This window comes from Heptranchias perlo, chromosome 11, assembly GCF_035084215.1.
Source record: "Heptranchias perlo isolate sHepPer1 chromosome 11, sHepPer1.hap1, whole genome shotgun sequence".
Classification (NCBI taxonomy): domain Eukaryota; kingdom Metazoa; phylum Chordata; class Chondrichthyes; order Hexanchiformes; family Hexanchidae; genus Heptranchias; species Heptranchias perlo.
The window spans coordinates 83237168-83309256 of record NC_090335.1 but is presented as its reverse complement, the minus strand read 5'-3'; the positions used below and the strand labels follow the sequence as shown (position 1 = coordinate 83309256).

The 72089-nt window shown below is 45.7% G+C and overlaps 1 protein-coding gene across 1 annotated transcript; it reads right to left on the bottom strand.

Annotated features, from left to right (window-relative positions):
- Positions 1-53536: 53536 nt before the first annotated feature.
- On the bottom strand, positions 53537-69854 carry LOC137326874 (lysozyme C-1-like). The gene is made up of 4 exons (XM_067992255.1): positions 69725-69854; positions 68779-68961; positions 64026-64101; positions 53537-53603 (listed from the first exon to the last, which is right to left on the bottom strand). Exons 1-4 carry the CDS (start codon positions 69852-69854, stop codon positions 53537-53539), a joined length of 456 nt encoding a protein of 151 aa, XP_067848356.1.
- Between the last annotated feature and the right edge of the window lie 2235 nt (positions 69855-72089).

Sequence of the window (72089 nt, the reverse complement as noted above, 5' to 3'; positions counted from 1 at the left end):
CCCAATTGCCTGCACTTGGCCCATATCCCTCTATACCCATCTTACCCATGTAACTGTCCAAATGCTTTTTAAAAGACAAAATTGTACCCGCCTCTACTACTGCCTCTGGCAGCTCGTTCCAGACACTCACCACCCTTTGAGTGAAAAAATTGCCCCTCTGGACCCTTTTGTATCTCTCCCCTCTCACCTTAAATCTATGTCCCCTCGTTATAGACTCCCCTACCTTTGGGAAAAGATTTTGACTATATACCTTATCTATGCCCCTCATTATTTTATAGACTTCTATAAGATCACCCCTTAACCTCCTACTCTCCAGGGAAAAAGTCCCAGTCTATCTAACCTCTCCCTATAAGTCAAACCATCAAGTCCCGGTAGCATCCTAGTAAATCTTTTCTGCACTCTTTCTAGTTTAATAATATCCTTTCTATAATAGGGTGACCAGAACTGTACACAGTATTCCAAGTGTGGCCTTACTAATGTCTTGTACAACTTCAACAAGACATCCCAACTCCTGTATTCAATGTTCTGACCAATGAAACCAAGCATGCCGAATGCCTTCTTCACCACCCTATCCACCTGTGACTCCACTTTCAAGGAGCTATGAACCTGTACTCCCAGATCTCTTTGTTCTATAACTCTCCCCAACGCCCTACCATTAACGGAGTAGGTCCTGGCCCGATTCGATCTACCAAAATGCATCACCTCACATTTATCTAAATTAAACTCCATCTGCCATTCATCGGCCCACTGACCCAATTTATCAAGATCCCGTTGCAATCCTAGATAACCTTCTTCACTGTCCACAATGCCACAAATCTTGGTGTCATCTGCAAACTTACTAACCATGCCTCCTAAATTCTCATCCAAATCATTAATATAAATAACAAATAACAGCGGACCCAGCACCGATCCCTGAGGCACACCGCTGGTCACAGGCCTCCAGTCTGAAAAACAACCCTCTACACCCACCCTCTGTGGTTTCTGGTACATCAGGAGGGGAGGGGTTGATGGTAGCTGTTGAAGAACCGTCGACTCAGCCCAGGCGGTCGGCCTCGGTAGTGGCCGTCCCTCTTGATGCCACACAATTACTGTGGCTTAAGGGTCATGGGCCGACTGTGGCGCTGAAAGATCAATCGCGGTCGCTGTAGTGACCCCCCTACCCCGAGCGCACTGGGTTTACCCAGCACCCAATCAGGGACAGTGAGGCCATTTTATTACCCTGGGTGTGAGGGGAGGAATCTCTCTGATGGACGGTTACCTTCCCGATATGACATGGGGTGTCTCGCTCCTGGAGCAGCTGCCAAAGCTTACGGAGGAGGTCCGAGTGTGATAGGAGCTTACCATCTGAAGAGCAGTATTCATTCTTAATATAAAGGAGCAGAGCTATAGCGGCATTGCACACATAACTATTGTCTGACCAAATGTTAGTTGTTTCATCCGCCGTATAATGAAGGGCCAGAATTACGACGATCGGCTCGCCCTGTTGGGAGGAGTGGAGAGGGACTTTAAACCCCATTGACCAATAGGGGGCATTCATGTCTACCATCGCACACCCAGTGTAAGCTTTTCCATCGATGTGATAGGATGATCCATCCACATATACACTGCGAGCGTCAGGGATAGGTTTTGACTCAATAAGACTTGCTGCTGGATCCAATCCGGTAATGGGCACTGGTGCAGGCTTCCCTCGTTTGCTAGTGCAAGTGGTAGGAGGATTGTTTGCTTAAGGGTTATTTCCAGATCCCGTTGGAGTAATTCTAACGTCCATTTGCTAATCAGCTGTTGAATGAACTGTTAATTTTGTTACAGAAGGCTGGGTTAAAAATAAACCCGAGGAAGGCGCAGCTCATGCGTGGGGCTCTGTTGAGGGGTAGCCTTATTCACCATCTGTAATCAATAGTGAGTCTCCAAGACTCATTCAGTGAGGCAATGACTGTTTGCAAATACGGAATACTCTCCCTTGGAATCGGATACTGCTTACAGGCTCGGTGTGGCGGACCATTAAATTGCACTACCCCAGCCATCTGTCCACAATCGTGTTTAGTTTTAGCGAATATGTCAGCATGTGTATTAATCAATTCCTGTACCTCAGGCAACTGGTGGGTCAGTAATCCCAGCTGCCCTGCCTTTTTGATGGCATGCACGGAGTGCATGTCCAAAATCTGGACTACGTCCTCCACCCCGATCCCATCCACATGCTATCATGATTGTAGTCTAAACTAACAGTCAGCACTCGCAGGGTGTCGCTCCCAAGGATGCCTCATTCATCGTTATAGGAACATAGGAACACGGGAACAGGAGTAGGCCATTTAGCCCCTCCACCATTTGATAAGATCATGGCTGATCTGTGATCTAACTCCATATACCCACCTTTGGCCCATATCCCTTAATACGCATACAGATGGGTTCTATCACCCGCACTGGTAAATCTCCTAGCATGATGTAAACACTGTCCCCCGGGTAGGCAAGTGTATGGGACTCCGTAATCCCTGTCACTGTGAAACTAATTTTTCCCCCAGAGAGGTGGGTCTCGGGGGAGGAGGAGTGCCCAATAGTTATGGAAGATCTGGTGTCAATCAATATTGTCTGCCGTACCCCTCCGGGCAAGGAGGCGGAAATCACGGGTCGGCCATGACCGTCCTGCTTGAACCTCACTCTCTCCATTGGGAGGGGGTGGGATCCTGTCATAAGGAAGGACGGGGTTCCGGCCGCGACTCCGTAATCTGGGCTACCGGACGCTCGTGCGTGCGAGTGGTTATTAAGGTCTGCACAATACTGGTCAGTTTTTCTATCCTATTATCTCCAGTGTCTGACCATGCCTTAGAATTAGGTGGCTTCTGGGCTCGATATTCACCTGGGTCTGGGTTTCCCTTGGTCATTTGATTTGATTTTGGGGTCTGGTTTACTCAAAGCCCTCCTGTTCTATCTCTCCCAGCACTGAAACGCTTATCACCTGGATAGTCTCTCGCTAAGTGCCCGGTGCCTCTACAATTATAGCGTACACAGTTAGGTCTGAGCGGTGGCGCAGAAGGGGTAGGACGTGGACCTTCTACTGTGTTAACAGGCCTGTCTGGGGAAAGCATATTGGCGGGTAGTACTTGCATCTGGGTTTTTGCATACTCCTAAGCCGACGTGGTTTGTTAGAGTATGGTGTCCCATGGTGACCGGTGGGTAGTAGTATGTCCCAGAGCTGATCGAAGCGATGGACAAATGTTGCTCAGGAATATTTTTTTAAACGCAACCTCATTTTTCCCATCTTGGTCATTCGCATTTGGGGTTCCCTGTGCCATGGTATATATGGCGTATAGTCGGTCTGCAAAAGCACAGGGCACCTCGCTGGGATTCTGCTTAGTCTGGGACATTTTAACTGGCAAATCCATAGAGTTCACCCCTAAAGCAGCTTGTATACTGCCTATAGTTTCTTCTAGGGTGTGGTTTTCCCTGAAGACGGTAAACGGTGAGGATGCCCGAACCTCTCTGGAAGGAGCGGTATCAGGATCTGTTTCATATCCGCATTTTCCAGCGTAGGGTGGTAGATCCGGAAACCAATCACCCTCTGTTTTAATTCGATTGGGCAAGTCTGCCTGGTCATTGGTCCCAACTGTTGAACACAGGTTTTTAACCCTTCAAAGTCCAAGGGCTGGGATTGTTCGATCGTACCCGCCCAGAGAGGTACCCCTGGTGGTAGTACCGGTGCCCCGGTGGGAGATGGTCCGTTGTTATCTGCTTCAGGTGGGCCCGCCTGTCCCTGATTCCCAGTGTGGGGAGCAGGGACAGGGTCCGGATACACCCGGGACCGAGTCACTATATTAACTGGATTCCCCTATATATCAGGAGGTGGACCGTTCACTCCGCCTTCCCCAGCCTCACTTCCCATTTTCCCCTCGATCTGAGTGACCGACACTAGTTTTACAGACAGTGGAGGAGGTTCCATTAATGGGAGCGGGGATACAGGGACTGACCGTGCCGACTATCCCAATGATAATTCTGCCCGGTGTCTCCTGCTATAACGGCCGCTAGCACAGCTTGTTCTACTCCTAGTCTGCTTTCTAGCTGTTGGATTCTGTCCTGGCCTGCTCGGTAGTCTGTCTTTCTATAGGGGCACTGAAGGACTTCTCGCAAAGCACCTCTTGCATCCTCTAAGTTTTTAATGAGACGAGTATTAACTTTCATTACAGTTTCTAGCTGGCATCGTGTTTATTCTAAATGATGTAATGCTGACCCAGCATGTACAGCATTAACACTTTGATGTTGCATGATTGCAGCTGCCGATGCAACTTGGTATTCTAAACTGTCAATCTGACTATCCTTCTCGGCAAGTTCTTTTTTATGCCGTTCTAATTGCTCCTCCTGTACCATTTTATGCCGTTCGAACTGATCATCAATCTGGCTATCTTTCTCGGCAAGTTCTTTCTGCTGCCGTTTTAACTGGTCATCCTGTACCATTAATCATGTCTCTCACCCTTTAGAAGTTACATTCCAAGTAACTCCTGTTACCATCCGTGCCTTGTTGTTATAGACCTAATGGTACCTTATCTTAATCATTGCCGGCCTTCACAGGACACAGTTTGTATAAACAGACTTCTATTCACTAGCTTGTGGGGGCTCGAGATAGAGGGGCCTGAGCCTGGGTTACTCCTTGATTTATTTCACCTCCCATCCTCCCTCAGTACCTGTGATTTTCCCCAAGATCTGTTAATTGTCAATTCAATGCTGTCAGCATTCTGTTAGTTTTAATTGCAAACTCGACTATAATAACCATCATGCATCCTTCTCGGCCCACAGCCCTTTCTTATTAAACACACGTTACATGGTTCATACTATATTAATACACAGTACAGTTTACATTTATAGATACATAGATTCATAGCACATTTTGTTCTACTTCTACGATTGATTATAATTATACTAAATTATATGTTATTGGATTAATTCTTACAACTTGTCTGCCCATTCCACCAGCCTGTCTATATCCTCTTGAAGTCTATCACTATCCTCCTTACTGTTTACTACACTTCCAAGTTTTGTGGTATCTGCAAATTTTGAAATTGTGCCCTGTACATCCAAGCCCAAGTCATTAATATATATCAAGAAAAGCAGTGGTCCCAGCACCGACCCCTGGTGAACACCACTGTACACCTCTCTCCAGTACTTCACCACTACTCTCTGTTTCCTGTCACTTAATTCTGTATCCATGCTACTACTGCCCCCTTTATTCGAAGTGACTGCTAATTAGGAACATAAGAACATAGGAACAGGAGTAGGCCATTCAGCCCCTCATGCCTGCTCCGCCATTTGATAAGATCATGGCTGATCTGTGATCTAACTCCATATACCTGCCTTTGGCCCATATCCCTTAATACCTTTGGTTGCCAAAAAGCTATCTATCTCACATTTAAATTTAGCAATTGAGCTAGTATCAATTGCCGTTTGCGGAAGAGAGTTCCAAACTTCTACCACCCTTTGTGTGTAGAAATATTTCCTAATCTCACTCCTGAAAGGTCTGGCTCTAATTTTTAGACTGCGCCCTCTACTCCTAGAATCCCCAACCAACGGAAATAGTTTCTCTCTATCCACCCTATCCGTTCCCCTTAATATCTTATAAACTTTGATCAGATCACCCCTTAACCTTCGAAACTCTAGAGAATACAACCCCAATTTGTGTAATCTCTCCTTGTAACTTAACCCTTGAAGTCCGGGTATCATTCTAGTAAACCTACGCTGCACTCCCTCCAAAGCCAATATGTCCTTCCGAAGGTGCGGTGCCCAGAACTGCTCACAGTACTCCAGGTGTGGTCTAACCAGGGTTTTGTATAGCTGCAGCATAACTTCTGCCCCCTTGTACTCTAGTCCTCCAGATATAAAGGCCAGCATTCCATTAGCCTTCTTGATTATTTTCTGCACCTGTTCATGACACTTCAATGATCTATGTACCTGAATCCCTAAGTCCCTTTGGACATCCACAGTTTTTAACTTTTTAACCATTTAGAAAGTACCCTGTTCTATCCTTTTTTGATCCAAAGTGGATGACCTCACATTTGTCTACATTGAATTCCATTTGCCACAGTTTTGCCCATTCACCTAATCTATCAATATCGCTTTGTAATTTTATGTTTTCATCTACACTGCTTACAATGCCACCAATCTTTGTGTCATCGGCAAACTTAGATATGAAACTTTCTATGCCTTCATCTAAGTCGTCAATAAATATTGTGACTAATTGAGGCCCCAAGACAGATCCCTGCGGGACTCCACTAGTCACATCCTGCCAATGTGAATACTTACCCATTATCCCTACTCTCTGTCGCCTTTCGCTCAGCCAATTTCCTAACTAAGTCCGTACTTTTCCCTCGATTCCATGAGCTTCTAATTTAGCTAACAGTCTCTGATGTGGGACCTTATCAATTGCCTTCTGGAAGTCCATATAAATAATATCCATTGACATTCCCCTGTCCACTACTTTAGTCACCTCTTCGAAAAATTCAATCAGGTTTGTCAGGCACGACCTACCTTTCACAAATCAATGCTGGCTCTCTCTGATTAACTGAAAGTTCTCGAGGTGTTCAGTCACCCTATCCTTAATTATAGGCTCCAGCATTTTCCCCACAACAGATGTTAGGCTAACTGGTCTATAATTCCCCGGTTTCCCTCTCTCTCCTTTCTTAAAAAGCAGAGTGACATGTGCAATGTTCCAATCTAGAGGGACAGTTCCTTAATCTAGAGAACTTTGAAAGATTATAGTTAGGGCATCTGCAATGTGCTCACCTACTTCCTTTAAAACCCTGGGATGGAAACCATCTGGTCCTGGCCATTTGTCACTCTTTAGTGCTATTATTTTCTTCATTACTGTTGCTTTACTTATGTCAATTTTATCGAGTCCCTGTCCCCGATTCAATATAAGTTTTCTTGGGATTTCCGGCATGCTATCCTCTTTTTCTACTGTAAATACTGACGCAAAGAATTCTGTCCCGGATTATCGTTTCTAAAAGATTCCCCACCTCTGAGGTTAAACTGAGTGGCCTGTAGTTGCTGGGTTTATCCTTACACCCTTTTCTGAACATGGGTGTAACATTTGCAATTCTCCAGTCCTCTGGCACCACTCCCGTATCTATGGATGTTTGGAAGATTATGGCCACTACCTCCGCAATTTCTACCCTTACTTCCCTCAGCAACCTAGGATGCATCCCATCCAGACCGGGTGACTTATCTACTTTAAGTACAGCTAGCCTTTCTAGTACCTCTTCTTTATCAATTTTTTAGCCGGGGCTTTTCCTAATTGAGCTATCCTATGTTTACAATGGGAATAAGATATTTCTGGCCCTTTACAGCTTTCTTTGTTGGTGCTCATCTGTACTCGCATGAATTCCTTTCGGTCGTCCCTCTCTAACACTTCCAGCACACTTTGTTCCATTACCTCACAGCTTTGACTTCTTTCTTTCAAAGCATCCACACAGATAACATTATTTGCCCTAGCCAACGTAAGATGCTCTAACAACTGCCCCTTCTACTCCTGTTCCTTCTTAAAAACATCTTTCAACCCCTTACAATATTTCTTTAGGTTAGCTACTTCTGTTTCTAACCCTTGCTTTTCCTTCTCATCACTTTTGTTTGCAGATGGTATATAGTCATATTTCAGTCTGTTTTGTTAGGTTTCCTTGGTAACTCCATTGCAATGTATTTTTGAATTGCCACTTCCATTGTTATATTTCACCTGTCTCTACCTGTTTCTGATTCTCAAATGTTGTACCTTAACCTTCCTATTATACCTTCCACCCATCCCTTCCCAGAAAACTATGTTTCTATCTAAATGTTAGCTCCAGTATCGTTCTGTAATACCTTCCACCCACAGAAGACTATGTATCTGATGAACGTCAGCTCCAGTATTGTTTTCACTTGTTCTGCTAGGACACGATATTTTCACTTTCTTTGTCTGACTATGTCAGGGTCCCATCTGGGGTGCCATTAATTGTAGAGAATTCCTTATTTTGTGTGATTCTTGGACACTGGATTAATAGTCAAGCAAAGAAAGTCACCCTCACTCACGGTAGTTTCGTTAATTGTTTAATGATGTTATCATTCATACAAGCATTCATGAAGCAAAATCAAACCATACAAATTACTTTCCTTTATAAAATCCCGCTTTACTCTTAATAATTTGCAACTTTATTATGTAATGACTTAATAATTCGTACACACATCAGGCAAATCATTAATACATATAAAACCTTCAAACCAAGGATTTTGCTCATCGGGCCTGAAGGTTGATCACTCTTCAGTACTTGAGATCCTCGTCTTCTTGCGTGATGTTCAACCACTTTGTGCATTCCTTGTGACTGCTGGGTGGTGAAGAGACTGTTCTTCTCCCAAAGTCTTCTTTTTACATTATTTTTTTACCAATAGGACGTAGGATTGGGGAGGGTCATTCTTTTTGTCCAATCACTCCCTGTCGCAGTACAATGTCTCCGATCCCGAAATTCAAACTGCTCCAATGCCATCAGCGTCAGTGAGGGATAAACAGGATTTGTGAGAACACAGTTTACCACATTACTGTGTTTTCAGGTTTTCAAATGTCTTTGGTTAAAAGGGGTACAGTCAACCCTTTCATTCAAATATTGTTTGTTCAAGGGGTTTTGAACCCCACAGTATCGCGCTTTGGATTCAGCCTGCCTGTCTCTCCCTGACAAGCCGCAACGGCAGCGAAACCTGTCGGAGTGGTTCCGAGAAGGAACGTGATACAGAATCGGTTTATACCCCTGAGGGGCAAGAAAAACAACCATGGACAACTAAAGAGGTAAGGGACAGTATAAGACATAAGGAAAGGGCATACAAAAAGGCAAAAAATGGCACAGATCCTGGCGAATGGGAAAGATACATAGAATCATAGAATCATAGAAGTTACAACATGGAAATGGGCCCTTCGGCCCAACATGTCCATGTCGCCCAGTTTATACCACTAAGCTAGTCCCAATTGCCTGCACTTGGCCCATATCCCTCTATACCCATCTTACCCATGTAACTGTCCAAATGCTTTTTAAAAGACAAAATTGTACCCGCCTCTACTACTGCCTCTGGCAGCTCGTTCCAGACACTCATCACCCTTTGAGTGAAAAAATTGCCCCTCTGGACCCTTTTGTATCTCTCCCCTCTCACCTTAAATCGATGTCCCCTCGTTATAGACTCCCCTACCTTTGGGAAAAGATTTTGACTATCTACCTTATCTATGCCCCTCATTATTTATAGACTTCTATAAGATCACCCCTTAACCTCCTACTCTCCAGGGAAAAAAGTCCCAGTCTGTCTAACCTCTCCCTATAAGTCAAACCATCACGTCCCGGTAGCATCCTAGTAAATCTTTTCTGCACTCTTTCTAGTTTAATAATATCCTTTCTATAATAGGGTGACCAGAACTGTACACAGTACTCCAAGTGTGGCCTCACCAATGCCCTGTACAACTTCAACAAGACATCCCAACTCCTGCATTCAATGTTCTGACCAATGAAACCAAGCATGCCGAATGCCTTCTTCACCACCCTATCCACCTGTGACTCCACTTTCAAGGAGCTATGAACCTGTACTCCTAGATCTCTTTGTTCTATAACTCTCCCCAACGCCCTACCATTAACGGAGTAGGTCCTGGCCCGATTCGATCTCCCAAAATGCATCACCTCACATTTATCTAAATTAAACTCCATCTGCCATTCATCGGCCCACTGACCCAATTTATCAAGATCCCGTTGCAATCCTAGATAACCTTCTTCACTGTCCACAATGCCACAAATCTTGGTGTCATCTGCAAACTTACTAACCATGCCTCCTAAATTCTCATCCAAATCATTAATATAAATAACAAATAACAGCGGACCCAGCACCGATCCCTGAGGCACACCGCTGGACACAGGCATCCAGTTTGAAAAACAACCCTCTACAACCACCCTCTGTCTTCTGTCGTCAAGCCAATTTTGTATCCAATTGGCTACCTCACCTTGGATCCCATGAGATTTAACCTTATGCAACAACCTACCATGCGGTACCTTGTCAAAGGCTTTGCTGAAGTCCATGTAGACCACGTCCACTGCACAGCCCTCATCTATCTTCTTGGTTACCCCTTCAAAAAACTCAATCAAATTCGTGAGACATGATTTTCCTCTCACAAAACCATGCTGACTGTTCCTAATTAGTCCCTGCCTCTCCAAATGCCTGTAGATCCTGTCCCTCAGAATACCCTCTAACAACTTGCCCACTACAGATGTCAGGCTCACCGGTCTGTATTTCCCAGGCTTTTCCCTGCCGCCCTTCTTAAACAAAGGCACAACATTTGCTACCCTCCAATCTTCAGGCACCTCACCTGTAGTGGTGGATGATTCAAATATCTCTGCTAGGGGACCCGCAATTTCCTCCCTAACCTCCCATAACATCCTGGTATACATTTCATCAGGTCCCGGAGATTTATCTACCTTGATGCGCGTTAAGACTTCCAGCACCTCCCTCTCTGTAATATGTACAGTCCTCAAGACATCACTATTTATTTCCCCAAGTTCCCTAACATCCATGCCTTTCTCAATACAAAGATCAACAAAACAGATAGTAAGAGCTACAGAAAGAGAGTATGAAAAGAAACTTGCAAGGGATATCAAAACCAATACAAAGAACTTTTATCGTTACATTAGGAAAAAGAGAGTGGTCAGAGGCAGTGTTGGCCCCTTAAAAACTGAAAGTGGGGATATTGTCATTGACAATGGGGAAATGGCGGACATGTTGAACAATTACTTTGCGTCAGTATTTACAGTTGAAAAAGAGGATAGCATGCCGGAAATCCCAGGAAAACTAGTATTGAATCGGGTACAGGGACTCGATAAAATTAATATAAGTAAAGCAACAGTAATGAAGAAAATAATAGCACTAAAGAGTGACAAATGGCCAGGACCAGATGGTTTCCATCCCAGGGTTTTAAAGGAAGTAGGTGAGCACATTGCAGATGCGCTAACTATAATCTTTCAAAATTTTCTAGATTCAGGATCTGTCCCTCCAGATTGGAAAATTGCACATGTCACTCCACTTTTTAAGAAAGGAAAGAGAGGGAAACCGAGGAATTATAGACCAGTTAGCCTAACATCTGTTGTGGGGAAAATGCTGGAGTCTATAATTAAGGATAGGGTGACTGAACACCTCGAGAATTTTCAGTTAATCAGAGAGAGCCAGCATGGATTTGTGAAAGGTAGGTCGTGCCTGACAAACCTGATTGAATTTTTTGAAGAGGTGACTAAAGTAGTGGACAGGGGAATGTCAATGGATGTTATTTATATGGACTTCCAGAAGGCATTTGATAAGGTCCCACATAAGAGACTGTTAGCTAAGATAGAAGCCCATGGAATCAAGGGAAAAGTACGGACTTGGTTAGGAAGTTGGCTGAGCGAAAGGTCACAGTGAGTAAGGATAATGGGAAGGTACTCACATTGGCAGGATGTGACTGGTGGAGTCACGCAGGGATCTGTCTTGGGGCCTCAATTATTCACAATATTTATTAACTTTACTTAGATGAATGTAAGGAATCTTACAACACCAGGCTTCAGTCCAACTGTTTTATTTGAAAATCACAAGCTTTCGGAGGCTTTCTCCTTCGTCAGGTGAGCGAGTGTGGGATTCCATGGGAGGTTACCGCATTTATATTCAGAGAACAATACCTGGTGATTAAAGATAATCTTTCCAACTGCCCGTTGTCAAGGCAATCAAAGTGTTCAGACAGAGTGATGTTACCTACAGGAGCACCGAATACACAAACGGCCAGAACACAAAACAGAGAGAGAGAGGGAGAGAAACATCCGAAAGGAAGAGAAAGACAGAGAATGACCCGTTGTGTTAAAAACAGATAACTTTTAATCGCTGGTGGGGTTACGTGTAGCATCACATGAACCCAAGATCCCGGTTGAGGCCGTCCTCATGGGTGCGGAACTTGGCTATCAATTTCTGTTCGACGATTTTGCGTTGTCGTGTGTCTCGAAGGCCGCCTTGGAGAACGCTTACCCGAAGATCAGTGGCTGAATGTCCTTGACTGCTGAAGTGTTCCCCGACTGGGAGGGAACCCTCCTGTCTGGCGATTGTTGCGCGGTGTCCGCTCATCCGTTGTCGCAGTGTCTGCACGGTCTCGCCAATGTACCATGCTCTGGGGCATCCTTTCCTGCAACGTATGAGGTAGACAACGTTGGCCGAGTCACAGGAGTATGAACCATGTACCTGGTGGGTGGTGTCCTCTCGTGTGATGGTGGTGTCTGTGTCGATGATCTGGCATGTCTTGCAGAGGTTGCCGTGGCAGGGTTGTGTGGTGTCGTGGACGCTGTTCTCCTGCAAGCTGGGTAATTTGCTGTGAACGATGGTCTGGTTGAGGTTGGGTGGCTGTTTGAAGGCGAGTAGTGGAGGTGTGGGGATGGCCTTAGCGAGGTGTTCATCATCATCGATGACATGTTGAAGGCTGCGGAGAATATGCCGTAGTTTCTCCGCTCCGGGGAAGTACTGGACGACGAAGGGTACTCTGTTGGTTGCGTCCCGTGTTAGTCTTCTGAGGAGATCGATGCGATTTTTCGCTGTGGCCCGTCGGAACTGTCGATCGACAAGTCGAGCGTCATATCTCGTTCTTACGAGGGCGTCTTTCAGCGTCTGTAGGTGTCCATCGCGTTCCTCCTCGTCTGAGCAGATCCTGTGTATTCGCAGGGCCTGTCCATAGGGGATGGCCTCTTTGACGTGGTTAGGGTGGGAGCTGGAAAAGTGGAGCATCGTGAGGTTGTCCGTGGGCTTGCGGTAGAGTGAGGTGCTGAGGTGCCCGTCTTTGATGAAGATTCGTGTGTCCAAGAAAGAAACCGATTCTGAGGAGTAGTCCATGGTGAGCTTGATGGTGGGATGGAACTTGTTGATGTTATCGTGTAGTCACTTCAGTGATTCTTCGCCATGGGTCCATAGGAAGAAAATGTCGTCGATGTATCTGGTGTATAGCGTTGGTTGGAGGTCCTGTGCAGTGAAGAAGTCGTGCTCGAACTTGTACATGAAAATGTTGGCGTTTTGGGGTGCGAGTTTGGTCCCCATGGCTGTTCCGTGTGTTTGGGTAAAGAACTGGTTGTCGAAGGTGAAGACATTGTGATCCAGGATGAAGCGGATGAGTTGTAGGATGGCGTCTGGAGATTGGCTGTTGTTGGTGTTGAGTACTGATAAGCGATGCCGTCATCGTGGGGTATACTGGTATAACACGGGACGCAACCAACAGAGTACCCTTCGTCGTCCAGTACTTCCCCGGAGCGGAGAAACTATGCCATGTTCTCCGCAGCCTTCAACATGTCATCGATGATGACGAACACCTCGCTAAGGCCATCCCCACACCTCCACTACTCACCTTCAAACAGCCACCCAACCTCAAACAGACCATCGTTCACAGCAAATTACCCAGCTTTCAGGAGAACAGCGTCCACGACACCACACAACCCTGCCACAGCAACCTCTGCAAGACATGCCAGATCATTGACACAGACACCACCATCACACGAGAGGACACCACCCACCAGGTACATGGTTCATACTCCTGTGACTCGGCCAACGTTGTCTACCTCATACGTTGCAGGAAAGGATGCCCCGGAGCATGGTACATTGGCGAGACCATGCAGACACTGCGACAACGGATGAACGGACACCGCGCAACAATCGCCAGACAGGAGGGTTCCCTCCCAGTCGGGGAACACTTCAGCAGTCAAGGACATTCAGCCACCGATCTTTGGGTAAGCGTTCTCCAAGGCGGCCTTCGAGACACACGACAACGCAAAATCGTCGAACAGAAATTGATAGCCAAGTTCTGCACCCATGAGGACGGCCTCAACCGGGATCTTGGGTTCATGTGACGCTACATGTAACCCCACCAGCGAAAAAAGTTATCTGTTTTTAACACAATGGGTCATTCTCTGTCTTTCTCTTCCTTTCGGATGTTTCTCTCCCTCTCTCTCTCTCTGTTTTGTGTTCTGGCCGTTTGTGTATTCGGTGGTCCTGTAGGTAACATTACTCTGTCTGAACACTTTGATTGCCTTGACAACGGGCAGTTGGAAAGATTATCTGTAATCACCAGGTATTGTTCTCTGAATATAAATACGGTAACCTCCCATGGAATCCCACACTCGCTCACCTGACGAAGGAGAAAGCCTCCGAAAGCTTGTGATTTTCAAATAAAACAGTTGGACTATAACCTGGTGTTGTAAGATTCCTTACATTTGTCAACCCCAGTCCATCACCGGCATCTCCACATCATTACTTAGACGAAGGCATAGAAAGTCTCATATCTAAGTTTGCCGATGACACAAAGATTGGTGGTATTGTAAGCAGTGTAGATGAAAACATAAAATTACAAAGCGATATTGATAGATTAGGTGAATGGGCAAAACTGTGGCAAATGGAATTCAATGTAGACAAATGTGAGGTCATCCACTTTGGATCAAAAAAGGATAGAACAGGGTACTTTCTAAATGGTTAAAAAGTTAAAAACAGTGGATGTCCAAAGGGACTTCGGGGTTCAGGTACATAGATCATTGAAGTGTCATGAACAGGTGCAGAAAATAATTAATAAGGCTAATGGAATGCTGGCCTTTATATCTAGAGGACTAGAGTACAAGGGGGCAGAAGTTATGCTGCAGCTATACAAAACCCTGGTTAGACCACACCTGGAGTACTGTGAGCAGTTCTGGGCACCGCACCTTCGGAAGGACATGTTGGCCTTGGAGGGAGTGCAGCGTAGGTTTACTAGAATGATACCCAGACTTCAAGGGTTAAGTTACGAGGAGAGATTACACAAATTGGGGTTGTATTCTCTAGAGTTTCGAAGGTTAAGGGGTGATCTGATCGAAGTTTATAAGATATTAAGGGGAACGGATAGGGTGGATAGAGAGAAACTATTTCCGCTGGTTGGGGATTTTAGGAGCAGGGGGCACAGTCTAAAAATTAGAGCCAGATCTTTCAGGAGTGAGATTAGAAAACATTTCTACACCATAAAGGGTGTAGAATTTTGGAACTCTCTTCCGCAAACGGCAATTGATACTAGCTCAATTGCTAAATTTAAATGTGAGATAGATAGCTTTTTGGTAATCAAAGGTATTAAGGGATATGGGCCAAAGACGGGTATATGGAGTTAGATCACAGATCAGCCATGATCTTATCAAATGGCGGAGCAGGCATGAGGGGCTGAATGGCCTACTCCTGTTCCTATGTTCCTATGTTCCTAGCAGTGGATGGTTCCTAATGCTCAAGGTCAAGGTACATTCATTTTGACAGCAGGAACAATCTGAAGTGTGGGCAAGCAATCCCAAGAGACAGGTAACACTGGGAGGGCCTGTTCCCCTCTCTGCTTGCCAAATCAAACCTAGCCCTAACCTTAATTCTCTAACTGAGTGTCTGCCAATCTGGCAGAAAAGGGTTTTTTGTACAGCTGAAGGCAAACCACTCGTGCATCAGGCGGAGTTAGATGCCATATAGAATAGCTTGAGGAGCGACCTGGGCAAATAGCCATCTGCAAAGTCAAAGCACACCAAGAAGATGGCACCAATTTGCACGGTGATCACAGCGACCTGGTCGATCAGCTAGCCAGTAAAGCAGCCGTATCCGGTACCCCTTGGGTACTCTTGGTGGAGCTGCTGGGAACTGCTGACAGGACCAAACCTGACGTTATGGATCGCAAGGCCTGACTTAAAGACATACAACTTACGAGAGATGCTGTCCAAAATGGTGCCCTTAAAGAACATGAGAACATAAGAACTAGGAGCAGGAGTAGGCCATATGGCCCCTCGAACCTGCCCCACCAGTCAATCAGATCATGGCTGGTCTTATAGGAACATAGGAACATAGGAACAGGAGTAGGCCATTCAGCCCCTCGTGCCTGCTCTGCCATTTGATAAGATCATGGCTGATCTGTGATCTAACTCCATATACCTGCCTTTGGCCCATATCCCTTCATACCTTTGGTTGCCAAAAAGCTATCTATCTCACATTTAAATTTAAGGACTTGCACAACACCAGGCTATAGTCCAACGGTTTTATTTTAAATCACAAGCTTTCGGAGCTTTCCTCCTTCGTCAGGTGAATGAAGGGATTCTAAAAACGCATAGCATATATAGTCAGAGAACAATGCCTGGTGATTACAGATAATCTTTCCAACTGCCCCCTATAACACCTCGGCTGGGAGACGATCACAGCAATCAAAGGTGTCGTTGGTGTTCAGATAGGTTAGCCACGGAAAACATTACATCCCAGAATACTGAATACACAATGGGTCAGGTCACAAAGACAGAGAGAGAAAGAGACCCGAAAGGCAGAGAGAGAGAGAGAATGTCCAGTTGTATTAAGAACAGACAACTTTTTTTCGCTGGTGGGGTTACATGTAGCGTCACATGAACCCAAGATCCTGGTTGAGGCCATCTTCATGGGTGCGGAACTTGGCTATCAATTTCTGCTCGATGATTTTGTGTTGTCGTGTGTCTCGAAGGCCGCCTTGGAGAACGCTTACCCGAAGATCGGAGGCTGAATGTCCTTGACTGCTGACGTGTTCCCCGGCTGGGAGGGAACCCTCCTGTCTGGCGATTGTTGTGCGGTGTCCGTTCATCCATTGTCGCAGTGTCTGCATGGTCTCGCCAATGTACCATGCTCCGGGGCATCCTTTCCTGCAACGTATGAGGTAGACAACGTTGGCCAAGTCACAGGAGTATGAACCATGTACCTGGTGGGTGGTGTCCTCTCGTGTGATGGTGGTATCTGTGTCGATGATCTGGCATATCTTGCAGAGGTTACCGTGGCAGGGTTGTGTGGTGTCGTGGACGCTGTTCTCCTGAAAGCTGGGTAATTTGCTGTGAACGATGGTCTGTTTGAGGTTAGGTGGCTGTTTGAAGGTGAGTAGTGGAGGCGTGGGGATGGCCTTAGTGAGGTGTTCGTCGTCATCGACAACATGTTGAAGGCTGCGGAGAACATGGCGTAGTTTCTCCGCTCCGGGGAAGTACTGGACGACGAAGAGTACTCTGTTAGTTGCGTCCCGTGTTTGTCTTCTGAGGAGGTCTATGCTATTTTTCGCTGTGGCCCGTCGGAACTGTCGATCGACGAGTTGAGCGTCATATCCCATTCTTACGAGGGCGTCTTTCAGCGTCTGTAGGTGTCCATTGTGTTCCTCCTCGTCTGAGCAGATCCTGTGTATTCGCAGGGCCTGTCCCTGGGGAAGGCCTCTTTGACGTGGTTAGGGTGGAAGCTGGAAAAGTGGAGCATCGTGAGGTTGTCCGTGGGCTTGCGGTAGAGTGAGGTGCTGAGGTGCCCGTCTTTGATGGAGATTCGTGTGTCCAAGAATGAAACCGATTCTGAGGAGTAGTCCATGGTGAGTTTCATGGTGGAATGGAACTTGTTGATGTCATCGTGTAGTCTCTTCAGTGATTCTTCGCCGTGGGTCCATAGGAAGAAAATGCCATCGATGTATCTGGTGTATAGCATTGGTTGGAGGTCCTGTGCAGTGAAGAAGTCGTGCTCGAACTTGTGCATGAAAATGTTGGCGTATTGGGGTGCGAATTTGGTCCCCATGGCTGTTCCGTGTGTTTGGGTAAAGAACTGGTTGTCGAAGGTGAAGACATTGTGATCCAGGATGAAGCGGATGAGTTGTAGGATGGCGTCTGGAGATTGGCTGTTGTTGGTGTTGAGTACTGAGGCTGTTGCAGCGATGCCGTCATCGTGGGGGATACTGGTGTAGAGTGCTGAGACGTCCATCGTAGTGAGAAGTGTTCCTGGTTCAACAGGTCCGAGGGTGCTGAGTTTTTGTAGGAAGTCTGTAGTGTCGCGACAGAAGCTGGGGGTTCCCTGTACGATGGGTTTCAGGATGCCCTCGACGTATCCGGAGAGGTTCTCACACAGGGTTCCGTTGCCTGATACGATAGGACGTCCGGGTGTGTTGGCTTTGTGTATCTTTGGGAGGCAGTAGAAGTCTCCCATGCTGGGGAGTACGTGGGATGAGAGTGCGTAGGATGCTTTGAAGGTCTGGATCGAAGGTCTTGATCAGTTTGTTGAGCTGGTGGGTGTGTTCTTTGGTCGGATCTGCGGGTAACTGTCTGTAGTGTTCCTGGTTGTCCAGTCGTCGGTATGCTTCTTTGCAATAGTCCGTTCTGTTCTGTATGACGATGGCTCCTCCTTTGTCCGCTGGTTTGATGACGATGTTGCGGTTGGTCTTGAGAGCGTCGATGGCGTTGCGTTGTGCTCGGGTGACATTCTGGACTGTCTTGTCAGTGCGGCTGATGAATCTGGTGTTGACGCATCTCTTGACAGCTTGAGCATACATATCAAGCTTAGGGCAGCGACCCTCCAGAGGAGTCCAATTTGACTCTTTCTTCTTCGGTTGCTGTACCGCGGATCCCTCTGTCTACTGTTCCGGATCGTTGATTGTCTCATTGGGTTCGCTGCTGAAATCTTGGGATTTGTGGAAGAATTCCTGGAGCCTCATTCTCCTGATGAATTCCTCTGTGTCCGCCGTGAGACCGATGGGGTCCATTTTGGTGGTGGGGCAGAAATTGAGCCCTCGGCTGAGAACTTCAATTTCGTCTGGTTGAAGGGTGTGGTCGGACAAATTGACGATAGACTTCCCCATGGTTGCAACCGTGGTACCGGGGGAGGCTTAGTTGATGCTGGTGGTGATGCCGAGTTTCTCAAGCTTCCTGCTCTTGGTTTTCATGTAGGCAGCGTAGTTCCGTTGCCTTGTTTGTTTGGCAGTGTCTCGTAGCTGGTCTGCTGTGCCCTGAGTACAGGTTGAGAGTATGGACTCTGTCTTGGTTTCGAGGTTGCGGCGTCTGCTGTAGAGTTGGTGTACGAGATGGTTGTGGAGTGTGCGAGAGGTACGGCGGCAGAGTCTCTCAGTGTAGTCTGAGTTGTATGTCGACTTGAGTGGGTTTGTGATCTGTACTGACTATATATGCTATGCGTTTTTAGAATCCCTTCGCTCACCTGACGAAGGAGGAAAGCTCCGAAAGCTTGTGATTTAAAATAAAACTGTTGGACTATAACCTGGTGTTGTGCAAGTCCTTACATTTGTCCACCCCAGTCCATCACCGGCATCTCCACATCATTTAAATTTAGCAATTGAGCTAGTATCAATTGCCGTTTGAGGAAGAGAGTTCCTAACTTCTACCACCCTTTGTGTGTAGAAGTGTTTTCTAATCTCGCTCCTGAAAGGTCTGGCTCTAATTTTTAGGCTGTTCCCCCTACTCCTAGAATCCCCAACCAGCAGAAATAGTTTCTCTCTATCAACCCTATCCGTTCCCCTTAATATCTTATAAACTTCGATCAGATCACCCCTTAACCTTCGAAACTCTAGAGAATACAACCCCAATTTGTGTAATCTCGCCTCGTAACTTAATCCTTGAAGTCCGGGTATCATTCTAGTAAACCTACGCTGCACTCCCTCCAAGGCCAAGATGTCCTTCCGAAGGTGCGGTGCCCAGAACTGCTCACAGTACTCCAGGTGTGGTCTAACCAGGGTTTTGTATAGCTGCAGCATAACTTCTGCTTCCTTGTACTCCAGTCCTCTAGATATAAAGGCCAGCATTCCATTAGCCTTCTTGATTATTTTCTGCACCTGTTCATGACACTTCAATGATCTATGTACCTGAACCCCAAAGTCCCTTTGGACATCCACTGTTTTCAACTTTTTAACCATTTAGAAAGTACCCTGTTCTATCCTTTTTTGATCCAAAGTGGATGACCTCACATTTGTCTACATTGAATTCCATTTGCCACAGTTTTGCCCATTCACCTAATCTATCAATATCGCTTTGTAATTTTATGTTTTCATCTACACTGCTTACAATGCCACCAATCTTTGTGTCATCGGCAAACTTAGATATGAGACTTTCTATGCCTTCATCTAAGTCGTCAATAAATATTGTGACTAATTGAGGCCCCAAGACAGATCCCTGCGGGACTCCACTAGTCACATCCTGCCAATGTGAATACTTACCCATTATCCCTACTCTCTGAGCCTTTTGCTCAGCCAATTTCTTAACCAAGTCCATACTCTTCCCTTGATTCCATGGGCTTCTAATTTAGCTAACAGTCTCTTATGTGGGACCTTATCAAATGCCTTCTGGAAGTCCATATAAATAACATCCATTGACATTCCCCTGTCCACTACTTTAGTCACATCTTCAAAAAATTCAATCAGGTTTGTCAGGCATGACCTACCTTTCACAAATCCATGCTGGCTCTCTGATTAACTGAAAATTCTCGAGATGTTCAGTCATCCTACCCTTAATTGTAGACTCCAGCAATTATAGACTCCAGTAACTTCCCCACAACAGATGTTATGCTAACTGGTCTATAATTCCCCAGTTTCCCTCTCTCTCTTCAACCTCATCTCCACTTACCTGCCCGATCACTTGATTTCCCCTAGATTTCAAAAATGTATTCATCTCAGCCTTGAATATACTTAACGACTCAGCATCCACAGCTCTCCAGGGTAGAGAATTCCAAAGATTCACAACCCTCTGAGTGAAGAAATTCCTCCTCATCTCAGTCATAAGTGGCCGACCCCTTATCCTGAGTCTGTGCCCTCTGGTTCTGAACTCTCCAGCCAGATGAAACAATCTCTCAGCATCTACCCTGTCAAGCCCCCTCAGAATCTTATATGTTTCAATGAGATCACCTCTCATTCTTCTAAACTCCAGAGAGAATTGGCCCATTCTACTCAACCTCTCCTCATAGGACAACCCTCTCATCCCAGGAATTAATCTAGTGAACCTTCGTTGCACCGCCTCTAAGGCAAGTACATCCTTCCTTAGATAAGGATGCTAAAACTGTACGCAGTACTCCAGGTCTTACTAAAGCCCTGTACAACTGTAGTAAAATTTCCTTCCTCTTGTACTCCAAACATGCTAAACTTCATAATTGCCTGCTGTACCCGCATGCTAACTTTTTGTGTTTTTTGTACCAGGACCCCCATTCTCTCTGAACACCAACATTTAATAGTTTCTCACCATTTAAAAATACTCTTTTTTAATTCTTCCTACCAAAGTGAATAATCTCACATTTCCCCACATTTTACGCCATCTGCCACCTTCTTGCCCACTCACTTAACCTGTCTCTATCCCTTTGCAGACTCTGTCCTCCTCGCTGCTTACTTTCCCACCAGCTTTGTATCATCTTGGATACATTACACCCTTCATCCAAGTCATTAACTTAGATTGCAAATAGCTGAGGCCTAAGCACCGATCCTTGCGGTACCCCACTGGTTACAGCCCGCCAACCTGAAAATGACCTGTTTATCCCTAGTCTCTGTTTTCTGTCCGTTAACCAATCGTCTTTCCATGATAATATGTTACCCCCAACCCCATGAGCCCTAATCTTGTGTAACAACCTGTTATGTGGCACCTTATCGAATGCCTTTTGAAAATCCAAATATACGACATCCACTGGTTCCCTTTTATCTACCCTGCTAGTTACATCCTCAATAAACTGTAATAAATTTGTGAAACATGATTGCCCTTTCATAAAACTATTTTGAATCTATCTAATCATATTATGATGTTCTAAGTGCCCTGTTACCCCTTCCTTAATAATGGATTCTTGCATTTTCCTGAAGACCGATGTCAGGCTAACTGGCCTGTGGTTCCCCGTTTTCTCCCTCCCTCCTTGAATAACGGGGTTACATTTGCTACCTTCCAATCCACTGGGAATGTTCTAGAATCTAGGGAATTTTGGAAGATCATAACCAATGCATCCACTATCTCTGCAGCCACCTCTTTTAGAACCCTTGGATGTAGCCCATCAGGTCCAGGGGATTTATTGGCTTTCAGTCCCATTAGTTTCTCAAGTACTTTTTCTCTACTGATAATAATTACTTTAAGTTCCTCACTCTCATTAGCCTCTTGGTTCCCCACTATTTCTGGAATGCTTTTTGTGTCTTCTATTGTGAAGACAGATACAAAATATTTGTTTAATGCATCTCACATTTCCTGATTCCCCATTATAATTTCTCCTGTCTCAGTCTCTAGGAGACCAACGTTTACTTTTGCTACTCTCTTCCTTTTTACATACTTGTAGAAGCTCTTACAATCTGTTTTTATATCTCTTGCTAGTTTACTTCCATATTCTATTTTCTCCCTTTTTATCAATTTTTTGGTCATCCTTTGCTGGTTTCTAAAACTCTCCCAATCCTCAGGCTTATTAGTCTTCTTGGCAACATTATAGGCCTCTTGTTTTAATCTAATACTATCCTTAACTTCTTTAGTTAGCCACGGGTGGATCACTTTTCCCGTGGAGTTTTTATTTCTCAATGGAATTTATATTTGTTGAGAATATTGAAATATTTCTTTAAATGTTTGCCATTGCTTTTCAACTGTCATACCCTTGAATTTAATTTCCCAATCACCTTAGCCAACTCACCCCTCATGTCTATGTAATTGGCTTTATTTAAATTTAGGAGTCTAGTTTCGGACTTAAGTATGTCACTCTCAAACTCAATGTGAAATTCTGTCATATTATGATCACTCTTCCCCAGAGGATCATTTGCTGTGAGATTACCAATTAACCCTGTCTCATTACACAATATAATGTCTAAAATAGCGTGTTCAGTGGTTGGCCCTACGAAACTGTCTCAAATGGATTCCAGTCCTCCAAACTACCTTTGCCAAATTGATTTGCCCAGTCTATATCAAGATTAAAGTCCCCCAAGGTTACTGCATTACCTTTGTTACAAGTTCCTATTATTTCCTAATTAGTACTCTGTCGAATGGTATAGCTACTATTAGGGGGCCTATAAAGGGCTACAGAATAGGGCGCGGGAGTGGGACTAGCTAGATTGCTCTTGCATAGAGCTGGCACGGACTCATTGGGCCAAATGGCCTCCTTCCATGCTGTAACCTCTCTATGATTCTATGACTTTATGATTCTAACTCCATTTTCCTGCCCAATACCCATATCCCTTGATTCCCCTAGAGTCCAAAAATTTATCTATCTCAGCCTTGAATATACTCAATGACTCAGCATCCACAGCCCTCTGGGGTAGAGAATTCCAAAGTCTCTGAGTGAAGAAATTCCTCCTTATCTCAACCTTAATTGGCCGACCTTTTATCCTGAGACTATGCCCTCTAGTTCCAGACTCCCCAGCTGGGGGAAACAGCCTCTCAACCTCTACCCTGTCAAACTCCTTCAAAATCTTATATGTTTCAATGAGATCACCTCTCATTCTTCTAAACTTTAGAGAGGATAGGCCCATTCTACTCAACCTCTCATAGAAACATAGAAAATAATAGCAGGAGAAGGCCATTCGGCCCTTCGAGCCTGCTCTGCCATTCAATATGATCATGGCTGATCCTCTATCTCAATACCTTTCCTTCTTTGGCAATCCCTCAGGGTCGAGGATGACTTGCTTCCACTCCAGGAGGGTGGGTTCTGTGGTGGCTGAATAGTCCAATCCTGGAGCTGCAGACTCTGCCACGGGTGGGGCAGGTATTGTTTAATAAGGCGGGTGGATGAGACGCTCTGGATTCTATGCGTTCTTTCCGCTGCTTACGCTTGGCTCCACTCGGTGACGCTCGAGGTAATTGGCACCTTCGTGGATACTTCTTCTCCAATTTGGGCATTCTAGGGCAAGCGATTCCCACGTGTCGGTGGGGATGTTGCATTTTTTAGGGAGGCTTTGAGTGTTTCCTCTGCCCTCCTAGTGATCGCCTGCCATTGCGGAGCTCGGAGTAGAGCACTTGTTTAGGGAATCTTGTGTCGGGCATGCGGACAATGTGGCCCGCCCATCGCAGCTGGTTGAGCGTGACCAGTGCCTCGATACTGGGGATATTAGCCTGGGAGAGAACGCTCACGTTGGTACACCCATCCTGCCAGTGGATTTGCAGGATTTTGCAGAGGCAACGTTGGTGATATCTCTCCAGGGATTTGAGGTGTCTGCTGGACATTATCCGTGTTTCTGATGTGTACAGGAGGGCGGGGACCACGGCTGCTCTGTAGACCATGAGCTTGGTGCTGGATTTGAGGTCTTGGTCTTCGAACACTCTGTTCCTCAGGCATCCAAAGGCTACACTGGCGCATTGGAGTCGATGTTGAATTTCATCGTCGATGTTTGCTCGCGCCGAGAGGAGGCTCCCGAGGTATGGGAAATGATCCACACTGTCCAGAGGCTCACTGTGGATCTTGATGGTCGGGGGCAGTGTTGTGTGGCAGGAACGGGCTGGTAGAGGACCTTTGTTTTCCAGATGTTTAGCCTGAGGCCCATTCTCTCATACGCTTCGGTGAATGTGTCGACGATGGTTTGTAGCTCGGCCTCTGAGTGTGCGGACACGCTGGCATCGTCCGCGTACTGCAGCTCGATGACAGAGGTTGGGGTGGTCTTGGTCATGCCCTGGAGGCGTCGAAGGTTGAACAGTTTCCCACTTGTCCTGTCGGTTAGCTCCACTCCGGCGGGGAGGTTCATGGTGATGGGGTGGAGTGTTGCAGCGAGGAAGATGGAGAAGAGCGTTGGTGCGATGACGCAGCCCTGCTTGACCCCAGTTTGCACTCGTATTGGGTCTGTGGTGGATCCGTTGGTGAGGATCACGGCTTGCATGTCATTGTGGAGCAGGCGGAGAATGGTGACGAATTTCTGTGGGCAGCTGAATTTGAGGAGGATGCTCCACAATCCCTCACGGTTGACAGAGTCGAAGGCCTTTGTGAAATCGAAGAAGGCCATGTACAGAGGTTGATGCTGCTCCCTGCACTTTTCCTGGATTTGTCGTGCGCTAAAGATCATGTCCATTGTGCCTCTTGATGGGCGGAAGCTGCATTGAGTCTCAGAGAGGAGCTCTTTGGCCACTGGAAGGAGGCAATTGAGGAGGATTCTCATGATGACCTTTCCTGTGGTGGACAGTAGGGAAATCCCTCTGTAATTTCTGCAGTCAGACCTGGCTCCTTTCTTGAAGACGGTCACAATTATGGCGGCTCTGAGATCTCCCGGCATGCTCTTTTCCTTCCAGACAAGGGTGATAAGGTCTTGTGTTTGTGTCAAGAGTGCCTCTCCGCCGTATTTCAGTACTTCAGCGGGGATTCCATCTGCGCCGGGGGCCTTGTTGTTTCTCAGCTGTCGAGTGGCTTTTTTGACCTCACAGCTGGCTGGGGTTGTGCTGAGATGGCGGCGGGCTGGGGTTGTGCTGAGATGGCGGCGGGCTGGGGTTGTGCTGAGATGGTGGCGGGCTGGGGTTGTGCTGAGATGGTGGCGGGCTGGGGTTGTGCTGAGATGGTGGCGGGCTGGGGTTGTGCTGAGATGGTGGCGGGCTGGGGTTGTGCTGAGATGGTGGCGGGCTGGGGTTGTGCTGAGATGGTGGCGGGCTGGGGTTGTGCTGAGATGGTGGCGGGCTGGGGTTGTGCTGAGATGGTGGCGGGCTGGGGTTGTGCTGAGATGGTGGCGGGCTGGGGTTGTGCTGAGATGGTGGCGGGTCGCGTGTTGCGGGATGGTGTTGAGGGCAATTGCGTCGAGGACTGCATCTTGGTTGAGGAGATCCTTGAAGTGCTCTCTCCAGCAGGCATTGACTGCCTCTCTGTCTTTGATGAGCTCCTCTCCATTTTTGGCTCTCAGTGGGGTAGGTCCCTGAGTACTCGCACCGTAGGTGCCTTTAATTGCGCTGAAGAAGAACGCCCACTCGACAGGGTCGGCTTTGCCATAAAAAATGAATTGGTTGGACGTCACAACGAATCCCCTTGCGGGGTAAATGAACACCTCATGACCCTATGGCTTACCCTGGCCCAGAAGCAGCACACCACAGTCGTCAGTGCCTACGCCCCGACCCTAGATGCAACAGATGAGATAAGAGAGGCATTCTACTCTAGCCTTGACCAAACGCTGTCCCGTTCCTGCTCTCTCCCCATACCCCTTGATGCTTTTTGTGTCTAGAAATCTATCTAGCTCCATCTTAAATATATTCAGTGAATTGGCCTCTACAGCCCTCTGTGATAGAGAATTCCACAGGTTCACCACCCTCTGAGCGAAGAAATTTCTCCTCATCTCAGTCCTAAATGTCCTACCCCGTATCCTGAGATTGTGACCCCTCGTTCTGGACCCCCCCCAGCCAAGGGAAACATCCTCCCTGCATCCAGTCTTTCCAGCTCTGTCAGAATTTTATATGTTTCAATGAGATCCCCTCTCATTCTTCTAGACTCGAGTGAATACAGGCCGAGTCGACCCAATCTCTCCTCATACGACAGTCCTGCCATCCCAGGAATCAGTCTGGTGAACCTTCGCTGCACTCCCTCGATGGCAAGTATATCCTTTCTTAGGTAAGGAGACCAAAACTGCACACAATACTCCAGGTGTGGTCTCACCAAGGCCCTGTATAACTGCAGTAAGACATCCTTGCTCCTGTACTCAAATCCTCTTGCAATGAAGGCCAACATACCATTTGCCTTCCTAACTGCTTGCTGCACCTGCATGTTTGCTTTCAGTGACTGGTGTACAAGGACACCCAGGTCCCTTTGTACATCAACATTTCCCAATCTATCACCATTTAAATAATACTCTGCCTTTCTGTTTTTCCTTTCATCACATTTATCCACATTATTCTGCACCTGCCGTGTACTCTCCACCATCGACAAGGCACAGGTCAGGAGTGTGATGGAATACTCTCCACTTGCCTGGATGAGTGCAGCTCCAACAACACTCAAGAAGCTCGACACCATCCAGGACAAAGCAGCCCGCTTGATTGGCACCCCATCCACCACCCTAAACATTCACTCCCTTCACCACCGGCGCACTGTGGCTGCAGTGTGTACCATCCACAGGATGCACTGCAGCAACTCGCCAAGGATTCTTCGACAGCACCTCCCAAACCTGCAACCTCCACCACCTAGAATCAATGAATCATAGAATCATAGAAGTTTACAACATGGAAACAGGCCCTTCGGCCCAACATGTCCATGTTGCCCAGTTTATACCACTAAGCTAGTCCCAATTGCCTGCACTTGGCCCAAATCCCTCGAAACCCATCTTACCCATGAAACTCTCCAAATGCTTTTTAAACGACAAAATTGTACCCGCCTCTACTACTGCCTCTGGCAGCTCGTTCCAGACACTCACCACCCTTTGAGTGAAAAAATTGCCCCTCTGGACCCTTTTGTATCTCTCCCCTCTCACCTTAAATCGATGTCCCCTCGTTATAGACTCCCCTACATTTGGGAAAAGATTTTGACTATCGACCTTATCTATGCCCCTCATTATTTTATAGACTTCTATAAGATCACCCCTAAACCTCCTACTCTCCAGGGAAAAAAGTCTCAGTCTATCCAACCTCTCCCTATAAGTCAAACCATCAAGTCCCGGTAGCATCCTAGTAAATATTTTCTGCACTCTTCCTAGTTTAATAATATCATTTCTATAATAGGGTGACCAGAACTGTACACAGTATTCCAAGTGTGGCCTTACTAATGTCTTGTACAACTTCAACAAGACATCCCAACTCCTGTATTCAATGTTCTGACCAATGAAACCAAGCATGCTGAATGCCTTCTTCACCACCCTATCCACCTGTGACTCCACTTTCAAGGAGCTATGAACCTGTACTCCTAGATCTCTTTGTTCTATAACTCTCCCCAACGCCCTACCATTAACGGAGTAGGTCCTGGCCCGATTCGATCTACCAAAATGCATCACCTCACATTTATCTAAATTAAACTCCATCTGCCATTCATCGGCCCACTGGCCCAATTTATCAAGATCCCGTTGCAATCCTAGATAACCTTCTTCACTGTCCACAATGCCACCAATCTTGGTGTCATCTGCAAACTTACTAACCATGCCTCCTAAATTCTCATCCAAATCATTAATATAAATAACAAATAACAGCGGACGCAGCACCGATCCCTGATGCACACCGCTGGTCACAGGCCTCCAGTTTGAAAAACAACCCTCTACAACCACCCTCTGTCTTCTGTCATCAATCAAATTTTGTATCCAATTGGCTACCTCACCTTGGATCCCGTGAGATTTAACCTTATGTAACAACCTACCATGTGGTACCTTGTCAAAGGCTTTGCTAAAGTCCATGTAGACCACGTCTACTGCACAGCCCTCATCTATCTTCTTGGTTACCCCTTCAAAAAACTCAATCAAATTCGTGAGACATGATTTTCCTCTCACAAAACCATGCTGACTGTTCCTAATCAGTCCCTGCCTCTCCAAATGCATGTAGATCCTGTCTCTCAGAATACCCTCTAACAACTTACCCACTACAGATGTCAGGCTCACCAGTCTGTAGTTCCCAGGCTTTTCCCTGCCGCCCTTCTTAAACAAAGGCACAACATTTGCTACCCTCCAATCTTCAGGCACCTGACCTGTAGCTGTCGATGATTCAAATATCTCTGCTAGGGGACCCGCAATTTCCTCCCTAACCTCCCATAACGTCCTGGGATACATTTCATCAGGTCCCGGAGATTTATCTACCTTGATGCGCGTTGAGACTTCCAGCACCTCCCTCTCTGTAATATGTACAGTCCTCAAGACATCACTATTTATTTCCCCAAGTTCCCTAACATCCATGCCTTTCTCAACCGTAAATACCGATGTGAAATATTCATTTAGGATCTCACCCATCTCTTGTGGTTCCGCACATAGATGACCTTGTTGATCCTTAAGAGGCCCAACTCTCTCCCTAGTTACTCTTTTGCCCTTTATGTATTTGTAGAAGCTCTTTGGATTCTCCTTTGCCTTATCTGCCAAAGCAATCTCATGTCCCCTTTTTGCCCTCCTGATTTCTCTCTTAACTCTACTCCGGCAATCTCTATACTCTTCAAGGGATCCACTTGATCCCAGCTGCCTATACATGTCATATGCCTCCTTCTTCTTTTTGACTTGGGCCTCAATCTCCCGAGTCATCCAAGGTTCCCTACTTCTACCAGCCTTGCCCTTCACTTTATAAGGAATGTGCTTACCCTGAACCCTGGTTAACACACTTTTGAAAGCCTCCCACTTACCAGACGTCCCTTTGCCTGCCATCAGACTCTCCCAATCAACTTCTGAAAGTTCCTGTCTAATACCATCAAAATTGGCCTTTCCCCAATTTAGAATTTTAACTTTTGGGCCAGACCTATCATTCTCCATAGATGGACAACAGCAGCAGGCACATGGGAACAACATCACCTGCACGTTCCCCTCCAAGTCACACACCATCCCGACTTGGAAATATATCGCCGTTCCTTCATCATCGCTGGGTCAAAATCCTGGAACTCCCTTCCTAACAGCACTGTGGGAGATCCTTCACCACACGGACAGCAGCGGTTCAAGAAGGCGGCTCACCACCACCTTCTCAAGGGCAATTAGGGATGGGTAATAAATGCTGGCGTCGCCAGCGACGCCCACATCCCATGAACGAATAAAAAATGTCCCATTAATTTCTTCAGCACTTTTTCTCACTAATACTAATTTCCTTTAATTCCTCCTTCTCACTAGTCCCTTGGTTCCCTAGCATTTCTGGGAAGTTATTTGTGTCTTCTTCCGTGAAGACGGAACCAAAGTATTTGTTTAATTGCCCTGCCATTTCCTTGTTCCCCATTATAAATTCTCTTGTTTCTGACTGTAGGGGACCTACATTTGTCTTCACTAATCTTTTTCTTTTTACATACTTGTAGAAACTTTTACAGTCCACTTTTATGTTCCTTGCAAGTTTACTCTCATACTCTATTTTTCCCCTCTTAATCAATCTCTTGATCCTTTTTTGCTGAATTCTGAACTGCTCCCAATCCTCAGGCTTGCTACTTTTTCTGGCAACTTTATATGACTCCTCTTTGGATCTAATACTATCCTTAATTTCTTTTGTTAGCCATGGTTGGGCTGTTTCTCCTTTTGTGTTTTTGCACCAGGAAGGAATGTATAATTGTTGCAATTCATGCATTCATTCCTTAAATGTTAGCCATTGCCTATCCACTGTCATGCCTTTTAATGAAGCTTCCCAATCTATCATAGCCAACTCACTCCTCATACCTTCGTAATTTCCTTTGTTTAGATTTAGGACCCTAGTTTCGGATTGGACTACTTCACTTTCCATCTTAATGAAGAATTCTATCATGTTATGGTCACTCTTCCCTAAAGGACCCCGCACAACAAGATTATTAATTAACCCCTTCTCATTGCACAATACCCAGTCTAGGATAGCCTATTCCCTGGTTGGCTCCTCAATGTACTGGTCTAAAAAACCATCTTGAACACACTCTAGGAATTCATCCTCCACAGTATTATTGCTAATTTGGTTTGGCCAGTCTGTATGTAGATTAAAGTCACCCATGATTACTGTAGTACCCTTGTTACATGCATCTCTAATTTCCTGTTTGATGCCGTCCCCTACATTACCACTACTGTTTGGAGGGCTATAGACAACTCCCACCAGTGTTTTCTGCCCCTTGGTGCTTCTTAACTCCACCCAGACTGATTCTACATCTTGATTTTCTGAGCCAATATTCTTTCTCACTATTGCTCTGATTTCATCCTTTACTAACAACGCCATCCCACCTCCTTTTCCTTTTTGCCTGTCCTTCCTAAATATCGAATACCCTTGGATATTCAGCTCCCAGCTTTGGTCACCCTGCAGCCATGTCTCTATAATCACAATTATATCTTATCCGTTTACATCTATTTGTGTTGTTAATTCGTCTCCCTTATTACGAATGCTTCGTGCATTCAGATACAGTGCCTTTAGATCTGTCTTCTAACATTTTTAGGCATCTTAACATTTTTCTTTACTATGGCCCTATTTGTCTTATTATCATTTTTTCTTACCCTGACCCTATTTGTTAGTGCACTCTTTTGTTTGTACACTCTGTCCCTTCCTGACACAATCTGGTTATCCTTACCCCAATCACTTAAATGCACTGCTTCTTTGTCTTTTCTCTTTAGCATTCTAGATTTCTCTCCACCGGGACCCTCCCTCCCCCCTTATTTAGTTTAAAGCCCTATCTACCTCCCCAGTTATTCGATTCACCAGGACGCTGGTCCCAGCACGGTTCAGGTGTAGTCCGTCCCAACGGAACAGCTCCCTCTTTCCCCAGTACTGGTGCCAGTGCCCCATGAATCGAAACCCACTTCTCCCACACCAATCTTTGAGCCACGCATTCATCTCTCTGATCTGATTTACGCTGTGCCAATTTGCTCGTGGCTCAGGTAATAATCCAGAGGTTATTACCTTTGTGTTTCTGATCTCCTCGTAGGACAATCCTCTCATCCCAGGAATTAATCTAGTGAACCTTTGTTGCACCATCTCTAAGGCAAGTATATCCTTCCTTAGATAAGGAGACCAAAACTGTACGCAGTACTCCAGGTGAGGGTTCGCTAAAGCCCTGTAAAACTGTAATAAGACTTCTTTACTCTTGTACTCCAACCCCCTTGCAATAAAGGCCAACATGCCATTTGCTTTTCTAATTGCTTGCTGTATCTGCATGCTAACTTTTTGTGTTTCTTGAACCAGGACACCCACGTCCCTCTTGACACCAATATTTAATAGTTTCTCACCATTTTCAAAATATTCTGCTTTTCTATTCTTCCTACCAAAGTGAATAACCTCACATTTCCTCTCATTATACTCCATCTGCCATCTTCTTGCCCACTCACTTAACCTGTCGATATCCCTTTGCACTCCCTTTGTGTCCTCCTCACATCTTACTTTCCCACCTGGCTTTGTATCATCAGCGAACTTGGATACATTGCACTCGGTCCCTTCTTCGAAGTCATTAATATAGATTGTAAATAGCTGAGACCCAAGCACTGATCCTTGCGGCACCCCACTAGTTACAGCCTGCCAACCTGAGAATGACCCGTTTATTCCTACTCTCTGTTTTCTGTCCTTTAACCAATCCTCTATCCATGCTAATATATTACCCCCAACCCCATGAGCCCTTATCTTGCGTAACAACCTTTTATGTGGCATCTTATCGAATGCCTTTTGAAAATCCAAATATACAACATCCACTGGTTCCCCTTTATCTACCCTGCTAGTTACATCCTCAAAAAACTCTAATAAATTTGTCAAACATGATTTCCTTTCATAAAACCATGTTGACTCTGTCTAATCATAATTTGATTTTCTAAGTGCCCTGTTACCATTACCTTAATAATGGATTCCAGCATTTCCCCGACGACTGATGTCAGGCTAACTGGCCTGTAGTTCCCTGTTTTCTCTCTCCCTCCTTTCTTGAATAACGGGGTTACATTTGCTAACTTGCAATCCGCTAGGACTGTTCTCGAATCTAGGGAATTTTGGAAGATCAAAACCAATGCATCCACTATCTCTGCAGCCACCTCTTTTAGAACCCTCGGATGTAGACCATCAGGTCCAGGGGATTTGTCGGCTTTTAGGCCCATTAGTTTCTCAAGTTCTTTTTCTTTACTGATAATAATTACTTTAAGTTCCTCACTCTCATTAGCCCCTTGGCTCCCCATTATTTCTGGTATGTCTTTTGTGCCTTCTACTGTGAAGACAGATACAAAATATTTGTTTAACCTTTCTCCCATTTCCTGATTCTACATTATAATTTCTCCTGTCTTAGCCTCTAGGGGACCAATGTTTACTTTTGTTACTCTCTTCCTTTTTACACACTTGTAGAAGTTGTTACGATCCATTGTTATATTTCTTGTTAATTTACTTTCATATTCTATTTTCTCCCTTTTTAATCAATTTTTTGGTCATCCTTTGCTGGTTTCTAAAACTTTCCCAATCCTTAGGCTTACTGTCCTTCTGTGGTCCCTCAACCACTGACACTGGTTTTCCCCTAGTTCTCGAATTAAGCAGCCCTCCCATGGATCAGGTGATGAGTCTTTTTACATCACCCCAGGCCTGAGTGATGAGTCTCAAAATTTCGTTCCACCTATCACTTTTGCAGATGAATAGTCCCATTGCAGTTTTCACTAATGGCTGCAACTGACTGATAAACATTTGTTTAAACAACGTATTGTTTCGCAGATCAGGCGGTGCTTGGTTTGGTCGTGCACATGCTGCCTGAGGTGGCACAATGGGTTGTGTCATCTCATACACATCAAGCAATCGATTTGTGATTGCAATACGGTGTTCCGTAGGTCCCTGTACTCCCGGTGCATAAATTTGCATCAACTTTAAGATGTTTATTCTCAATAAATCCACTATTTCTCCAAACAGCACGTCGGACTCATTTACTGCGTATGTGGCAGGTGTAATACACGGTTTTAAGCCGCCATCCAGGGCGACCAATAAAATAGTTTTTAAATCACCATCTTATAGCTCTCCATGACCCCATTAAAAATCTCCCCAAGCTCGTGTGTGCACAATAGGGTCATTCTCATACTTAATGGACCCTAATGCCATAGCCAAAGCAGTTGCTTTCTCTGGTTTGGTCGGTTCACTGTCATTGTGTCGTGATGTAATCGCACCTTGTTGATTGCGTCTCACTCTGGTGGTAATCACATTTACGGGCTGACTTTCCCGTTCACCGCAGTTAGGATTATCATAACATGCTGCTTCTCGTTCTAATGGTCCCAATCTGTTCTATCACCTCCTCCTCTGGCCGTAATAGCTGATGCCAGGGCTGTTTGTTGTCCCAATTTTCCCTGTAACTCATATATTTTTAACTCGCCCTTGGTGTGATCTGCCTCGTGAGCAGGCCCATTCACCATCTCCCTGAGGGCTCCTCGCGCATCTTCCAGTTGTTGCCTCAGAACATCATTCTTTTCCAGCAACTCATCAATCTTATATTTCACCTGCTGCGCTCCTAACCCCGGCTGGCTTCCGTAGCAGCCCCTGTCTGTAGTTGTACCAGCGTACAGGTCAGATCCCTATTCCTATTTGCCAAATCCTCACACTTTTTTCCCTATTCCTCCTGTTCTTTGTTTTTCTTTGCTAAGAGTTGCTCACTTCTGCATGTGCAAAAATGTTCTGCACAGACTAGTATTTGTCTGCCTTTGTTTAACTTTAGTTTCTTAACATCTATCTGTTTCTGAATCCATTGCATAGCGGACTCAAATTTTCTGCCATCTCCTGCAGTTAAGAGGATTAGATCCATTACACAGACCTTCTCTAACTTCTTCTGTAAGGCCATTTCAACCTTGGTTACCTCTGCCATAGTTAGTTACTAGGTTACCGGTAGGAGGTACAACCTCCTACATTCCCTAAGGTTCCCTTCCTAAACCGACCAATTGTGCTGCTAGGTCGATCCCAGGACCTTCCTTTTGCTCAATAGATCATCAACTATTTGTCAGCTCCTGCCTGGCTCGCCATTGTAAGACTATTTCGACCTGACACCAATTGGTTATAGTGATGATCTTTTATTTGAACAAATGCAAGGATTAATACATGCAAGTATTTAAGTGGTAATTATCAAAGAACAAGGAATTATATTACCCCATTGACCTCTGGGTAGAGATCGTAACTTTGTCACTGCCTCAAATCCTGCCTGCTTCCTTCTCACTGAGCCATCTTCCTTCTCCACACAGTCTTCTCTACAACTAGGTGTTGGTTTATTTTGGGTTCATATCCAACCTTTTTAGTAACTCGACCCTGAGACATCAAAACTGTTGTGGTTAGCACCTCTCCAATTTCATCTCTCTTCAACAGATCATGGCCATCCTGGTTGTCTAACCGCTGATCAATTTGACCTGATGTTCCCTGCCAGGCATTTCAAAGGAACGTGAGATGCCTTAGACCCATCCCAGGAAATTAATGTGATTTCAGGACTGGTCCACCCATTAGTTCCTGTCCTCCCATTGTTCAGGCCAGTCTCCAATATTAGCATATCTTAGAAGACCTTAGAGTGCCTTCCACACTGTCTGTGGAATGGGGCCGATCCATCTGCTAGTTGTGGAAAAATAGTGAGGGTGCTAAATTGGGCCGTGTAATGCCCATTGTTTCAATGCTACACGGCCTCTCCGACATCCAAGATGACGTCTTGGATGCGCATCCACATTTCCAGCATGGCATGCGCTGGACACCATCTTGGTATAGGAGTTAGTGCAGGCGCAGATAACGAATACTAGAATCATGTAAAGTAGGGAGAAAATGGTTTCAATCAGTGTGCAAAGCTGATTTAAAGAGATAGACACCATTTTCAGACTTTACACTCAACTCAACTCACAGTCTTAACCCCAACCATTTGAACGTTTCTTTGAGTGCCTGGAGGACCCCCCCACCGGCGCTATTTAAAGGGACCATGCAGGATTTACAGGTTAGTGGCTGGATACATAAAGGGCAAAAGGGTAACTAGGGAGAGAGTAGGGCCTCTTAAGGATCAACAAGGTCATCTAAGTGCGGAACCACAAGAGATGGGTGAGATCCTGAATGAATATTTCACATCGGTATTTACGGTTGAGAAAGGCATGGATGTTAGGGAACTTGGGGAAATAAATAGTGATGTCTTGAGGAGTGTACATATTACAGAGAGGGAGGTGTTGGAAGTCTTAACGCGCATCAAGGTAGATAAATCTCCGGGACCTGATGAAATGTATCCCAGGACGTTATGGGAGGTTAGGGAGGAAATTGCGGGTCCCCTAGCAGAGATATTTGAATCATCCACCGCTACAGGTGAGGTGCCTGAAGATTGGAGGGTAGCAAATGTTGTGCCTTTGTTTAAGAAGGGCGGCAGGGAAAAGCCTGGGAACTACAGACCAGTGAGCCTGACATCTGTAGTGGGTAAGTTGTTAGAGGGTATTCTGAGGGACAGGATCTACAGGCATTTGGAGAGGCAGGGACTAATTAGGAACAGTCAGCATGGTTTTGTGAGAGGAAAATCATGTCTCACGAATTTGATTGAGTTTTTTGAAGGGGTAACCAAGAAGATAGATGAGGGCTGTGCAGTAGACGTGGTCTACATGGACTTCAGCAAAGCATTTGACAAGGTACCGCATGGTAGGTTGTTACATAAGGTTAAATCTCATGGGATCCAAGGTGAGGTAGCCAATTGGATACAAAATTGGCTTGACGACAGAAGACAGAGGGTGGTTGTCGAGGGTTGTTTTTCAAACTGGATGCCTGTGTCCAGCGGTGTGCCTCAGGGATCGGTGCTGGGTCCGCTGTTATTTGTTATTTATATTAATGATTTGGATGAGAATTTAGGAGGCATGGTTAGTAAGTTTGCAGATGACACCAAGATTGGTGACATTGTGGACAGTGAAGAAGGTTATCTAGGATTGCAACGGGATCTTGATAAATTGGGCCAGTGGGCCGATGAATGGCAGATGGAGTTTAATTTAGATAAATGTGAGGTGATGCATTTTGGTAGATCGAATCGGGCCAGGACCTACTCCGTTAATGGTAGGGCGTTGGGGAGAGTTATAGAACAAAGAGATCTAGGAGTACAGATTCATAGCTCCTTGAAAGTGGAGTCACAGGTGGATAGGGTGGTGAAGAAGGCATTCAGCATGCTTGGTTTCATTGGTCAGAACATTGAATGCAGGAGTTGGGATGTCTTGTTGAAGTTGTACAGGGCATTGGTGAGGCCACACTTGGAGTACTGTGTACAGTTCTGGTCACCCTATTATAGAAAGGATATTATTAAACTAGAAAGAGTGCAGAAAAGATTTACTAGGATGCTACCGGGACTTGATGGTTTGACTTACAGGGAGAGGTTAGACAGACTGGGACTTTATTCCCTGGAGAGTAGGAGGTTAAGGGGTGATCTTATAGAAGTCTATAAAATAATGAGGGGCATAGATAAGGTCGATAGTCAAAATCTTTTCCCAAAGGTAGGGGAGTCTATAACGAGGGGGCACAGATTTAAGGTGAGAGGGGAGAGATACAAAAGGATCCAGAGGGGCAATTTTTTCACTCAAAGGGTGGTGAGTGTCTGGAACGAGCTGCCAGAGGCAGTAGTAGAGGCGGGTACAATTTTGTCTTTTAAAAAGCATTTGGACAGTTACATGGGGAAGATGGGTATCGAGGGATATGGGCCAAGTGCAGGCAATTGGGACTAGCTTAGTGGTATAAACTGGGCGACATGGACATGTTGGGCCGAAGGGCCTGTTTCCATGTTGTAACTTCTATGATTCTATGATTATTGCTTCTGGCTGCCGAGACATTTGTAACTGTTTTGGAGGTCTCCTAGACTTCAATACTGGGACTAGGGGACATAGCCTAACATTTAGAGCCAGGACTTGCAGGAGTGAAGTTACAAAATGCTTCTACACGCAAAGGGTGGGAGACGTTTGGAACATTCTTCTACAGATGGCAGTTGATGCTAGCTCACTTGTGAAAGTTAAATCTGAACATAGGAACAGGAGAAGGCCATTCAGCCCCTCGTGCCTGCTCCGCCATTTGATAAGATCATTGCTGATTGATAGATTTCTGTGAACCAAGAGTATTAAGGGATATGGGGCTAAGACGGGTATATGGAGTTAGGTCACAGGTCCAGCATGATCTCATTGAATGCCGAACAGGCTCGAGGGGTTAAATGCCACTGTCACTTGCTGCCTCCTGATATGCGCCACCTTCTCCTGCAAGAAAGCGGGGCATGTGTCTGGGTGATGTGCCTGTCACGGTTGAATAGCTGCCAGTGTCTGTGGCCTGTGAGTTGTGGGTGGGCGGCTTGAAACAGTGGTAATGTGTAAGGGTGAGAGGAAGCATCTGATTGGAAGAGTTGAGTACTGATGGAAAGAGTTTATTGGTGTGTGGGTGATGGGGTGTGTAGTGCATGGTGCAGTTGGTAGGAGACACCACTTGACAGTTGACCTCACTCACCTTGACCACTCATGTCAAAGCATTGAACTTCTTCCTGCACTTCATCCATGTTCATGATGTTGTGCGTCTGGCATTGACTTCGTCCCCCGCTGCCTCCCACTGCCTTTTTAGTATATATTTGGAGGGTCTCTTCCACCCCCCCCCTGCCCCGTGGATATAGGATGTCCCGCCTTCTGTCCACCTCTTGCACCCAAGGCCTCGAGTGCATCAGCAGAGAACCTTGGTGCACACTCTCTCACAGGCCTGGTACCAACTCAAATCGGCAGATTGGTGAGGTCTGGTGCACAGATTAGAGGATGTGGGATTTAGTAGTGCGCAACCTTTATTCAATGTTTTAGCATAACTCACAATGTGTAAACATAGGGATGGGATCTGCATCTGTGTTTTACGTGTGCGATGTCTGATCTCTGTTCAGACTCTGCAGACAGTAGACTGCTATTTTCAGCAAATAACAGGTACCAGCTACCTTTAAGAGATTTCTAAGAAAATCCTCCCTTTAAGAGATTGAGTTCCCTCTGGTGGTGGAAAGTGCGAATTGCATTGATTCCACGAGCAAAGCCTGGAAAGTCCTGGGGTGGGCTGAAACTTACGTCCTGCCTGCGCAGGGGCCATTGGGTGTGGGGTAACAGCACATCACACTACCTACGCCCAAAAACGGCCCGATCCATTTTTTCCCCCATTGTAACAGCAAAGTCCCACAAATAGCAACGAGATAACTGACCATATTATTTTGTTTCGATGGTGCCATTTCAGGGATAACTATTGGCCAGGACATCAGGAGAACTCCTCCACTCTTGGAATAGATTTCTTAGAAACTGATCCAGCCTAAGACCTGGAGTGAGAAAGGGTCAATATTTATGAATTTCGTATTGGGGCAACAGTGTCAGTTACCACCACGAAAAGAGAAATGAGCAGCGAAGGGAATTTATTTATTTTCCAAGCAGAGAGCCGGCCAGAAATTCTAAAATTTGCTTCCAAACTTTAAAGCTAAAAATCAAACAAGAAGGTTCAGCTAACTTTTTTTTTAATTCTTCAGTTTAAACTTGAATTTCTTTATGCCGTTTTGCCCCTTCCGCCCTCCGTAAACTTGAGCTTATCCAAAACTCTACTGCCCATATCCTAACTCGCACCAAGTCCCGTTCACCCATCACCCGCTGTGCTCACTGACCTACATTGGCTCCCGATCCGGCAACACTGCGATTTTAAAATTCTCATCCTTGTTTTCAAATCCCTCCATGGCCTCGCCCCTCCCTATCTCTGTAACCTCCTCCAGCCCTACAACCCTCCGAGATCTCTGCACTCCTCCTGGCCTCTTGCACATCCCCGATTTTAATCGCTCCACCATTGGCGGCCGTTCCTTCAGCTGCCTCGGCCCTAAGCTCTGGAATTCCCTCCCTAAACCTCTCCCCCTCTCCGCCTCTCTTTCCTCCTTTAAGACGCTCCTTAAAATCTACCTCTTTGACCAAGCTTTCGATCACCTGTCCTAATATCTCCTTATGTGGCTCGGTGTTAAATTTTGTTTGATAATCGCTCCTGTGAAGAACCTTGGGACATTTTACTACATTAAAGGCGCAAAATAAATGCAAATTGTTGTTGTTGGCTCCCTGCTTGGGAAGTAAGTAATTAAAGCACTACTTCTTCCAAACCCAGTCGAAAATAAATAAATTCCCTTCGCTGCACTTTTCTCTTTCTCTGTGGCAACGGTCACTGCTCCCTCCATATTAAACTCATAAATATTGTCCCTTTCTCACCCCCAGGTCTTTGGCTGCACCAGTGCACATAAAAGATTCCAAGAAACTAGAGTTACCAACTCCAACTGCACATATTCCTGGAGGTTTCATCACATGATGTCCCGTCTCCAACCAACCCCACCCACTCAAACAGCCTTTTCGCCCTTTATCTCCAATATTTTTATAACTAGGAAATTAAAGTGTTTAAAGAAAATGAAAAAATTTTTTAAAAAATTCCCCTATGGTTTTTCTCAAATTGCTCGCAGCTGTGTCCTGGTGATTAATCTTTAATTCCCAGGAGACTCTGGGACAATCCTGGAGGGCTGGCAAGCCTCCAAAAAACCGATTCCAAGTGTAGGGGAGTTTTCCTGATGTCCTGGCCAATATTTATCCCTGAAACAACACCATCAAAACAGAATAATGTGGTCAGTTATTTCATTGCTGTTTGTGGGAGGTTCAGTGACTGTGAAAGTGGAATGGTCAGGAATGTGTGAAGTGGGAATGAAACACTCGAGGCCTGATATTTGCTGTGTTTGTTTATTTACTGCGTACAGCTGTAAAATGACTGCCTGAGGTGGCAGTCCCACGGTTTAAATCGCAGCTAGAAGTGTTACAGCGCAGAATGTATTCTTGGATTCACTGTGTAATACACAATAATATGGATTGTAAGCAATATAGGGAATTAGTGCAAGGCTGGGGCATGTTAATTGTTACCATGGCAGCCTCTCACTGTAACAAGCTCCAGTGTTAATGTCGCCATCTTGAAGGAGGTTTGGTGTAGGCCTCAGGCCCTGTTAGAGTCACACTGTCCAATAAATATCATTCACTCTACCTGCTAATGCACAAATGTGTGCAACATGTCCAGTTAGGCTTTTTTTGTGCTAACTGTTAATTAACAATTTTGAAAATAATTAGTAGCGGCAGATATCCTTGCCAATGTGGGGGTGTCACCACACCAGCGGTGCTGTTGTTGCCTCTCTGCTTGGTGCTCTGTTGTTAAATGTCTCTGGAGGAGGATAGAGCAGATGAATGAGTGGCTGGAGAGATGGTGCAGGAGGGAGTGGTGGTAAGTGGGATTAAGCTGGATAGCTCTTTTTTGGCTGGCATGGACATGATGGGCCGAAAGGCCTCCTTCTGTGCCGCAACTTTCTATGATTCTATGATTGAAGAGCAGTTTACTGCATCAGACGGAAAGATCCGATCGCTCGTGAGTTTGAAGCAATCAAACAAACTCTACTTGGCGTTGATGAAGATGGATTTCCAATTTATACCTAACGTGAGTCAGTTTCCGCTCACTCTCCCTCCACAACTTTATCCTTTCCTTTGTTGGAGATGGTGACTTGAGCTCGAGGCAATGCCACAGGATATGGCTGTTTCCCAGGGTGAGGGGACAAGTCACCATTCTTCCTGCTTGGCCATAGACAGTGGATGTTGGCAGGATATTCAACTGTGGGAAACTTCATCTGATCCTCAGCAAACCCCCATTTCCTCGGGGCTTATCTCGATTGCCTGCAGTAACTTGAGCAGAAGATTGGCCAAAGTCCTGTTCACGTAATTTATCCGGGGTTTCCGCCAAAGTTGTGGTGGCCAATCAGGAGAAACCCTAAGGAAATTCCCAGTGCTAATGTCCACAGGTCGAGTTTTCAGGCAGTGATCATCGGATAGGATTAGATTAAAAGAAGAGGCTTACAATGTTACCAAAAAGAGTAATAAACCTGAGGATTGGGAGGGTTTTAGAAACCAGCAAAGGATAACCAAGAAATTGATAAAGAGGGAAAATATTGACTATGAGAATAAACTAGCAAGAAAAATTAAAACAGATTGTAAGAGCTTCTACAAGAATACAAAAAGGAAGAGAGTAGCGGAAGTAAACGCAGGCCCTTAAGAGGCAGAGACAGGAGAAATTATAAAGAAATGGCAGAGACATTAAACAAATGTTTTGGGCCCGATGTTAGCAGGGCTGCGGGTTCTTGGCGGGGGGGCTATCGGGCACGTGGGTAACGCGCCCGGTGAAATCAGTCAGCTCCCCGCGCGATTGTAGCATCCAATCCACTAATTGGATCCACTTACCTGCTCCCCCGGGTTCCCCACTGCTGATCTGCGCGTCGGGCGGGCTGCACATGCGCAGTAAGATCTGTCAGCTGGGGGAGCTCTATTTAAAGGGGCAGTCCTCCACTGACAGATGCTGCAACAAATAGCAAAAATCACAGCATGGAGCAGCCGAGGGGGAAGGCTGCTCCCAGTTTAATGATGCCTCACTCCAGGTATCAATACATGGGGTGAGGAGGAGGGGGAGGACAGAGATCTTCCCCCCCCCACCCCGGCGGGCGGGAGGAAGCGGCCTGCCTCTGCCACCAGGAAGGCCTGGCTCGAGGTGACAGAGAAGGTCACCTGCACCACCAACATATCGCCCACCTGCATACAGTGCAGGAGGCGCTCCAATGACCTCCGTAGGTCAGCCAAAGTGAGTACACGTAGTCTTTCCCCTACACTCCATCTGCCACATCACCGCCCCCACCCCACATCTCCTTCTGCACTGCCAACACTACTCTGTCACATCACCCCTCACACCCACTCAAACCTCATCCTCATCTTACCTGCACCTACTCACCTCGCCAGTACTCATCCCGCCACTACCACTCAACCCAATCCTCATACAATCTCATGGCTCTATCTCATACTCACCCTCTCGTGCATCTCTTTCACGGTCAGCCTCACTCAACCTGCCACTACCTGTGCTGCAGCCACAGGGCATGCATTACATATGTGCAGTAGGCAGCGTAAGGCAAACGTGTCGTGAGCATGAAGGGGATGCACAAGGGTGTTTGAGGGTTTGTCATGGTTTTTACTTATATTGAATTTCTGACCAACGCACATTACATATTATATTGGCACCACTACTGCCACGTCTTCGCGAATCCTGTCTGGTTTGTGCAATAATGCCCTTTCCTGAGGATCACTATGAAGACCCACAACTGATGCCACCCATTGTGTCACTGCAGAGTGGGTGTAGGTGTATTTGCAGGGCTCTTTTGCGCAGACGACTGAGAGACATCGGCGATGTCCCCGGTTGCACCCTGGAAGGATGCGGAGGAGAGGTTGTTGAGGGCAGTGGTGACTTTGACAGCGACAGGTAAGAAGATGGTGCTCGGGCCAGCCGGGAGCAGCTCGGCATGAAGGAGGCTGCAGATGTCCACGACTACATGTCGAGTGACTCTGAGCCTCCGTCTGCACTGCTGCTCAGAGAGGTCCAGGAGGCTGAGCCTCGGTCTGTGGACCCTGTGGCGAGGGTAGTGCCCCCTGCGACGCATCTCTCTCTGCGGTAGCCCTCCCTCCTGCTGTACAGGTGGATGTGTCACAGCACTCTGTTGTGGAGCTCTACGTGTCAGAGGTGGACGGCGTGGATGGCGAGGCTGGTGAGGCTGTTCGTCCTCCGAGGAGGTCATGACTGCAGCTACGGCGGCCCCCATCCGGAAGATATACATCTGAGGGGGTCCGCAAGGTAGGTACATGTCTCCGGACCCCGGGGTAAGTGTGAAGGTTGGTGACTTTGACTGTCAGGAGGAGGGTGGTGGAGGCCAAACTTTGTCCCAAGTGACAGAGTGGCCTCCTGCAATGGGTGAGGGTCTCCCCCCACACCTGTCAAATGGACCTTTGCAGCTGCCACAGGCTGACAGCTGCAACACGTCCATTTGACCTGGGAGTGTTTCCCCCAGTGTGGGAAGCAGTCCCAGTTTGCTCTAAAATCCCACCCCTCTTCACATAATCCCTTAATCAGGTCAGTTAATGACCTGAAATACCTAAATAAATACTTTCAAGTGGCATCCCGCTGGCTTTAATTGCCTGCGGGATTCCCACCAGCGGGGGCTGCGCGCGCACGCTGGCGCGTCAGTGGGGAACCCGGAAGTGCGCGGGTTCGGGGCGGGCTCCGGTCCCGCTCCGGGATTCTCCGATTTTCGGAGCCCCCCCACCAGGAACGCACCCGATAGCGGGTGCTAAAATGACGCCCTTTGTATCTGTCTTCACAGTAGAAGACACAGAAAGCATGCTGGAAATAATGGGAAACCAAGGGTCTAACTAGAGTGAGGAACTTAAAGTAATTAAGATTAGTAAAGAAAAAGTACTGGAGAAATTAATGGGACAAAAGTCAACAAATCCCCTAGACCTGATGGTTTAAAAGAGGTGGCTGCAGAGATAGGGGATACATTGTTTTCAATCTTCCAGAATTCCCTAGTTTCTAGAAAGAACAGTTTAGTTAGCCTGACATCAGCAGTAGGGAAAATGCTAGAATCTATTATTAAGGATGTAGTAACAGGGCACGTAGAAAATCATAATATGATTAGGCAGAGTCAATGCAGTTTTATGAAAGGGAAATCATGTTTGACAAATAGAATCATAGAATCATAGAAAGGTTACAGCACGGAAGGAGGCCATTCAGCCCATTAAGTCCATGCTGGCTCTATGCAAAAGCAGTCCAGCTAGTCCCACTCCCCTGCCCTATCAATTGGAGTTTTTTGAGGGTGTAACTAGCAGGGTAGATAAAGGGGAACCAGTGGATGTCGTATATTTGGATTTTCAAAAGGCATTCAATAAGGTGCCACACAAGAGGTTGTTACACAAGATAAGGGCTCATGGGGTTAGGGCTGCAGGCAATATATTAGCCTGGATTGAGGATTGAGTAACAGACAGAAAATAGAGAGTAGGAATAAACAGAAAATGCTGGAAATACTCAACAAGTCAGGCAGCATCTGTGGAGAAAGGAACGGAGTTAACATTAATTGTTTCTTTCTCCACTGTTGGTGCCTGACTTGCTGAGTATTTCCAGCATTTTCTGTTTTGATTTCAGGTTTCCAGCATCCGCTACATTTTGCTTTTGATGTCGGGATATTTTCAGGTTGGCAGGCTGTAACTAGTGGGGTTAGGGTTAGGGTTAGGGTTAAATGGGTCATTCTCAGGTTGGCGGGCTGTAACTAGTGGGGTGCTGCAGGGATCAGTGCTTGGGCCTCAGCTATTTACAATCTATATTAATGACTTAGATGAAGGGACCGAGTGTAATGTATCCAAGTTTGCTGATGATACAAAGCTAGGTGGGAAAGTAAGCTGTGAGGAGGACACAAAGAGTCTGCAAAGGGATATAGACAGGTTATGTGAGAGGGTGAGAAGGTGGCAGATGGAGTATATTGTGGGGAAATGTGAGATTATTCACCTTGGTAAAGAAGAATAGAAAAACAGAATATTTTTTAAATGGTGAGAAACTAAGAAATGTTGGTAGTCAGAGGGATTTGGGTGTCCTTGTACACGAATCACAGAAAGTTAACATGCACGTACAGGAAGCAATTAGGAAGGCAAATGGTACGTTCGCCTTTATTGCAAGAGGGTTGGAGTATAAGAGTAAGAAAGTCTTGCTGCAATTATATAGGGCTCTGGTAACGTCACATCTGGAGTACTATGAAAAGTTTTGGTCTCCTTACCTGAGGAATCATAGAATCGTAGAATGGTTACAGCATGGAAGGAGGTCATTTGGCCCATTGAGTCCGTGCTGTCTCTCTGCAAGAGCAATCCAGCTAGTCCCACTCCCCCGCCCTATCCCTGTAGACTTGCAAATATTTTCCCTTCAAGTACGTATCCAATTCCCTTTTGAAGGCCATGATTGAATCTGCCTCCACCACTCCCTCGGGCAGCTCATTCCAGATCCTAACCACTCGCTGTGTAAAAAAGTTTTTCCTCCTGTCACCTTTGGTTCTTTTGCCAATCACCTTAAATCTTTGTCCTCTGGTACTTGAACCTTCTGCCAATGGGAACAGTTTCTCTCTATCTACTCTGTCTAGACCCGTCATGATTTTGAATACCTCGATCAAATCTCCTCTCAACCTTCTCTTTAAGAAGAACAACCCCAGTTTCTCCAGTCTATGCATGTAACTGAAGTCCCTCATCCCTGGAATCATTCCAGTAAATCTCTTCTGCACCCTCTCTAAGGCCTTCACATCTTTCCTAAAGTGCGGTGCCCAGAACTGGACACAATACTCCAGTTGTGGCCGAACCAGTGTTTTATAAAGGTGCATCATGACTTCCTTGCTTTTGTACTCTATGGGTGCAAAATTGGGCCATGTAAGATGGCGTCTTGGATGCGCACGCACGTTTCCATGGTGACGTGCGCCAGATGCCATCTTGATATAGGAGTTTGCGCAGGCACAGATAACGAACGCTGGAATCATATAAAGTAGGGAGAAAATGGCTTCAATCAGTGTGCAACGCTGATTTAAAGTGATAGACACCATTTTGGGACTTAACGCTCAACTCAACGCACAGTCTTAACCCCGACCATCTGAACGTGTCTTAGAGTGCCTGGAGGACCCCCCCACCTGTGCTATTTAAAGGGACCATGCAGGATTTACAGGTTAGTGGCTGGATTATTGCTTCTGGCTGCCGAGACATTTGTAACTGTTTTTGGAGGTCTCCTACACTTGACTATGAGGACACAGGGACATAGCCTAACATTTAGAGCCAGGACGTGCAGGAGTGAAGTTAGGAAATGCTTCTACACATAAAGGTTGTGAGAAGTTTGGGAAGCTCTTCTGCAAACGTCAGTTGATGCTAGCTCACTTGTGAATTGATCGATTTCTGTGAACCAAGGGTATTAAGGGATATGGGGCTAAGGCGGGTACATGGAATTAGGTCACAGGTCCACCATGATCTCATTGAATGGTGGAACAGGCTCAAGGGGCTAAATGCCACGGCCACTTGCTGCCTACTGATACGCGCTACCTTTTCCTGCAACAAAGCGGGATGTGTGTCTGGGTGATGTGTCTGTCATGGTTGAATAGCTGCCAGTGTGTGTGGCCTGTGAGTTGTGGGTGGGCGGCTTGAAACAGTGGTAATGTGCTAGGGTGAGAGGAAGCATCTGATTGGAAGAGTTGATTAATGATGGAAAGAGTTTGTTGGTAGGTGGGTAATGGGGGGGTTCAGTGCGTGGAGGAGTGGATGCGGCTCATGGTGCAGTTGGTAGGAGATGCCACTTGACACTCACCTTGACCACTTCATAGAACCATAGAACCATAGAAAAGATTAAGCACAGAAGGGGGCCATTCGGCCCATCGTGTCCACGCCAGCTCGAAGAACAACCGGGTGCCCATTCTAATCCCACCTTCCAGCACCCACTCCATAGCCCTGCAGCTTACAGCACTTTAGGTGCAGGTCCAAGTACTTTTTAAAGGCGTTGAGGGTCCCTGCCTCGACCACCAATTCGGGCAGCGAATTCCATACACCCACCACCCTCTGGGTAAAAAAGTTTTTCCTCATGTCCCCTCTAATCCTTCCACCAATCAGCTTAAATCTATGTCCTCTAGTTCTTGAACTCTCCGCTAGGGGAAACAGGTACTTCCTGTCTACTCTATCTGGGCCCCTCATAATTTTGTACACCTCAATCAAATCTCCCCTCAGCCTCCTCTGCTCCAAGGAAAACAACCCCAGCCTATCCAATCTCTCCTCGGAGCTGCAATTTTCAAGTCCTGGCAACATTCTTGTAAATCTTCTCTGCACTCTCTCCAGAGCAATTACGTCCTTCCTGTAATGTGGTGACCAGAACTGTGCACAATACTCCAGCTGTGGCCTTACCAGCGTTTTATACAGTTCCATCATTACATCCCTGCTTTTGTATTCTATACCTCGGCTAATAACGGAGAGCATTCCGTATGCCTTCTTCACAACCTTATCTACCTGTACTGCCACCTTCAGGGACCTGTGCACATGCACTCCAAGGTCTCTCACTTCCTCTACCCCTCTCAATATATTCCCGTTTACTGCGTATTCCCTTTTACTGTTTGCCCTCCCTAAGTGCATTACCTCACACTTCTCCGGGTTGAACTCCATTTGCCACTTTTCCGCCCACTCCACTAACCCATTGATATCTTCTTGGAGTCTACAGCTATCCTCTTCACTATCAACTACACGGACAATTTTTGTGTCGTTTGTAAATTTGCCAATCATGCCCCCTACATTCAAGTCCAAATCATTAATATATACCACAAACAGCAAGGGACCCAACACTGAGCCCTGTGGCACACCACTGGAAACGGATTTCCATTTGCAAAGACATCCATCGACTTTTACCCTTTGTTTCCTGTTACTGAGCCAATTTTGGATCCAATTTGCCACATTTCCCTGTATCCCATGGGCTTTTACCTTTCTGATCAGTCTGCCATGTGGGACCTTGTCAAATGCCTTACTAAAATCCATGTAGACAACATCCACTGCACTTCCCTCATCAATCCTCCTTGTCACTTCCTCAAAGAATTCAATCAGATTTGTAAGGCATGACCTTCCCTGAACAAATCCATGCTGACTATCCCTGAGTAAACCATGCCTTTCCAAGTGACAGTTTATCCTGTCTCTCAGTATTGATTCTAATAGTTTGCCCACCACCGAGGTAAGACTGACCGGCCTATAATTGTTCGGCCTTTCCCTCGTACCCTTTTTAAACAATGGTACTACGTTTGCAGTCTTCCAGTCCTCCGGTACCTCCCCTGTATCGAGTGAGGATTGGAAAATGATCCTCAGAGCATCCGCTATTTCCTCCCTGGCTTCCTTCAATAGCCCAGGAAACAATCCATCCGGCCCTGGTGACTTATCAACTTTCAAGGATTCCAGTCCCTCTAGTACTTCCTCTCTCGTAATGTTTACCTTATCCAATATTTCACACCTCTCCTCTTTAACTACTACGTCCGGATCATCCCTTTCCAATGTGAATACGGAGACAAAATATTCATTTAAAACCCTACCCACATCCTCTGCTTCTACACACAAGTTACCCTTATCATCCCTGATAGGTCCCACCTTTTCCTTAGCTATCCTCTTGTTCTTAATGTACTGATAAAACATCTTTGGGTTTTCTTTAATCTTACTGGCTAATATTTTTTCACGTCCTCTCTTTGCTTTCCTTATTTCCTTTTTTACGTTATCCCTGTACTTTCTATACTCCTCTAGGCTTTCTGCAGTATTTAGTTTTCTGTGACAGTCATAAGCTTTCTTTTTCTGCTTTATCTTGCCCCGTATACTTCTAGACAACCAGGGGGCTCTAAATTTGGCAGTGCCACCCTTTCTTTGAGGGGATGTATCTGCATTGTACCCGTAGAATTTCACTTTTCTGTGCCTCCCACTGGCTTGCCACTGATTTCTCCTCAAGTCGTTGTGTCCAGTCCACTTCTGCCAAATCACCTCTTAGTTCTGTAAAATTTGCCTTCCCCCAATTTAAAATGTTTACTCCTGATTTAACTCTGTCCTTTTCCATAATAATGCTAAAACTAACTGAATTGTGGTCACTATCCCCAATATGGTCACCCACTGTCACTTCATCCACTTGCCCATCTTGATTTCCCAGGACTAAATCTAGAATTGCATCCCCTCTTGTTGGGCTTGTCACGTACTGGCTAAAAAAGCTCTCCTGGACACCGATCAAGAATTTGGCGCCCTCTGTGCCCCTCACACTGTTTGAATCCCAGTTGATGTTCGGGTAGTTGAAATCCCCTACTATTATTGCCCTCTTATTTTTGCACTCAGAAATTTGCCTACATATTTGTTCTTCTATCTCCCTTTCGCTATTCGGGGGTCTATAGTTCACTCCTAATAGTGTGACTGCCCCTTTTTTATTTCTTAGCTCAACCCATATGGCCTCGATTGATGATCCATTTAGCATATCATCCCTTCTCACAACTGTAATTGATTCTTTAACCAATAATGCTACCCCCCACCTCACCCACTCTATCCTGCCTGAAAACTCTATATCAAGGGATATTGAACTGCCAATTATCCCCCACTCATATCAAAGCATTGAACTTCTTCCTGTACTGCATCCATGTTTATGATGCTGTGCGCCTGGCATTGACTTCGTCCCCGACTGCCTCCCACTGCCTATTGGGTATATGTCTGGAGGGCCTCTTGACCACCCCTCCCCCCCTCCCCTGCGGATATACGATGTCCCTCCTTCTGTCCACCTCTTGCATCAAGGCCTCTGGTGCATCAGCAGAGAACCTTGGCGTACGGACTCTTGCAGACCTGGTATCAACTCAGATTGGCAGATTGGTGAGGTCTGGCATGCAGATTGGAGGATGTGGGATTTAGTAGTGCGCAACCTTTATTCAATGCTTTAACATAACTCAACAGTGTGTAAACATAGAGACGGGACCTGCATGTGTGCTTCATGTGTGCGACGTCTGATCTGCGTTCAGACTCTGTGCAGACAGCAGGGTGTTATTTTCAGCAATTTTAAGAGATTTCTAACAGACAGCCTGTCTTTAAGAGATTGGAGCTCCCCTTGCTGGTGGAAAATTTGAATTGCATGGAATCCTCGTTCTCACTGATTCGGAACACAGATTGCAGGTAAGTTCTCAGGCCTGACAAAAATCACGTCCTTCCTGTGCAGGGACCATTGGGCACGGGATAATAGCGGATCGTGCTGCCCTCGCCCAAAAACGGGCCCTATCCAATTTTTCTTCCAAAGCCTCTATTTATAAAGCCCAGGATCCCGTGTCCTTTTTTAGCCGCTTTCTCAACCTGCCCTGCCACCTTCAATGATTTGTGCACATAAACCCCCAGATCTCTCTGTTCCTGTACTCCTTTTAGAATTGTGCCCTTTAGTTTATATTGTCTCTCCTCGTTCTTCCTACCGAAACGTATCACTTCACACTTTTCTGCATTAAATTTCATCTGCCACGTGTCCGCCCATTCTACCAGCCTGTCTGTATCCTCTTGAAGTCTATCACTATCCTCCTCACCGTTCGCTCCCCTTCCAAGTGTCATCAGCAAATTTTGAAATTGTTCTCTGTACTCCCAAGTCCAAGTCATTAATATATTTCAAGAAAAGCAGTGGTCCCAGCACCGACCCCTGGGGAACACCACTGTACACCTCCCTCCAGTCCGAAAAACAACAGTTCACCACTACTCTCTGTTTCCTATTACTTAGCCAATTCTGTATCCATGCTGCCACTGCCTCCTTTTATTCCATGGGCTTCAACTTTGATGACAAGCCTATTATCAAACGCCTCTTGGAGGTCCATATACACCACATCAACTGCATTGCCCTCATCGACCCTCTCTGTTACCTCGTCAAAAAACTCAATCAAGTTGGTTAAACATGATTTGCCTTTAACAAATCCGTGCTGGCTTCCCCTAATCAATCCACACTCGTCCAAGTGACTGTTAATTCTGTCCCAGATTATCGTTTCTAAAAGTTTCCCCACCACCGAGGTTAAACTGACTGGCCTGTAGTTGCTGGGTTTATCCTTACACTTTATTTTGAACAAGGGTGTAACATTTGCAATTCTCCAGTCCTCTGGCACCACCCCCGTATCCAGAGATAATTGGAAGATTACGGCCAGTACCCCTGCAATTTCCACCCTTACTTCCCTTAGCAACCTAGGATGCATCCCATCCGGACCAGGTGACTTATCTACTTTATGTATAGCCAGCCTTTCTAGTACCTCTTCTTTATCAATTTTTAGCCCATCCAGTATCTCAACTACATCTTCTTCCTTGGTAAAGACAGATTCAAAGTACTCATTTAGTACCTCGGCCATCCCCTCTGCCTCCATGAGTCGATCTCCTTTTTGGTCCCTAATCAGCCCCACCCCTCCTCTTATTACCCGTTTACTATTTATATGCCTATAGAAGACTTTTGGATTCCCTTTTATTTTGGCCACAGTCTATTCTCATACTCTCTCTTTGCCCCTCTTATTTCCTTTCTCGCCTCCCCTCTGAACTTTCTATATTCAGCCTGGTTCTCACTTGTATTATCAACCTGACATCTGTCATACACCCCCCTTTTTTCTGCTTCATCTTAGTCTCTATCTTTTTCATCATCCAGGGAGCTCTGGTTTTAGTTGCCCTACCTTTCTCCCTCGTGGGGATGTATTTAGAATGTACCCAAACCATCTCCTCTTTAAAGGCCGTCCATTGTTCAATTAAGTTTTTGCCTGCCAACCTTTGATTCCAATTTACCCGGACCAGATCTGTTCTCATCCCACTGAAATTGGCCCTCCTCCAATTGAGTATTTTTTCTTTAGAGTGGTCTGTGTCCTTTCCCATAGCTATTCTAAACCTTATGATACTATGATCGCTGCTCCCTAAATGTTCCCCCACTGACACTTGCTCCACTTGGCCCACCTCATTCTCCAGAACCAGATCCAGCAATGCCTCCTTCCTCGTTGGGCCAGAAATATACTGGTCGAGAAAGCTCTCCTGAACACACTTCAAAAATTCCTCCCCCTCTGTGCCCCTTATATTCTTACTATCCCAGCCTATATTAGGATAGTTGAAGTCCTCCATTATCACTACTCTATGGCTCTTGCGCCTCTCTGTAATTTCCCTGCAAATTTGTTCCTCTATATCCTTCCCACTAGTTGGTGGCCTATAGAATACACCCAGTAGTGTAATGTCACCTCTATTGTTTCTTAACTGTAACCAAGTAGATTCTGTCCTTGACCCCTCCAGGACATCCTCTCTCTCCAGCACATTCTCCAGCAATATTCTCCTTAAACAATACTGCCACCCCACCCCCCCTCCTTTCTTTCCTTCCCTACCTTTCCTGAACACTGTGCATCCAGGAATATTTAGTACCCAATCCTGACCTTTTTTGAGCCAGGTCTCCGTTATCACCACAACATCATATTCCCATGTGACTATTTGCGCCTGCAGCTCACCAACCTTGTTTAATACGCTACGTGCGTCTACACACATGCACTGTATTCCTATCTTAGACCTTCTTGTATTCTCTGTTAGTCTGATCCCATCTAATACTGTACTATTACTTGCTCCAGTGCTATCTGTCTCTCCCGATCCTTTGTGCCCCTTGTTTCTCCTTTTCAATGCTACATCCTGGTGCGCAAATTAGTTTACCCCCTGCCAAATTAGTTTAAGCCCTCCCCCAAAGCACTAGTAAACCTCCCCGCGAGGACATTGGTCCCAGCTCCATTGAAGTGCAACCCATCCGGCCTGTACAGGTCCCACCTCCCCCAGAACTGGTCGCAATGCCCCAGAAATCTAAAGCCCTCCCTCCTGCTCCATCTCTCCAGCCATGCATTCATCTGCCCTATCCTCCTATTTCTATATTCCATACTAGTGCGTGGCACTGGGAGTAATCCGGAGATTACTACCTTTGGGGAACGATATACTTGCCTTAGAGGGGGTGCAACAAAGGTTCACTAGATTGATTCCTGGGATGACAGGGTTGTCCTATGAGAAGAGATGGAGTAAAATGGGCCTATATTCTCTGGAGTTTAGAAGAATGAGAGGTGACCTTATTGAAACGTCTAAAATTCTTAGAGGGCTTGACAGGGTAGATGCTGAGAGGATGTTTCCCCTGACTGGAGTGTCTAAAACTAGAAGGCATAGTCTCAGGATAAGGGGTCGGCCATTGAGGACTGAGATCAGGAAAAATTTCTTCATGTAGGGAATTGTAAATCTTTGGAACTCTCTACCCCACAGGGCTGTGGATGCTTAGTCGTTGAGTATATTCAAGACTGAGATCGATAGATTTGTGCACACTAAGGAAATCAAGGGTATTGGGATCGGGCGGGAAAGTGAAGTTGAGGTAGAAGTTCAGCCATGATCTGATTGAATGGCGGAGCAGGCTTGAGGGGCCGGATATCCTACTCCTGCTCCTATTTCTTACATTCTTGTGGTGAACAGGGGTGGGACTGTGGCTAATTGTTGTCCTCTCTAGCTCAGGGCTGCTAAACTATTACCACTCACCCATACCTGCCCTGACCAAGTCCGTTAACGTAGCACAGATGGAAAGACTGAAGCTCGGACCTTCCTGGCCTGAATCTCTCAGTCCCACACGGGGCACTACTCTCTACAATGACATGGTATCATGTGTACATCACTGAGCAACATTTCTTTTACTGGACCAAATCAGTTCCTTCAAAATGGCAAAAAGATGACAGTGGGTTCCAATCACTCACCAATCAAAGGCACAGAAAGTGATTGCATAACTTTGCCTATTTAACATCTCTAGTAAATGCAGGTTCGCCTTCCACTCCTTTACTGTGCTTTTAGCAATGTTAAGCTAACTAGTAAAAGCAATACATGCAGCAAGTGGGTCCAGTGAATCAGCTCTTTCACCCATTATAAGTTGCAATCACGCAGAAAATTGCCAAGATTTCTGCTTTTGCATTTTTTCTTCCAGCCATACCTGCAAAAGAAAAGAGCATCAGACACAATAAAACAGTGGCAATGAATAGCCAGAGACCCAGCAACATTCTTATTTATTTACTGGTATCAGGGGGCTGAAGGCTTTATCTTGCCCCAGTTTTGTCCCTCCTCACCTGAAGGGTTTGAACCAGGCCTGGGATCCATATGAACATAAGAAATAGGAGCAGGAGTAGGCCATACGGCCCCTTGAACCTGCTTCTCCATTCAACAAGATCACAGCTGATCTTCTACCTCAATGCCATTTTCCTGCACCATCCCCATATCCCTTGATGCCTTTAATATCTAGAAATCTATCGATCTCTGTTTTGAATATATTCAATGACTGAGCCTCCACAGCCCTCTGGGGTAGAGAATTCCAAAGATTCACCACCTTCTGAGTGAAGAAATTTCTCCTCATCTCAGTCCTAAATGGCCGACCCTTTATTCTGAGACTGTGACCCCTGGTTCTAGACTCCCCAGCCAGAGGAAACATCCTCCCTGCATCTACCCTGTCGAGCCCTGTAAGAATTTTGTATGTTTCAATGAGATCACCTCTCATTCTCCTAAACTCTACAGAATACAGGCCTAGTCTACTCAATCTCGCCTCGAACAACAATCCCGCCATCCCAGGAATCAGTCTGATGAACCATCGTTGCACTCCCTCTATGGCAAGTATATCCTTTCTTAGGTAAGGAGACCAAAATTGTACACAATACACCAGGTGTGGTCTCACCAAGGCCCTATATAATTGCAGTAAGACATCTTTTACTCCTGTACTCAAACCCTCTTGTAATAAAGGCCAACATACCATTTACCTTCCTAATTGCTTGCTGCACCTGCATGTTAGCTTTCAGTGACTCATGTACAAGGACATTAAGGTCCCTTTGAACATCAACATTTCCCAATCTCTCACCATTTAAATAATACTCTGCATTTCTGTTTTTCCTACCAAAGTGGATAACTTCACATTTTTTCACATTATATTCCATCTGCCATGTTCTTGCCCACTCACTTAGCCTGTCTATATCCCCTTGAAGCCTCTTTGCATCCACCTCACAACTCACATTCCTACCTAGTTTTGTGTCATCAACAAACTTGGAAATATTACATTTGGTCCCTTCATCCAAATCATTGATATAGATTGTGAATAGCTGGGGCCCAAGCACTGATCCCTGCGGTACCCCACTAGTCACAGTCTGCCAACCTGAAAAAGACCCATTTATTCCTACTCTCCGTTTTCTTTCTGTTAACCAATTCTCAATCCATGCCAGTATATTACCCCCAATCCCATGTGCTCTAACTTTGTTCACCAACCTCCTGTGTGGGACCTTATCGAAAGCCTTCTGAAAATCCAAATACACCACATCCACTGGTTCACCCTTATCTAATCTACTAGTTACATCCTCAAAGAACTCCAATAGGTTTGTCAAACATGATTTCCCTTTCATAAATCCATGTTGAATCTGCCAAATCCTATTATTATTTTCTAAGTGTCCTGTTTTCACATCCTTTATAATAGATTCTAGCATTTTCCCTACTACTGATGTCAGGCTAACAGGTCTGTAGTTTCCTGTTTTCTCTCCCTCCTTTCTTAAATAGTGGGGTTACATTTGCCACCCTCCAATCTGCAGGAACCGTTCCAGAATCTATAGAATTTTGGAAGATGACAACCAATGCATCCACTCTCTCTATAGAGACACCTCTTTCAAAACCCTGGGATGTTGATCATCAGGTCCTTGGGATTTAGCAACTTTCAGTCCCATTAATTTCTCTAGTACTATTTTTTACTAATACTAATTTCCTTCAGTTCCTCATTCTCGCCAGGCCCTTGGTTCTCGACTATTTCTGGATCCAGTTCTCGTGATGCTGGCAGGTCTCCAGCATTTCACTCAAATTGTCATTCACCATGTGTGAACTAAGACAGTGAGTGTGAAGGGTCATTCCACTATAAGCCCGATCTTCTGCTCATGCTGGGTGTGAGGTTATGAGTCTAAACATGCCAGCAACTGCTGGTGAAGGAGAGGCCAGTTTGCATCAGACATTAGAGAGCCAGCGCTGTTTTCGGAAAGCAAATAGCAACTTTGACTTTAACACAGTAATTGGACCATAAATGGATTGAAGGGAAAAGAGCAGGTGAATGGGCCTAATTAGATAGCTCTTCCAAAGAGCCAACACTGGCATGATAGTCGGAATGGATTCTTTCTGTGTTGAATCATTCTATGATTCTATGATTCTACTCCAATTCTCTCCTCCCATCTTCCACCCTACATAAACTTCATCTCATCCAAAACTCTGCTGCCAGTATCCTATCCCATACCACTTCACTCACCCTTCACACCCATCCTTATTGGCTTAGATTGGCTTCCAGTCCTCCAATGCCTCAAATTTAAAATTGTTGTCCTGGACCTCACCCCTCCCTATCTCTATAACCTCCTCCAGTGCTACATCAGCACCCCGAAACCCACGATTTCACAGACTACTGACTCTTCGCCCCGCTATTAGTGGCTGTGCCTTCAGCCATCTTGGCCACACATCTAGAATTCCGTGTCCAAAACCCCAACTATCTCTCCATTTCCCTCTCCTCCTTAAAGACCCTCCTTAAAACCCATTTCTTTGACCAAGAACATAAGAACAAAGGAACATAAGAAATAGGAGCAGGAATAGGTCATACGGCCCCTCGAGCCTGCTCCGCCATTCAATCAGATCATGGCTGATCTTCGACCTCAACTCCACTTTCCCGCCTGATCCCTATATCCCTTGATTCCCCAATAGCCCAAAAATCTATTGATCTCAGCCTTGAATATACTTAATGACTGACCATCCACAGCCCCCTGGGTAGAGAATTCCAAAGATTCCCAACCCACTGCGTGAAGAAATTCCTCCTCATCTCAGTCTTGAATGGCCGACCCCTAGTTCTAGACTCTCCAGCCAAGGGAAACAATCTCTCAGCATCTACCCTGTCAAGCCCCCTCATAATCTTATATGTTTCAATGAGATCACCTCTCACTCTTCTAAACTCCCGAGAGCATAGGCCCATTCTACTCAATCTCTCCTCATAGGACAACCCTCTCATTCCAGGAATTAATCGAATGAACCTTCACCGCCTCCAAGGCAAGTACATCCTTCCTTAGATAAGGAGACCAAAACTGTGCACAGTACCACAGGTGAGGTCTCATGAAAGCTCTGTACAACTGTGGTAAGACTTCCCTACTCTTGTACTCCAACCCCCTTGCAATAAAGGCCAACATGCCGTTTGCTTGCCTAATTGCCTGCTGTACCTGCATACTAACTTTTTCTGTTTCTTGTATGAGAATACCCAAGTACCGTAGCATAGTGGTTATGTTACTGGACTAGTAATCCAGAGGCTTGGACTGAGAGTCGTGAGTTCAAATCTCTGCTATGGCAACTGGGGAATATAAATTCAATTAATTAAATAAAATCTGCAATTTAAAAACTAGCATCAGAAAAGGTAGCCATGAACACGACCCGGTCATCATAAAAACCCATCTGGTTCGCGATAATCCTTTAGGGAAGGAAACTTGCCATCCTTACCAGGTCGAGCCGATATGTGACTCCAGACCCACAGCAATGTGGTTGATTCTTAATTATCCTCTGAAATGGCCGAGCAAACCACTCAGTAGTACAATCTTGTTAAAAAAAGTCATAATAAGAATAAAACCGGACGGGCCACTAGGCACTGGACACAACAAAGGCAAACTAAGCCCAGTCGACCCTGCAAAGTCCTCCTCACTATCATCTGGGGACTTGTGCCAAAATTGGGAGAGCTGTCCCACAGACGAGTCAAGCAACAGCCTGACACAGCCATACTTTCAGAATCATACCTTTCAGCCAACGTCCCAGACTCTTCCATCACCATCCCTGGGTTTGTCCTGACCCACCAGAGGTGGTATTACAGTCAGGAGGGAGTGGCCCTAGGAGTCCTCAACATTGACTCCGGACCCCATGAAATCTCATGGCATCAGGTCAAACATGGGCAAGGAAACCTCCTGCTGATGACAACCCAAACGTCATCCACTCAGCTGATGAATCAGTCCTCCTCCATGTTGAGCACCACTTGGAGGAAGCACTGAGGGTAGCAAGGGCACAGAATGTACTCTGGGTGGGGGACTTCAATGTCCATCACCAAGAGTGGCTCGGTAGCACCACTGCTGGCCGAGTCCTGAAGGACATAGCTGCCAGACTGGGCCTGCAGCTGGTGGTGAGCGAACCAACACGAGGGAAAAACCGACTTGACCTCGTCCTCACCAATCTACCTGTCGCAGATGCATCTGTCCATGACAGCAAAGGTAGGAGTGACCACCGCACAGTCCTCGTGGAGATGAAGTCCTGTCTTCGAACTAAGAACACCATTACAATGTGTTGTGTGGCACGACCACCGTGCTATAATGGGATAGATTCAGAACAGATCGAGCAGCTCAAAACTGGGCATCCATGAGGCGCTGTGGGCCATCAGCAGCAGCAGAATTGTATTCCAGCACAATCTGTAACCTCATGGCCCGGCATATTCCTCACTCTACCATTACCAACAAGCCAGGGGATCAACCCTGGTTCAATGAGGAGGGTAGAAGAGCATGCCAGGAGCAGCACCAGGCGTACCTAAAAATGAGGTGCCAACCTGGTGAAGCTACAACTCAGGACTACATGCATGCTAAACAGCGGAAGCAACATGCTATAGACAGAGCTAAGCGATTCCACAACCAAAGGATCAGATCAAAGCTCTGCAGTCCTGCCACATCCAGTCGTGAATGGTGGTGGACAATTAAACAACTAATGGGAGGAGGAGGCTCTGTAAACATCCCCATCCTCAATGATGGCGGAGTCCAGCACGTGAGTGCAAAAGACAAGGCTGAAGCGTTTGCAACCATCTTCAGCCAGAAGTGCCGAGTGGATGATCCATCTCGGCCTCCTCCTGATATCCCCACCATCACAGAAGCCAGTCTTCAGCCAATTTGATTCACTCCACGTGATATCAAGAAACGGCTGAGTGCACTGGATACAGCAAAGGCTATGGGCCCCGACAACATCCCAGCTGTAGTGCTGAAGACTTGTGCTCCAGAACTAGCTGCGCCTCTAGCCAAGCTGTTCCACTACAGCTACAACACTGGCATCAACCCGACAATGTGGAAAATTGACCAGGTATGTACTGTCCACAAAAAGCAGGACAAATCCTATCTGGCTAATTACCGCCCTATCAGTCTACTCTCAATCATCAGCAAAGTGATGGAAGGTGTCATCGACAGTGCTATCAAGCAGCACTTACTCACCAATAACCTGCTCACCGATGCTCAGTTTGGGTTCCGCCAGGACCACTCGACTCCAGACCTCATTACAGCCTTGGTCCAAACATGGACAAAAGAGCTGAATTCCAGAGGTGAGGTGAGAGTGACTGCCCTTGACATCAAGGCAGCATTTGACCGAGTGTGGCACCAAGGAGCCCGAGTAAAATTGAAGTCAATGGGAATCAGGGGTAAAACTCTCCAGTGGCTGGAGATGGTAGTGGTTGTTGGAGGCCAATCATCTCAGCCCCAGGACATTGCTGCAGGAGTTCCTCAGGGCAGTGTCCTAGGCCAAACCATCTTCAGCTGCTTCATCAATGACCTTCCCTCCATCATAAGGTCAGAAATGGGGATGTTCGCTGATGATTGCACAGTGTTCAGTTCCATTCGCAACCCCTCAGATAATGAAGCAGTCCGTGCCCGCATGCAGCAAGACCTGGACAACATCCAGGCTTGGGCTCATAAGTGGCAAGTAACATTCGCGCCAGACAAGTGCCAGGCAACGATCATCTCCAACAAGAGAGAGCCTAACCCCCTCCCCTTGACATTCAACGGCATTACCATCACTGAATCCCACACCATCAACATCCTGGGGGTCACCATTGACCAGAAACTTAACTGGACCAGCCATATAAATACTGTGGCTACAAGAGCAGGTCAGAGGCTGGGTATTCTGCGGCGAGTGACTCACCTCCTGACTCCCCAAAGCCTTTCCACCATCTGCAAAGCACAAGTCAGGAGTGTGATGGAATACTCTCCACTTGCCTGGATGAGTGCAGCTCCAACAACACTCAAGAAGCTTGACACCATCCAAGACAAAGCAGCCCGCTTGATTGGCACCCCATCCACCACCCTAAATATTCACTCCCTTCACCACCGGCGCACTGTGGCTGCAGTGTGTACCATCCACAGGATGCACTGCAGCAACTCGCCAAGGCTTCTTCGACAGCACCTCCCAAACCCACGAGCTCTACCACTTAGAAGGACAAGGGCAGCAGGCACATGGGAACAACACCACCTGCACGTCCCCCTCCAAGTCACATACCATCCCAACTTGGAAATATATCGCCGTTCCTTCATCGTCGCTGGGTCAAAATCCTGGCACTCCCTTCCTAACAGCACTGTGGGAGAACCGTCACCACACGGACTGCAGCGGTTCAAGGCGGCGGCTCACCACCACCTTCTCGAGGGCAATTAGGGATGGGCAATAAATGCCGGCCTCGCCAGCGATGCCCACATCCCATGAACGAATAAAAAAAAGTCTCTCTGAACACCAACTTTTAATAGTTTCTCACTATTTAAACAATATTCTGTTTTTCTATTCTTCCTACCAAAGTGAATAACTTCACATTTCCCCACATTATATTGCACCTGTCATCTTCTTGCCCACTCACTTAACCTGTCTATATCTCTTTGCAGACTCTTTGTGTCCTCCTCACAGCTTACTTTCCCACCTAGCTTTGTATCGTCAGCAAACTTGGATACATTATACTCGGTCCCTTCATCTCAATCATTAATGTAGATCGTAAATAAAATAAAATGTAAAAAGGCCCCAGCACCGATCCTTGCGGCACTCCACTAGCTGCAGCCTCCCAACCTTAGAGTAAGAAACGGAAGGATTTATAATGGGGAACAAGGAAATGGCAGAGCAATTAAACAAATACTTTGGTTCTGTCTTCACGGAAGAGGACACAAATAACTTCCCAGAAATGCTAGGGAACCAAAGGACTAGTAATGGCGGAGGAGGTCCGAATGGCCGAATGGCCTGCTCCTGCTCCTATTTTCTTTGTTTCTTAGTTTCTATGACCCATTTATCTGTACTCTCTATTTACTGTCCTTTAACCAATCCTCTAGCCATTCTAATATATTACCCCCAACCCATGAGCCCTTACCACTCTTTGCATCCTCCTCACAACTCACATTCCCACCTAGTTTTGTGTCATCAAGAAACTTGGAAATATTACATTTGGTTCCCTCATCCAAATCATTGATATATATTGTGAATAGCTGGGGCCCAAGCACTGATCCCTGCGGTACCCCACTAGTCACTGCCTGCCACCCGGAAAAAGACCCGTTTATTCCTACTCTCTGTTTCTTGTCTGTTAACCAATTCTCAATCCATGCCAGTATATTACCCCCAATCCCATGTGCTTTAATTTTGCACACTAACCTCTTTTGTGGGACTTTATCAAAGGTTTTCTGAAAATCCAAAGAAACCACATCCACTGGTTCTCCCTTATCTATTCTACCAGTGACATCCTCAAAAAACTCCAGTAGGTTTGTCAAACATGATTTCCCTTTCATAAATCCATGTTGAATTTGTCTAATCCCGTTGATATTTTCTAAGTGTCCTGTTATCACATTGTTTATAATAGACTCCAGCATTTTCCCTACGACTGATGTTAGGCTAACTGGTCTGTGGTTCCCTGTTTTCTCTCTCCCTCCTTTTTTAAATAGTGGGGTTACATTTGCCACCCTCCAATCTGTAGGAACTGTTCCATAATCTATAGAATTTTGGAAGATGACAACTAATGCATCCACTATTTTTTTTTTTATTCGTTCACGGGATGTGGGCGTCGCTGGCGAGGCCGGCATTTATTGCCCATCCCTAATTGCCCTCAAGAAGGTGGTGGTGAGCCGCCTTCTTGAACCGCTGCAGTCCGTGTGGTGACGGTTTTCCCACAGTGCTGTTAGGAAGGGAGTTCCAGGATTTTGACCCAGCGACAATGAAGGAACGGCGATATATTTCCAAGTCGGGATGGTGTGTGACTTGGAGGGGACCGTGCAGGTGGTGTTGTTCCCATGCGCCTGCTGCCCTTGTCCTTCTAGGTGGTAGAGGTCGCGGGTTTGGGAGGTGCTGTCGAAGAAGCCTTGGCGAGTTGCTGCAGTGCATCCTGTGGATGGTGCACACTGCAGCCACAGTGCGCCGGTGGTGAAGGGAGTGAATGTTTAGGGTGGTGGATGGGGTGCCAATCAAGCGGGCTGCTTTATCTTGGATGGTGTCGAGCTTCTTGAGTGTTGTTGGAGCTGCACTCATCCAGGCAAGTGGAGAGTATTCCATCACACTCCTGACTTGTGCCTTGTAGATGGTGGAAAGGCTTTGGGGAGTCAGGAGGTGAGTCACTCGCCGCAGAATACCCAGCCTCTGACCTGCTCTCGTAGCCACAGTATTTATATGGCTGGTCCAGTTAAGTTTCTGGTCAATGGTGACCCCCAGGATGTCGATGGTGGGGGATTCGGCGATGGTAATGCCATTGAATGTCAAGGGGAGGTGGTTATACTCTCTCTTGTTGGAGATGGTCATTGCCTGGCACTTATCTGGCGCGAATGTTACTTGCCACTTATCAGCCCAAGCCTGGATGTTGTCCAGGTCTTGCTGCATGCAGGCTCAGACTGCTTCATTATCTGAGGGGTTGCGAATGGAACTGAACACTGTGCAGTCATCAGCGAACATCCCCATTTCTGACCTTATGATGGAGGGAAGGTCATTGATGAAGCAGCTGAAGATGGTTGGGCCTAGGACACTGCCCTGAGGAACTCCTGCAGCAATGCCCTGGGGCTGAGATGATTGGCCTCCAACAACCACTACCATCTTCCTTTGTGCTCGGTATGACTCCAGCCACTGGAGAGTTTTCCCCCTGATTCCCATTGACTTCAATTTCCATGGCTACCTCTTTTAGTACTCTGGGATGCAGATTATCAGGCCCTGGGGATTTATCGGCTTTCAGTCCCATTAATTTCTTCAGCATTATTTTTTTACTAATTACTAATTTCCTTTAATTCCTCCTTCTCACTAGTCCCTTGTTCTCTAGCATTTCTGGGAAGCAATTTGTGTCCTCTTCCGTGAAGACAGAACCAAAGTATTTGTTTAATTTTATTTTTCTTTGCCATTTCCTTGTTCCCCATTATAAATTATCCCGTTTCTGACTGTAGGGGACCTACATTTGTCTTCACTAATCTTTTTTGTTTGCATACTTGTAGAAGCTTTTACAGTCCACTTTTATTGCAAGTTTACTCTCATACTCTATTTTTCATCTCTTAATCAATCTCTTGGTCCTTTTTTACTGAATTCTAAACTGTTGCCAATCCTCAGGCTTGCTACTTTTTCTGGCAACTTTATATGACTCCTCTTTGGATCTAATACTATCCTTAATTTCTTTTGTTTGCCATGGTTGGGCCGCTTTTCCTTTTGTGTTTTTGCACCAAAAAGGAATGTATAATTGTTGCAATTCATGCATTCATTCCTTAAATGTTAGCCATTGCCTATCCACCGTCATGCCTTTTAATGAAGCTTCCCAATCTATCAGAGCCAACTCACTCCTCATACCTTCGTAATTTCCTTTGTTTAGATTTAGGACCCTAGTTTCGGATTGGACTACTTCACTTTCCATCTTAATGAAAAATTCTATCATGTTATGGTCACTCTTCCCTAAAGGACCCCGCACAACAAGATTATTAATTAACCCCTTCTCATTGCACAATACCCAAGCTAGTATAGCCTATTCCCTGCTTGGCTCCTCAACGTATTGACATTCATTATTTTCCTCAGCAGTCTGTGAAGCACTGTGGGAAATTTTTCTATGTTAATTATTGGAAAAAGTTGTTTGTGTGTGTGTATGTGTGGTCCCTAATAACGAATCAATAAACCGTCCCGGCCCTCCCTTGGGTGTCGTGGGTCGGGTGTGGCCTGCCCTTATTTTGTAATATTCGGCACTCTCCAAGGATGGCTAGTCCTGATGAGGAACAGCTATCTCCCTTTTGCCTTTATCTTTCTTCATTTGTTCATTTTGACATGAATTAATCATTCACTGTAAGAAATTGAACTATCAAGAACCAGCTAAGAACTGAAAGCAAGTTTGGGTGACATGTCTAGATACCAAGCACTTAAGGCATTGATCAGTGAATGAGCCAATCAAGCTAGGCTTCACTCCAACAGAGTGTGAGGATGTCCAATGGAGTAAGATGGCTGATTTTTCTAGTGCACTACAGCTGTGGCTCTTACAGACTGTCCTTAGAGCAGGCCGCAGTGTTTGCTGACCCCAACAGAAAGGGCTCCATTACTTCCAAATACAAATGGTATTCAAACACAAAACTAGAGGCAAAACAGCAAACAGGTTTTAACATACCAGGCATTCATTCCTTGGGGTGTCACCACCCTTTTTGCACACTGAATGTCATCTGCGATGTTATCATTGATATAATCTACAAAGAAAAATAAAATGTGGTATTAAAATCAATCAGTTGAATGTGCATTAGTGAGGTGTGTTCTAACACAATGCGAAAGGCCTAGGATAGTGGACCCAGGCAATGCGCCACTGGGTGCTCGAAACACATTTCTTTGAAGGGGGTAAGGTTTAATTATCGACTGTCCCAGGACAGGTTTGTTGTCTGGGGTGAGGGGCTGGGCAGTGTCTATACTGGAAATATTCCTCAAATGGAGAATGAGAAAGCAAAAATGTAGAGTCCTTATTTAGCACATTCCCAAGAGCCCATTTCATGAGTGGGCCCTTAGAAAAGGCCTAATACATAATCAATCTTTGTGATGAGTGATTTGTGATGAGGCAGAGAGTCACTGACAGTGCGTAGCTGCAACTCACTGTCAGTGTCAATTTCAAGATGGCAGGCCATGCACGGAGGTATTGGGGTCCTCCTTAGTTGTATTAAGGTTTGGAAGATAATTAAGGTCAGGGAAGATGTGAAGGTCTTAGAGAGGGTGCAGAAGAGATTTACTAGAATGATTCCAGGGATGAGGGATTTTAATTACATGGATAGACTGGAGAAGCTGGGATTGTTCTTCTTAGAGCAGGGAAGGTTGAGAGGAGATTTGATAGAGGTATTCAAAATCATGAAGGGTCTAGACAGAGTAGACAGAGAGAAACTGTTCCCATTGGCAGAAGGGTCAAGAACCAGAGGACACGGATTTAAGGTGATTGGCAAAAGAACCAAAGGCGACATGAGGAAAAACTTTTTTACACAGCGAGTGGTTAGGATCTGGAATGCACTGCCCGAGGGGGTGGTGGAGGCAGATTCAATCATGGCCTTCAAAAGGGAACTGGATAAGTACATGAAAGGAAAAAAATTGTAGAGCTACAGGGATAGGGCGGGGGAGTGGGACTAGCTGGATTGCTCTTGCATAGAGCCGGCGTGGACTCGATGGGCTGAATGGCCTCCTTCCGTGCTGTAACCTTTCTATGCTTCTATGATTCTAGGTTTAAAGACTCCTAATTTTAATGTGGAATATTAATAATGTGAAGTATAAAGTAAATTACATAGAATGTACAGCACAGAAATAGGCCATTCGGTCCAACTGGTCTATGCTGGTGTTTATGCTCCAGTGGAGCCTCCTTCTACCATTCTTCATCTAGCTGTATCAGCATAACCTTCCAATTTCTTTCTTTCTTCTTCATTGCTAGCTGATCAGGTATACTGTTCTGTGAGGATAAGATTAGAAAAGCTACCAAATACAAGAACCAATGCGTATCTGCATTTATCCTCACATTACACCACTCAAAATGCTCTCCAAGTCTGGAAGGACAGAATCTATAATCGTACTTTAAAACAATATACTGTGGATGCTGGAAATCTGAAACACAAAGAGAAAATGCTAGAAACAGTCGGCAGGCCAATGATTTAAATAACTTTTCTTTTCTTCTTTTAATTGGTTTAAGGTTCAGTGGTGAGGGTATCAGCAAACTGTCCAAAAGGCCACAAGGTACTAATTGGTACCTTGCAGTTCCTTCACATTGAGACTTCATTATATCATAATGGGGATTGCACCCATCAAAATTGAGGATGATTTTCGCACAGAAGGAGGGTGGGAAGATTCCTTATGCCTGAGACTCTCTCAATTCTTTAAGGTGATTGACAAAAGAACCAAAGGCGATGAGGGAAAAAACTTTTTTACACAGCAAGTGGTTGTGATCTGGAATGCACTGTCTGAGGGGATGTTGGAGGCAGATTCAATCGTGGCTTTCTAAAGCGAATTGGATAAGTACTTGAAGGAAAAAAAATTGCAGGGCTACCGGGATGGGGTGGGGGAGTGGGACTAGCTGGATTGCTCTTGCAGAGAGCCCGCACGGAATGGCCTCCTTCCGTGCAGTAACCATTCTATGATTCTATGATTCTATGAAAGCAGAAGAGTGGGCCTAGGTTACTAGTTGTGTATCTCCATTGGGAAATGTGTCCATTCCTGGACAGGGCAGCTCCCAGCTCTGTGACCTCCACTCCCACTAAGAAGCATGAGAGCAGCAATGACATCATAGAATCATAGAATCTTAGAAAGTTACAGCATAGAAGGAGGCCATTCGGCCCATCATGTCTGTGCCGGCCGAAAAAGAGCGATCCAGCTTAATCCCACTTTGCAGCACTTGGTTCATAGCCCTGTAGGTTATGGCACTTCAAGTGTTCATCCAAATCTAGAGGAGTATAGAAAGTGCAGGGGTGAAATTAGGAAAGCAAAGAGAGGGCATGAAAAAATATTGGCAAGTAAAATCAAGGAAAATCCAAAGATATTTTATAAATACGTTAAGAGCAAGAGGATAACTAAAGGAAGGGTAGGGTTTATTAGAAAGCAAAAGGTAACCTATGTGTGGAAGAGGAAGATGTGGGGATGGTTCTTAATGAATACTTTACGTCTGTCTTCACAAAAGAGGGGACAATGCAGAGATTGTAGTTAAGGAGGAGGAGTGTGAAATATTGGATGGGATAAACAAAGTGAAAGAGGAAGTATTAAGGGGATTTGCATCTTTGAAAGTAGATAAATCACCAGGCCTGGATGAAACATATACCGGGTTATTAAGAGAAGCCAGGGAGGAAATAGCAGAGGCTCTGACCATCATTTTCCAATCCTCCCTGGATACAGGCATGGTGCCGGAGGATTGGAGGACTGCTAACATTGTACCATTGTTTAAAAAGGGAGAGAGGGATAGACCGAGTAATTACAGGCCAGTCAGTCTAACCTCGGTGGTGGGCAAATTATTGGAATCAATTCTGAGGGACAGGATAAACCATCACTTAGAAAGGCACGGACTAATCAAGGACAGTCAGCATGGATTTGTTAAGGGAAGGTCGTGTCTGACTAAATTGATTGAATTTTTTGAGGAGGTGACAAAAAGGGTCGATGAGGGTAATGCATTTGATGTAATCTACATGGATTTTAGCAAGGCTTTTGACAAGGTCCCAGATGGCAGATTGGTTGAAAAAGTACAAGCCCATGGGGTCTAAGGGAAAGTGGCAAATTGGATCCAAAATTGGCTCAGTGGCAGGAAGCAAAGGGTAATGGTCGACAGGTGTTTTTGTGACTGAAAGGCTGTTTTCAGTGGGGTTCCACAGGGCTCAGTACTAGATCGTTGCTTTTTGTGATATATATTAATGATTTGGACTTAAATGTAGGGGGCATGATTAAGAAGTTTGCAGGTGATACAAAAGTTGGCCGTGTTGTTGATAGGGAGGAGGAAAGCTGTAGACTGCAGGAAGATATCAATGGACTGGTCAGGTGGGCAGAAAAGTGGCAAATGGAGTTCAGTCCAGAGAAGTGTGAGGTAATGCATTTGAGGAGAGCAAACAAAGCAAGGGAATACACAATAAATGGGAGGATACTGAGAGGTGTAGAGGAAGTGAGGGACCTTGGAGTGCATGTCCACAGATCCCTGAAGAAAGCAGGACTGGTAGATAAGGTGGTTAAGAAGGCATACGGGATACTTTCCTTTATTAGCCGAGGCATAGAATATAAGAGCAGGGAGGTTATGCTCGAACTGTATAAAACACTAGTTAGGTTACAGCTTGAGTACTGCGTACAGTTCTGGTCACCACATTACAGGAGGGATGTAATTGCACTAGAGAGGGTGCAGAGGAGATTTACGAGGATGTTGCCAGGACTGGAGAATTTTACCTATGAGGAAAGATTGGATAGGCTGGGGTTGTTTTCTTTGGAACAGAGAAGGCTGAGGGGAGATTTAATTGAGGTGTATAAAATTATGAGGGGCCTCGATAGAGTGGATAGGAAGGACCTATTTCCCTTAGCGGAGAGGTCAGTGACCAGGGGGCATAGAGTTAAAGTGATTGGTAGAAGGATTAGAGGGGAGCTGAGGAAAAAATAATCACTCAGAGGGTGGTGGGGGTCTGGAACTCACTGCCCGAAAGGGTGGTAGAGGCAGAAACCCTCAACTCATTTAAAAAGTACTTGGATGTGCACCTGAAGTACCGTAACCTACAGAGCTAAGGACCAAGTGCTAGAAAGTTGGATTAGGCTGAGTGGCTCATTTTTGGCTGGCACGGACATGATGGGCCGAATGGCCTCTTTCTGTGCCGTAAATTTTCTATGATTCTATACTATGAGCACTGTTCCCTAAATGTTCATCCAATGACACTTGCTCCACTTGACCCACTTCATTCCCCAGAACCAGTTCTGTGCTGCCTGAAAGGGCGGTGGAAGCAAATTCAATAATATCTTTCAAAAGGCTTTGGGGAAAGAGCATGTGGGTGGGAATAATTCGTAGCTCTCTCTGAGAACCGCTAAAGCCTCGATGAGTGAAATGGCCTCCTTCTGTGCTTTGTAATTCTATGATAAGACGCTCCTTAAAACCTACCTCTTTGACCATGCTTATGGTCACCTATCCTAATACCTCCTTACGTGGCTCGGTGTCAAATTATGTCTGTTAAAATTGGTCCTGTGAAGCACCTTGGGACATTTTACTATGTTAAAGGTGCTATATAAATGCAAAGTGTTGTCGTTATTGTTGTTGCATAAAGAGAAGGCCCAACACCAGCTCCTCTAAACTAGGGATGGACGATAAAAGTGGCCTGACAACAATTAATAAAAGGGATCCTCGGAGAGAAAGGAAGCTGACCCTGAGTTTAATGAGATGTTGAACCACTCACCATCGCACTTGCTCCCACACCCATTCTTTGGATTCTTTGAGTACTGAGTCCGTCCATCGTCACACCACCCGATGCTACTGATCTGAAAGAGCCCGTAGTCTGATGACAGAGTCCTTCCACCTCTCCTGTTGCGTCCAACTACTCTTGTGTTATAACTGCTTTCATATTGAACCAAACACACCCCTAAAAACGAAGGCAAAATCACATCCCTGTGTTACACTTTTGCTCTGAATTCCCTCCATCCTGTCCCCACACAGTCCCGAGATAAGGGTCCATTCAGTCTCAGTCAGTTCTATTTACGATTACAATCGCTCTTTTTTTACCTGAAAAATTTAGATGATGGGTCAGGGCTGATAGTGCAGGACACTGCCAGGGTTGAAAAGAGTCTATTCCAGTACAATGGAAACCAAAAGTTGTGTGAAACTTATGGGAGTTCCTACAAACCATTCCTCATGCCCAGAAGTGGAGTTGTCCAGCTCAAAATCACTGAGCTTGAGAAAGAGTTGGAGGCAAGCATTGCCCTCCTGGACTATGCCCAATTGCCCTGTTCAAATCTACCACAGAAGTATTTGACTTTGAGCCCAAAGCTTTTCCCTCGGGATGTCTGCTGCTCGCACCTTCCAGCAAGAAGTCACTTGTAGCCATCATTGGTAGGTTAACCTAAACCTAACTTGCTCTATTTCCCACTCCCTCCCTAGCCCGGGGGATGCTGAGGCCAATTATAGTGCACCATCAGCACAGCCCTGCGCTAGAACTTGGACCTTCTGGTTTGTGTGGCTCAGCTCACACCAAGCCGTGAGCTCAACAGCTAAAACCGTCGAGAAAAACTACACTTAATACCAAATATGATGTAAAGGAATCGAAACAAAAAGGAAGGCATGGTTACAGCTGGGAGAGGTGAAGACATTCAGCTACAGTTTACTAATGCAGAGAACATGAGACTCACAGTTTGCCAGACTGTAGCCACGATATCCATCCAATCCATTTTTGCGTAGAACACGGGCAAGCTCACATTTTTCGTAGATGTAAGGACTTGCAACTGCAAGCAGGGCACTGAGAATAAAAAAGGTCTTCATCTTGTTGGTAATCACACAAAGTGCAGTCTTTAAACTGGAAATAGGTCTTGGGTTTATCCCTTTAACTATTGGCTCAGGAACATGGGCCCCACCCCCAATCCCTGCCGTTATTATAATAAAAAACTATTATAAAAACTATTACAACCAATCCCTGAATGGTCTCCAGATTTTGGCTCAGATTCGTCAAGGACATGAGATTTCCTGGTACATTTATTTTTTTTCTCTCTCCGTCTTCTTTCTCTGAAAACGACTGCTTGGTTATCAGAAGATAACGAAGACCATTCAGTCCATGGAAACGCAAACCTTAATTGCCCCAACACTCACATCACAACATCCAAATGGACTTTCAACAAGTTCACTGTTTCTCCACTTGGCAGATTGGCAGCAACAACTTGCATTTATTTAGTGCTTTTAATGTAGTAAAACGTCCCAAGGCACTTCGTAGAAACATAATCAAAGAAAATAATTGACACTGAGCCAAAGAAGGAGACATTAGGATAGGCGACGAAAAGCTTGCTCAAAAAGGATTTAAGGAGTGTCTTAAAGGAGAAGAGAGAGGTGGGAGAGGCGGAGAGGTTTAGGGAGGGAATTCCAGAGCTTAGGACCTAGGCAGCTGAAGGCACGGCCGCCAATGGTGGGGCAAAGGGAGTGGCTTGCACAAGAGGCCATAATTGGAGAAATGCAGAGTTCTTGAAGGGTTGTAGGGCTGCAGGAGGATTCAGAGATAGGAAGAGGGCGAGGCCAGGGATGGATTTGAACATGAAGATGAGAATTTTAAAATCAAGGCTTTGGTGGACTGGGAACCAATGTAGGCAATTGCACAAGGTGCAGTCTTTAAATGTATCTGCTCCAATACATCTCGAGTTTAACCCTTTTGCAAAGCTCCTCAAATGAGCCAAGGACCTGGCAATTGCCACTACCAACTCCCACTCCCAATGCCCGTTGTTAACAAAAAAATGTTATATAAAAAAACACATCTCTAATTTCTTTAAATGCTTTTTTTTTGGATGGGTAAAGTTTGTTTTCTCATATAAAAAAATTACAAATGGTCTCCATACTTTGATCCCCATGGGAGTGCCCAGAGTTTCATCAAGAACAAGTAATTTCTAAGAAATGTTATCCTTCTCTATCTCTTTTCAAGGACATGCGCCATCCTTTTTTTCTCTGAAAGACAGCTGCACATCGCGATTAGTTATCAGAAGATAAGGAAAAGAACACAGGAACAGGAGTCCATTCAGTCTATTGAAACTCAAAGCGTCGAACGCCCTAACTCTCTCATCACAACATACAGGAGTCCCAGGGTGATCTGTCAGTACCATGGATCAACCAGGGATAGGAGAACTGTGATACAAACACATAAGGAAGATAGGAATAGGAGGAGGCCATCTCGCCACTTGAGCCTGTTCCGCCATTCATTGAGATTATGGCTGATCTGTGACCTAACTCCATATACCCGCCATAGCCCCATATCCCTTAATACCTCTGGTTAACAAAAGTCTATCAATCCCAATTTAAAATTAACAATTGAGCTAGCTTCAACTGCTGTTTGCGGAAGAGAGTTCCAAACTTCTACCACCGTTTGCGTGTAGAAGTGTTTCCTAACTTCACTCCTGAAAGTCCTGGCTCTAATTTTTATTCTATGTCCCCTAGTCCCAGACTCCCCAACCCCCAGTGGAAATAGTTTCTCTCTATCTACCCTATCAGTTCCCCGTAATATCTTGAAAATTTCGATCAAATCACCCCTTAATCTTCTAAATTCCAGGGAATGCAACCCTAGTTTGTGTAATCTCTCCTTGTAATTTAACCATTGGAGTCCGGGTATCATTCTACGCTGCACTCCCTCCATGGCCAGTATATCCTTCCTAAGGTGCAGTACTCAGAACTGCTCACAGTACTCCAGGTGTGGTCTAACCAGGGTTTTGTATAGCTGCAGCATAACTTCTGCCCCCTTGTATTCTAGTCCTCTAGATATAAAGGCCAGCATTCCATTAGCCTTTTTGATTATTTTCTTTACCTGTCCATGACATTTTAATGATCTATGTACATCAAACATCAAACTGGATCTTGAACTGGCCCAATGTTTCTCTGCCTGGCAGGTTCTCATTCAGTCCTTCACAATATCTATTTATCAACTTTTGACTAATTTCCATTTACGTCCTTGTGTTCTAATTTTCTTTCTTTTATCAGAGTAATAGGTCGGATTTTCCCATCGTGGTGATTGCCACCATTTTCCTG

Bases quoted from the DNA above. Each gene is read 5' to 3' on its own strand.
- LOC137326874 (XM_067992255.1), bottom strand. From the start codon at position 69,854: ATGAAGACCTTTTTTATTCTCAGTGCCCTGCTTGCAGTTGCAAGTCCT. The intron at 68,962-69,724 runs GTGAGTCTCATG...CTTCGTTTTTAG, and splicing joins TGGCTACAGTCTGGCAAACT to GGGTGTGTTTGGTTCAATAT. The intron at 53,604-64,025 runs GTATGTTAAAAC...TTTCTTTTGCAG, and splicing joins CCCCAAGGAATGAATGCCTG to GTATGGCTGGAAGAAAAAAT.